The sequence below is a fragment of the Protomyctophum bolini genome (assembly GCF_963924005.1).
Source record: "Protomyctophum bolini genome assembly, chromosome: 7".
Taxonomy (NCBI): Eukaryota; Metazoa; Chordata; class Actinopteri; order Myctophiformes; family Myctophidae; genus Protomyctophum; species Protomyctophum bolini.
This window is the reverse complement of record NC_137868.1, coordinates 45,411,803-45,483,891: the sequence shown is the minus strand read 5'-3', so window position 1 is coordinate 45,483,891 and position 72,089 is coordinate 45,411,803. Positions and strand designations below refer to the sequence as shown.

The 72,089-nt window shown below is 42.1% G+C and overlaps 3 protein-coding genes across 3 annotated transcripts; all 3 read right to left on the bottom strand.

Moving 5' to 3' along the window:
• Window positions 1-30,540: 30,540 nt before the first annotated feature.
• LOC308318908 (uncharacterized protein) lies at window positions 30,541-40,216 on the bottom strand. Its single transcript, XM_080768626.1, has 3 exons — window positions 39,740-40,216; window positions 33,641-33,749; window positions 30,541-31,839 (listed from the first exon to the last, which is right to left on the bottom strand). Exons 1-3 carry the CDS (start codon window positions 40,105-40,107, stop codon window positions 31,198-31,200), a joined length of 1,119 nt encoding a protein of 372 aa, XP_080624752.1. The 5' UTR covers window positions 40,108-40,216; the 3' UTR covers window positions 30,541-31,197.
• An 854-nt stretch (window positions 40,217-41,070) lies between these two features.
• Window positions 41,071-51,561, bottom strand: sult2st3 (sulfotransferase family 2, cytosolic sulfotransferase 3). Its single transcript, XM_080767970.1, has 6 exons — window positions 51,348-51,561; window positions 48,736-48,944; window positions 48,088-48,214; window positions 45,537-45,631; window positions 44,081-44,261; window positions 41,071-42,892 (listed from the first exon to the last, which is right to left on the bottom strand). Exons 1-6 carry the CDS (start codon window positions 51,487-51,489, stop codon window positions 42,753-42,755), a joined length of 894 nt encoding a protein of 297 aa, XP_080624096.1. The 5' UTR covers window positions 51,490-51,561; the 3' UTR covers window positions 41,071-42,752.
• Window positions 51,562-62,238: 10,677 nt separating this feature from the next.
• Window positions 62,239-70,841, bottom strand: tmem147 (transmembrane protein 147). Its single transcript, XM_080767520.1, has 8 exons — window positions 70,774-70,841; window positions 69,180-69,307; window positions 68,515-68,584; window positions 67,737-67,802; window positions 65,960-66,096; window positions 65,702-65,786; window positions 64,543-64,664; window positions 62,239-63,736 (listed from the first exon to the last, which is right to left on the bottom strand). Exons 2-8 carry the CDS (start codon window positions 69,254-69,256, stop codon window positions 63,616-63,618), a joined length of 678 nt encoding a protein of 225 aa, XP_080623646.1. The 5' UTR covers window positions 69,257-69,307; window positions 70,774-70,841; the 3' UTR covers window positions 62,239-63,615.
• Between the last annotated feature and the right edge of the window lie 1,248 nt (window positions 70,842-72,089).

Below are 72,089 nucleotides of genomic sequence, written 5' to 3'. Positions count from 1 at the left end.
ATTTCATCTTGAGCCATAGCTAAAGTATAGCTAAATAGTATAGCTAAACCATATTGAGTTTTAGTCCGAACATATTTCAGCAGTAGGCCTATAGCGAGAAAGAGCTGCTAACATGCTAACATGATATGTCATCCTCCATAACTCGTTTCACAAGTAGCAAACTATGTCAAACTAAGTACATACAATAATTAATGCATGCGGCTAGTATGAACAACTATGATAATAGCAAGCACTTTGGTAATAAGTTACCATTTTAGCAAAAAATTTGGATACATCTACACATACTTTTCCATCAATGTTGAGTTCCGCCATATTGCAACAGTCTGTTGATAGCGAATCATCGCTTACGTAGAGCTGCATCACGTGCCTCTCTCAACCCATTCTGACCTGAGATCAGATTCTAAAAATGTCTTCTATACATCCTGACAGTTTTCATTCTGACCTGAGATCAGATTCTAAAAATGTCTTCTATGTCAGTCGCTCTTCGATTTTTCAAAGATAGCAGACCTACAAGCTCGTAGCACGCCACTCTGTGGCGCGCTATGGGCTTGTAGATCTGCTATTTTTCAATAGCTAAAGCATAACATAGTGCCAACACCAAAATGGGTTCCCGCTCAGAATGGGTTAATAGTAGAGTATTTATTTAGGAGTAAAATATTTGTAAAAATCCAATGATTTGGCTACATTCCGCTAGCATTTTATTTTTATTTTACCGATTTTCTATTTGGTTGATTCACTCAGAGAGACGTCAGTCTAATGGACAAGCAGTGCTAGTTTCATATTTTATACAATTAAATTACCTTCTGATTATTTAAACAGATTGTGAAGTAAGTACTTGAGATAGTCTTTCGATAGTTAGTTACTTTCTTACTCTTACTAAGTAATTATTTGGACTACCTCTACCCGACTACAGTTTTTTGTAAGATTTCATCATGTTATAATTCCCACAGCCGCACAGCATATGTTTTATTCTGATCCACGGCACTGTAATGCACAATAATTTACACAAGGTGTCTCTCTACCACCTACTATCTCTTTGTTCACTGTCCAACCTGAAAAAAAAAAAAACTAAATTTGTATATGTTTTACATGAAACTTGTAGATGACAGTCAAAGCAGATATAAGATCCATAGTATTTTTTTGTAAAGTGAAACCTATATAATTTTGTAACTTATAAGAACTATATGTGACGGTAAATCAACATACAATATTCTTAGTAAATTAGTATAAATTGAAATATATATGAACTTATAAATAATTACTGCAGTAAATCCACATACAAAATCCTTAGTATTTGTGTGTTGTCAAACTTGTAGAGTTGGGCAAACATCAGTGAAACCAAAATCTGATAGGATATTGTATAGAAACCATACAATACAGGCCATGTATGTCACAGAGACATCCAAATCAAACAAAACCTAATCTTACAATGAAATAGAGCGCCGCAGTCCCGCCCCCTCTCTCCCCCAGTGTGATCCCCCCCCCCCCAGCCAGTGTCCCCCCAGTGTGATCCCCCCCAGTTCCCCCCCCCCCCCCCCCCCCCCATCCAGTGCCCCCCCTGCCAGTGTCACCACCAATGTCCCCCCATGTCCCTCCCAATGAATTTTATTTTATACTGCTATGGTAACTTATAAGAATCTAAAAAAAAAAAAAAAAACATAAAGAGAGCATATCAAACACTTCACATATGTCAGGATGTGTCTGGGTAGCTCAGTCGGTAGAGCTCTCGCCTTAAGACCACAAGTTCGTGGGTTCGATCCTGGGCACTGCCAACTCAGCATATAGCACAGCACGGCTTGGGTGCGGCAAGTGATGCGGGAAGAATTGGAAGCTGATGGTATAGTAGGTGTGGTGCTCCATCTCAGCAACTATCTCCCAGGGGTCTATAGCGCATATATTTTTATACCTATCATACACTTCACATATAAAAACTTATATATAGTCATAGATAAAACATATGTTTTTCTATAACTATAAGGTATAATGTATTGGCTGACATATAACAATGTTATAAAAATCATATAAAAGAAGCATACTTTTCTTGTAAATTAAATGGTTACAAAATACATATATTTATATACATTACATATACATTTTATATATGGAAAGGATATATCTCATATAATTTAAAACTACAAACATTGTATGGAACATGTAAGGAAAATACAGTTTGCCATGTACTTATGTACATATACAAGATCTCTTTCTGGGTGGAACCTTAAAATCCTTTGCCCAAATTAGGAATTAATTGAATTTGCCTCAAGTACAATTCTTCAGGTATCTACAAGTTAGGAGTTATATCCAATCTGTACCATTTTACAAAAGAGAGGCGAGGGAAAGCCTCTTCCTTAAAGAAGACGGTGATAAGCTATATATACTCTCAAATGTTCATTAAAATCCCAAATATAAGTAGTAAAACATTTTGGGCACCAAATTGATTCTAAAAAGTGGAAAAGAATCTTGCTAAATGCAAAACAAATTACATGCTCTAACAGAACTCATGAGACACAGTACAAGATCATTCACAGGTTACATGTAACTCCAGCTATACGCGTAAATATGATCCAACATGTTCTGGGCAGTGCTTTAAATGTAAAAATAATGCTGGTACATATAGCCATTTAATGTGGTCATGCCATAAAATCAAAAAAAATGTGTTCAAAGGGAGATATTGAAGATCTTTGAGATCAGGATAAAGTTAAACCCAGTGAATTTGGTACTGGGATTAGACTTTAATTATGACTTAAGATATAGATACATTTACGAATAGCCCTTTATGTCGCACGGCTCACAATTCTACAAAAATGGTTAGATGAGGATCCCCCTGACATACAATTATGGTATGAAAAACTCATGTCGATATTGCCAATGGAGAGATTATCATATGTATTAAGAGGCAATCTTACTGACTTCGTCAGAGATTGGTCACCTATTGCAAGATTTTTAAAAGAGGAATGGAAAAGAGTAATATGTATGGGTGTAACAGTATGAGAAGAAGTTATATGAGTATGTGTATGTATACATGAGTATGTGTATGCATAGGTATGCAAAGATATATATGAGAATGTGTGTATGTATATGTATACATATGAAGTACCAACTGTATGATAGAGTATACCTGACTACTTTTCTGTACTATTTGCTGGCATGTTGTTGTTGATTTTGTTTTGTTTGTTTTGTTTTGTTTTGTTATGTACGTCAATGTGATCTATGTCAAATAACTGAAAACCAAAATAAAAATCATTGAAAGAGACATACATGTAAATGACATACATAAAAAATGTAAATTTACTATTGGAGGCAACAGGACAACATATATGTTTCTTCTACATTTCTTTCCATATGGGCTACCACCTACTATCTCTTTGTTCACTGTCCAACCTGAAAAAAAGCACAAGCATTTGGTCTAAAGTAGTCTCTCTCTCCCTTTGTCATGTCAATCGTCACTGTGCTATCCAAATAAAATCCCCAAAGACATCTTAAAAATATATATTATAATAAAGCAAATCTAAAATAAATTCTAAAAACTATAAGAATGCTTTTGTAAAATGTAGATTGTACACAAGAAGACAGAAAATTACCCTTTTTTTACCTTCTTTCCAATCAACTTGCTAGACCACACAGTCACAGGTCACAGAAAACAGCTTCTCATGGCTTGGTTTATCTGCGATCATGTGCTTCGGAAGAATGATGCTGCGTCACCTGTGCGCCGTGTGCGGTGACAATTTCTGGTCTTAGGAAAGCTGTGACGTTTGCAGCTGTTCTGTCAAGATGGCCAATCTGCAAGTTGAGCTTGTGGATGAGATGTGCAGTAGCCTAGTGCTTTGTGCTTGAGCCCTGTGCAGGAGCTACAGGACTGCCGGTTTGGATTGCTCTGTGCAGTTTTAACCACGTGTCGCCTGCAGCACACTGTCAAGTGTGCAGGTGGACAGTTCTGAGCGGACGGCTTCGCCTTGTTTGTGGTTATAAAACTGTGGTGACGCTGTGAGTTTAATATGGAAAGTTAAGAGAACAGAGTAAGGGCAACCATGGGAAAGGAATAGCTCCGGACGACTAGCATTATGCCAGTTAAATTACGGACTGTTAAGGGCTTGATTTAATTCACTTCAAAATTCAAATTAACATATTTGATATTATTTTTTATATCCCCTCACCCAACTCAACAGTGGTCCCAGGTTGATTCTTAGTCAGCGTGGTGGTCCCTCATGGTTCATAATCAGTTGAAAACCCCTGCCTTAATGCACCCATATAGGGGGTATATGCACATGCATAAAGCTGTAAAGATGCACATACTGCAAACCTAAACGTGTGTGCCAATATTGCTACAGGTGTGTAGCAATATCCAAGCGCAAATTTCTGTTTGATATGCATGCAATGCCTCTTGTCAACCAGTATGTTTCCTACCCAACCATATGCCAGAACCTTCGATCATTTCATGAACTGAACCAAGACGATCACACATACAGAGCTATATTTTTAGCAGGCAAAGTATAAGACTACCTGCAGGGGCCCAGAGCAATTATAAGGCCCCCTGAAGACTCTTATCTGCCTATAGTGTCCCAGACAGTCTCAATAATCACCTTTGCTGTCCTTCATGGTTGTCCACTGCCCCGGCCTGTGCCTTCCTTCTGTAAACTCTATAGTGAGCAACGTTTTTATGCATGAGTTCACCTAAAGTCTAGCAGTGGTCAGTCTGGGACCGTACCCAAGTTCCCTCAGCCCTGTGTTCCTGGCTGTAAGGCATCAATTATACTATAATGCTACCCATACAGTAGTTCACCCTGCAGCAACAGAACACATTACAGATATAAAGTTACAGCAATGACACTACTGGGGGATAGTCTATCTACTTTGTTATAGCAAATGCTCCACAACAACACAGTGAACTCCAGTGAATGTTTGACCCTAATGAAACTACTATTGTGACACTGCATTCCGGCCTTCATGAATCACTCATACTTAATTATCTGTTTTGAATCTCAGGTATGTTTCCATTCCATTGCATTGCATAGAACATAGATTACAGTACACACCTTAATGGACTGACACCAACTATTTAAGCTACGTTGACAAACAAAACTAGTTTAGCCTGTAGAACTTCTAAGTGACTTATTTTAAAATGCACTTTATGAACAAAATAACACCCAAACCAGACAATTAATTAAAAGGTTTCATAATTACAGTCTGCTTGAGGTGTAATGCAGCTTTAACCCATTTAGGCCTAAGGCCGAAAAACGCCTCTAAATCCTGACCTAAGGTTTCTGAAAAACTTTAAATATTTATATAGCAGCATCAAGAAATTTACATTTTTGAATACTGTACATACTGTACAGAACCCAAATATGGGTAAGATACCAATATGGGTTCCCGCCCAGAATGGGTTAAACAAAATAGCAGACAATGGCACTGGTACATGAACTCATCTTCTCCTCTTACAGTGTGTGTCAACCACATTAATCCTCATAGCCGACACTGGTATGGCCCTTCTCAGCTTCAACGATGTTTTTCATACCAATCGTTGCATAGAAGCGTCATGGTTTTGTTATGCGTACACACCCATGGTACTGTGCCAAGAGAACTCACAAATCAAAGACAAACACACACACGCAGTCAAGTTGTCTACCGATGTTAACCATCTCAAACACTCACCCTAACCTAACCTCCCACGGGACAGCACACCTAAACCTAACCTAACCCTTAGCGCACCCCTCACCAACCTTAATCCGGTCGTCTTAACGCACCCCTCACCAACCTTATGTCTAACCAAAGGATGCCTCCCGAGCCACTTCCAATGTGATTGAACTAGACCATTTTGTTTCTTAACTTTGTGTCTTATATCTTTATGGGTCCAATAAGCCGTGTCGGTCTGTCTCTGCCCCAAAAAGCAAGAATTTCAAACCCACAAAACGTATATTTGTAGGTGTGGCAGCACCAGGAGAGTGTGACCCAACTTAATGTGTTTTAAGTGTCTGTTTAATTATTTAATAATTTCGTTTTATGAAGGTTTACAATTAATAGTATACTGTGAATCAATTGCACTCGCAAAGTTTAACATGCAGTGAGGACGGAACGTTTGTTCTAGCCCAGGTTCTCTGTCAATCACTCAACTCAATGAAGGCCAATGGAAGACGATTTATTGGGCTGTAAAACAATATGCCCATTTTGACCTATTTTGTTTTTCTTGCAAATATTTGATGCTGCTGCTTTAGATTCTATACCAGCAGAGGCCCACAGCAGAGCATACCCTGCTCTACTCAGGGTGTGGCAGCATCCTGGGTCCTATAAGGCCTTCAGGAGGCTGAAACCCTGTACTGGCATAAGCCAGTTGGATGGCCTCCTGCACAATCCACCGGGAAAGCCATACTTTAGTAATAGGGTTTCCTTTAGCTCCGGTACCCCATGTCACAAATACCCATACCCTTCCTGAAGGGAGTCTTGGTCATGTACAGTCTGAATATTTCATATCTTTTGTCAGGTGTGCGCTGTGAACAACAAGTGTGACTCGGCCTTTTTACACATTACCAAATTTAACCAGACAAGGAAGGTAAAAAATATATATAGATACTAGGAACAAGGAACTGAAAAATTATACTCTGGGAAATCGTGCTTGTGGGGGGGGGGGGGGGGGGGGGGAGGGAGGGAGGAGGTTTTGACGCAGGCGAGGCGTGCACCGGCCGGCGTGTGTGTGAGGGAGGGGGCGGGGCCGACGGGTTTGACGGGTTGTCAGGAGACGAGACGAAACTCTGACTGTGTCTGTGTTTTTACATACTGATAAAACAGTATGTACGTGTCAAGCTTTAAACCCGAGGTCATGCCATTTTCTAACTGATGTTAAAGAGATCCTACTGCATGGTTGTCGAATACCTCATGTCCATTTTACAAGGTCCAGTGTTTTTTAACTATTATGTTATAACTATTGGCTGTTTAAATTATTCTTTTCTTTGACAATGTCTTTTATGCCTTTGGCTGTTACAAGATACTATACTGTACGTCATTAGCCCATTAGCCCCTCCTATGTACAGGTTTAATTTTAGTTTGTTTTCAAAACGCCATTGACAATGAAGATAAATTAATGTTTGTTTTGTTCCAAACATTAAACGTCACGTGTTTGACGGATGTTCATCATCATTACATCACCTAATCATAGCAACAGGAGTCATTATACTTTAATATATTAGAGTTAGATGAATAGAGGTTACACGTAAAACATTATACCTGTATGTATTACGTTTGAGTCGTTGTATTGTCTCCATTATACTGCTCCAAGCTATGCTGAATTCCCTCCTCGATGATAAGAGCGCCCCTCACATCACATGGGTGTGATTATTTTACTTTTACATAATTTAAAAAATGTGTAAAATGTGATTTGGGCTTCATCTCTGCTGGTATAAAGAAACTACACATTCAAATAAAACAATACCTAATACATTTAAATTGGAGCCATGCCATGCCTTCATTTTATTTTTATTTCATGTTTTATATAACCGTGCGTGTCATGGGGGGGGATGCCACAATGATGTATAATGACCAAGTTTCTCTGAAACATCCACCTACACTATTTTCCTACAGTATATGACTCATATCCACTAATCTCAGTGAAGCTTCAACATCACAAGACATGCTAGCACAGTCAACCAACCACAAACCCTGCCGCCCTTGCATGTTTCACAAGCAACATTTTTCTTTTCTTTTTCTCTCTTTTTTTTAAAACATATGTTTATTTTATTTGGAATAATAGGAAGCACAGGCTTAGACTCTCTCTTTTATATTTACAGTTACCAAACTTACAGTGCGGTTTACTGTTGCAATTACATGCTGCAATGTTTTGGTTTCGCGACATTCTTCTTAATCTTTTAGACATTTTAAGACAGTCTAATACTAATATGACCATGCATGTGGAAGAATTTAGTTGGATCAGAAACTTTGGAACAACTTTCATTTGCCTGTCCGTCGTCTTCTCTCTTAAGTTGTTAGAACATATACTTCACCCCCCTGATTGCTTACTCTATCTATAGCTGATGTGCATATATGAGTATAATGCTGTCGTGCAGAACTGCTGCCTTCAACCACGCAATAACCGCATCCTTTGTACTACTTTAGATGACTTATCTGATGAATATCATCTCTAGCACAGGATGTCTGTGCTAGAGATGATATTCATCTGGAAAAACCATGTGTACTGGTGCTCAACCTTTTTCATGTCAGGGACCCCCAGAATGATATGTATTTCAACATATGTTGTTCCAGGGACCCCCCCAGAAGCAAACATTTGAGCTAAAACATTTGCTCTGAAGAATATTCAAAGATTTGCGACACATTGTCATGATAAAAAAAAAAAAAAAAAGCAGATCTACAAGGTTAAGGCCAAGAAGTAGTCGCGACTTGTATTACTTCAGAAGTTTATGGTTTGTAGTGACATTGAGATGTTGGAGAACCAAGAGAGGTGCAAGCGTAATCAAAATGGCATTGAATGAGGGCTCCATATCTACAGTCTTGACAAAAGACTGTTGAGAGAGAGGTCTTTCGTCAAAAGACTTGACAAAATACCCCAAATGATGATGTCAAGAATACAGCCCAAATAGGTAACCTCTTCTTTGCTTGAGATTACTATATCAACTCTGACATTGAACACACGAGGAAGCTAGTAGCTGCTGTGTGGGAAATAAGAGTCTGCATGACCTTTGCAACTGTTTTGCATTTGTACCCAATTGTGTGTGTGCGCGCGCATGTGTGCGTGTGCGTGTTGTGTGGTGTGTGGTGTGTGTGTGTGTGTGTGTGTGTGTGTGTGTGTGTGTGTGTGTGTATCATGAATAAGTGCTGCAGCAGGAACTCAAAACAGACAGCGCAGGAGATGGAGACCAGAAAAACCTGACTTTACAATGGAACACGCAGTGTCTCAACTAAAAAAGACAGACCTCTTTTTTCATTTATCCCTTGTCACATACCGTTTGTATTGTCTGTACAAATTGTCTGTACAAACTAAATAGATAGCAATTCTAGTAGTCATAGCACGTCATAGTACATATGTGTAGCATAGTAGTATAGATGTATAGCTTATATGTATAGTTTCATTATAGATATTCCACTGTTACTTTCTTAGCTACGCATGTTTCATGATAAATGTCTTTATGTGATGTATTCCCATGCTTTTGTTCTTGCTTAATGTAAGTCGCTCTGGATTAAGAGCGTCTGCTAAATGCCTAAATTGTAAATTGTAAATTGTAAATAAATAATAATAATAAACACAGAACACAGAATTGTATCATGTATCACTCTCTCCTTTTGAATAAGTTGGAAGGAATTATTATTATTATATATTATTATTTATATATGAACAAGTAACAAGACTTGTAAAAGGCCTCCAATTTATTCAAAAGCAGAGTGGCGGCATGATCTGTGTTTATTCTTTTCAAAATTGCTTCATGTTTTGATTGTGGCTCCCCCTGTTGGGACATACCTGCCATGACAGTTGTGTACATCTATATTTGATTGATGGATTTCTAACCATAAGCTCAGACATTTAACAGGGTCCAGCTAGGAACTGCAGCCTAGTTTACAGCTTAACTTAACTTGGGATAATCAATTAATCACAGAAAATGTTATCCACTAGTACATGGTAGCCTATATTTGACCACCAATGAGGCGGGAGAGCGCTGTGTTCTAATGCAGGGCTTCTCAACCCTGGGTCGCCAAATTATAAAAATAAAAATAAATTGCAACTGAATGGCTGGAAAATGGAAATTAAGAGTTTACATAGTACGCATAACGCATAAACGAAAAGAAAGAAAGAAAGAAAGAAAAGGCCTACATAGAGAGTTAGAGACATATTCTTTGCCACCATGCCAGTCATGAACAAATGAATACAGTCACCCTGTCACAACAACAACTTCACAAATCAAACCTCAACACACACAACCTACATGTTCATCAGTCTTCAATTGAAAATTATAACATTTGGAATCGATGGCTCTTATATAAAGCCCCAAAGCGTCTAGCATTGAGTGATCAGGAGCCACATACACATACTGTTCCATGTAACAACTCACACCTTCAACGGCAGATGCAACACAACATACAAACGGTAGATTCACATCAGCAATCTAATTCCAGGGCCATGCAGAAACAGTTACTGTTTACTGAATGTTTCATTGCCACCCCCAGTCATTGGGTCCCACAATGACAGTAATAACAGTAGGCCAATTACAGCAGCTTGAATCACACTACTGTATGCGTAAAACACAATTAAGCAGCAGCAGCAGCAAAAACAAGTTCCTACCTTGAGCCGTCTTCTACTTGACTTTGTGTAAGTGGAGATGCCATGCAGGGTCAACCTGTGGAGCCCATCTCTAGTTCATGATGAGCCCTCCAGCAGTGCTGAGTCTCCATCCACCACACATCCGGCTAAACTGGCCAGTAACTTTCCTCCCAGGATCAATAATGGCACTGACCAGCCTCATTCTCCCGGCTGCCATCTTCTCACTCTTCAAGGCGGTCAGTGGTCACAGGGATTTAGGGCAGGCTCTAGGGTGCAGCATTCACACCATGTCGCAGGAGAATAATGGACTCATAGGGCTGAGAAGAAGCTGAGCTTGGGGGGTCTGGAATCATCACCCATGGCCTGTGGAGCAGACAACATAAGCTTTGAGTTTAAGTAAGTAAGGTGGTAAGAAAGAAAGTGAGCTGACTAAGAGCCACGTATGTACACTCAATGTACCCTGCTGTCACAACTCCCTATAGCAACAGCAGACAAACATATACACAGCTGCATCCTTCCACTTACAACAGGCCTATAGTATGTACATCTGTATACCATATCGCGTGGACTAAATGCGTATAGGGACCCTATACGTAAAGTAGACCAAATTTCAGAAAACTTTACGGAGGTGCCGAGAGGGGCTATAGCCTATTAGCCTTGAAATAAATTGAGAGAGAAATCTAGATGTGCAATTCAGGTTCTTCTAACGCGTAATTGGTTCAATATCAACTTTCAATTCAACTATCATTGCGCAAACAGTTAAGAATTAAGGATCATGCAAGGATTTGGTGCTGTGCCCCCCCCCCCCCCCCCCCCTCCCAAACAAAACATTGTGTCTGTAAAAGTATTCTAGCTGTGTAGGACCCATGCACACAGCACAGTTTGTTTTTCAGCTCCCTCCCTCTCACTCATACAATCGCGCGCACACGCACAAACACAAACACGTGTTAACAACCCAGCTTACTCTCAACTTCCATGAGATGTAAAGTTATAAAGTTATAAGTTGTTAATTTCACTCTTTTCTTTTAAGGAGCTAGTGTCTGTCTGTTTGCAGCAGGTGTGTGTGTGGACTGTGGAGGTGGGAGGGGCGTGGCTACCAGAGGATTTTAAAGTGTGCACTTCTTCTTCTTTTGGGTTTATTGGCGGTTGGCATATACTTACAGTGCATTGCCACCACCTACTGGATTCTTGGAGTATTTAAACTATTATTCTTACTACCATTTGCAAAACAACAAAAGTCCACCCAAAGTGATCCCCTTCCATATCTTACTAAAAATAAATTCAATATAATTCCCTGCCACAAACATTGTCCACTCTGTTAACCCATTCTGAACGGGAACCCATTTTGGTGTTAGCGTCGTGTTATGCTTTAGCTATTGAAAAACAGCAGATCTACAAGCTCATAGCGCGCCACAGTGGCGCCATAGTGGCGCGCTACGAGCTTGTAGGTCTGCTATTTTTGAAAAATCGAAAAATCTGATCTCAGGTCAGAATGGGTTAATCAGACCAGTGTGTGTCCAGTGGAAACCTCGTACTGATCTCAGGTCAGAATGGGTTGAATGCTTCCTACTCCAGAGTCGGAGTAGTCGACATGAATCCCTCTCTCAGCACATTATCCAGGTCCTCTCCACTGACTTCATCCACCTTCAAAAATATCCTTGCTGCGTCCTGAATAATTTTCATTCTCTCTCCGACTTATCCCTTGATCTCCCGTGTACAGTTAATAACCATATCGCGATAAAAACGCCAGGAAACTTTTCCTGTCCATATTGTGCACTTGATATGAGCCCGTCTTAGGGGCGCTGGAAGGTATTTATACCAGGGGGGGCTGAAGGGTGGGAGGGAAATCACGAAAAATGTCGGGTCTTATTCGGGTATAATTGGCCTAATAATGACTTTTTTGGGACCTAGTTAACAGAGTTAATCATAATAACAGTATGTGACTCTTATTGTGTTGTTTTTTGGGTTAGATTTCTTTAAACCTGGTGCAGGTTAAAGTAAAACTACAATAGGTTTTTGCTGTCTTGTCATGTTGTGTCTGTCAACTCACTCGCTGTGCATTCTGCATTCAGCACGCTCTGATAGCCATGTCAAAAACTTCTCCTCTCCACCAGCAGAGGGTGCTGGAGCACCCTCCGCACCCCCCTTCCAGCGCTGATTGTCTATACTTTCTAGGGCAGTGGTTTTCAACCCTTGTCACGTGAAAAGGTCGTAAAGGTTATAATCTGTTCTGCATTTAAGCCACGGACCACCATCTGATGACATTGAACCATGCACTCAGCCCCAAAAGTTGTTTTAGGATTATTTTTGTTGTCGTTGAATAAGATGTTGTGCAAGTGCAGTGTCAAGCTAGTTAATTGAATAGGGATGCATTTTGCGTATAGGCTACTTCAGGCAAGGATTTTGAATGAGTGCTGGTACTACGATACAAGAATAGTGTGTGTGTGTGTGTGTGTGTGTGTGTGTGTGTGTGTGTGTGTGTGTGTGTGTGTGTGTGTTTAAGGTCAAGGTGTCTTTATTGTTTTGCTATACAGTAGTGCATGTCATTGGAGTAGCAATACGAACAATATATGTTATGTAAAGTTTGATATTGAGCATTATACTCTATACTAGCACACCTTAAACACACAATAGAATTTTTTGGGGCATTTGTCATTTAGTTTATTTTAGTTTTTGCAGTGTCTTATTAGTTATTGCAGTGATCAACAGCAACACTATTTTATTTTAGTCTCAGTTTAAGTTCATGAACAGACTGAGTCACCATTGTCCAAATCATTTGACATGTCTATCACAACAGGTGAAAGAAAACAATCTCATAGAATGAAGGAAGTGAGAGTGTTGCCGTTTCCCTAATTTAATACAGAAATGTTAGTGTCAGACTCAGAGGAAGACGTGCTTACATTACTCCAAGGTCAAAGAGAGAGAGGAGAGAGAGAGATAGTATAAGCTTACATTACTCCAAGGTCAAAGAGAGAGAGAGAGATAGCAGAAGCAGCAGTATAGCGCCATGCAGAGATAAGAGGACAGGTTCATGCAGCACCAACACAAACACTTACACAGGCTAGAAAGTAAAGTATACGGCTGGCCAAACAGACTATTCTAGCACAGAGTATGAACCCCAATATGATTTAGAGCAGGAGCATCATACAGGTCCATTCCAACGATAAATCTGAAAAAGTTGCTTCACGGAGATGCTAATTTTCCTTTCCAGCTCGATTTGGCACCTGCCCACAGTGCCAAAACTACTAGTAACTGGTGTAGGCTACTGACCTCGGTTTCCGAGGCTAGGCTATATAGTGACCTCTTGGTACCACAGCACCTCAAAGGCCCTTAAAAGAAGGCCCCAGGCTTCCCAAAACAAACTGGTCAGGCTATACGACTTGGCCTCACTCCCTGAACCCACCTCACCCCTGCGCATTTTGACAGGCTGGAATGGCTTAGAGTTAACGACAGTGCACAGCATCTTGCAATGACAATATTGTATTTGAGTGAGGCACTGACTAAGGAAACGATTGTACGAGCTAGAAGGACAGTAAGGATTTAAAAAAAAATATATATATATACACTAAACGTAGTATAGTTCTCACACTTAGGGCTTTTCAGTACAAAGTGACACGCTGTGAGCTTGTACATCTGCTATTTTTTAACAGCCAACCCTAAAATCTAAAAAGGCACATACTTTTGAATCCATCAATGAGTCATCATTGTTGTGACGTGCTCCCTTAAGAGTCTCCATCTAACTAAAGGGTGTGAGTAATGTTTCAGTTCCAGTTGAGTCGCACGCGCGCAGAGAACACATGACACCCAGGCAGCATCACACGACACGTTCTGAAGTTCAATAATACAATAGATAGGCCTACCGTTTTGGACACATGGCGTCACCGGAAGATATGAGACAAGGACAAGGACAGATTTCAATAGAACAAACATTTCTGAGGCCATATAGAACCAATTTAAGGGTTGGCTCAGTCAGTAGGCCTACAGCACTCAGCAGCAGCAACAGCAGGTGTGTATTTGTGCCAGTGGTCATTTTGAAGACTGCAGACTAAAGGTTTTTGACATTTAGTCGGCAAAGATTAGAGTTAGTCTAGTGACTAGACTAAGACTAAACCATTTCAGATGACTAAAGTAGGACTAAAACTAAATGGTGTGTTATTCACAAGACTACATGTACTGTCAAAGTTAAGTTAACACTGATTTGTGTGTGTGTGTGTGTGCGTGTGTGTGTGTGTGTGTGTGTGTGTGTGTGTGTGTGTGTGTGTGTGTGTGTGCGCGCACGCGCGTGTGCGTGTGTGTGTGTGTGTGTGCGTACATGCGTCTAAGTGACAGCATATACTACATCTGCAGATCAGCCTTTCAGAGACTGAAATCATCTACTGAGCTCAAACAGCTGTTAGGCAGGTGAAGAGAATGGACCAATCAGCTTTCATCCTGAGAACGACAGTGTTGCTGCTGCTGCTGCTGGCGTGTGTGACATGGGGTCAGTTTGGATACGGTGAGTCCTACAATCTAGATCATTTAACATGAATGGACCAATCATTTTGTTCTTTGGTATGTGCAGTACAGTACGTGTTTCTTTACTTTTATTTAATTATTCACCCGTTTGGTCTGATTTTACAGGACAATTAATTGTCACACAGATAATTGCGATTAACGATTTAATTTAGTTTTTGTTGTTGAACACAGAACATTATGAATTTTAAAAGAAAATCTGTTTTAGGTCTTTGAAGTTGCATGGGGCAGATATGACAAATAACCCAAATATACAAAATAAATACTGACATATTTAGTAAACTTAATGAAAAACATAAATTTTTCGCACTTATTTTTGCATAATCGTCATAATCGTTTCCACGTTGGAAATGGAAAATGTTCATATATTTTCAAACATTTTCAAAAATAGTGGAAATAGTCGATCTAAGAGCTTGTAGATCTGCCATCTCCAAAATAATTGTAAGAATGTTTTTGATTGTCACAAATGATTGTGATTTGACGATGGTATGATAACAGTGACTGACAGGCAGCTGATATGTTCCCTGTGAGCAACTCTTGTACAGTATGTGGGAGTTTACCTAATAAAGTGGGTCGAAACATGTTTTAAACATTTTGTAAGGAATTCATTGATTGATCTCCTCAAATCTTTCGGGCCGCCAGCCCCCAAAAACATAATATTTGAGGAGACCGCCCCACTGGCGCCCCAGCCTGACAATTAAGCACTTGTAGGAATTGCAGGAGTTGAAGGCGTTACATTTAGTTCCACGGATAAATATTGTGAAAATAGCCGAACACAATGTGTTTGTTATACTACTTGTCAATTAGGCCAATGTTTGACACGTTTTTGTAGTATAATTGTTTTGTTGCAGTGTTTTTCCATTTCATTTACTTTTCTCTCCTGTCCTCTCCCTGGTGCCGACTTAGAGAGTGAGACTAGGAGAGATGTACGTGTAGGACACACCGTCAGTATGTCTTGTGTCGGTAAGTAACTTACCTAAAACGTTATTATCTTTTGACCCCCCAAAACAACCCAGACAGTTTTTTAAGACATTGACATTGTCCTTGCACCTGGTGACTGATGTTGTCATTCTAATGAGAAGGGCCAAATTAGCCATTGTCCTGCTAATGAGGGAGCGTGTGAGGAGACCATGTTTTTCAATTACTTTATTAGAAGTCATCAGGACCAAGGAGGACAGGTGTTTTCAATGAACTAACATGGTTAAAATTGAGTTTTGTCTGGGGTGCTCACACAAGTAGAGTTAAAATGACCCCCAAACATGTTTGAAAGTGGAAAATTCCTTTTTGGGCATTTTAGTTTGACTCAGTTCCAAAGATATTGTGAAAATATGTAGTTGTAGGCCTATACCTGCTATTTTCAAAATTAATATTTGACAATGTTTGCTCTATAGGTCGTACCTGGTGGAAACTGATTAAGTCTACGGATGACCGCCATGAGGTGAACGAAGTTCCTACAGGAGGGTCAACACTGAAAATCACATCAGCCCAACTGAGTGACGCGGGCGACTACTACTGTGGAAGCAAGAAAATAGAGGTTAATGTTCAAGGTAAGAACCGATAATGGTGTGTGCGTGTGTGTGCGCACACGTATGCATGCGCGTGCGCGTGCGCGCGCGTGTGTGCGTGCGTGCACACCGGGGACAACATTCGGCGTCGCAACACCCCTAGAACCAAAGCCGTCTACCATGGCTGCGTTGCATAACATTAGGCTCAATCTTCAGCCAGTGAATTTAATCATCACACCAATCCCAAAGTTACTGGTTAACTGGGTCAGCCAGTTGCATGGGCCATCTAGCTGTAGGCTATACCTGTAGAGCAGTGGTTCCCAAAGTCGGTTCCGGGGACCCCCAGGGGTCCTTAAAAGGATCCCTGGCTAATAAGACTATTTGTTAATGACGTTTAGGAGCTTTAGAACACTTTCCTGGGGGTCTTTATGTGTGTAATATGTGGTTTTAGATATTTTAGATTGTAGCAGTGAGCCTGTTGTCTCTGATGTCATGGACACTGGGCTCACTTCCTTCCTGGACTACATGTTGTCTCAGTAAGACAGCTCTCCCCCCTATCCACAAGGAGGAGCATGAGTGCACCAAAGAATTATGGGAATTGTAGTCCAGGAAGGTAGTGAGACCAGTGTCCATGACATCAGAGACAACAGGCTCACTGCTACAATCTAAAATATCTAAAACCACATATTACACACATAAATACTCCCAGGAAAGTGATCTAAAGCTTCAAAACGTCATTAACATATATTTTTTTGCAAAAAGGGTGAAGTGTCCCTTTAAAACATTATACTTGCCCTCTACAACTAAAATAAAAACACCATAGATATTGTATTTTTTTCATGAATAGAGAATCTTTCACTCAATAGGAGCTGCTCCTGTCGCAAGTTGATGTCACACTCCCATGTGGTCTAGCCGTATGGAATGTATGGAGTGCAAATCAATTTTAAATACTTTTTATTAGCATGTGCAATGTGCATTCAATACATTCCATAGGGCTGGACTACACAGACATATGACATCATCAACTTGCGACAGGAGCAGTTCCTATTGAGTGAAAGCTTCTCTATTTATGAAAGAAATAAAATATTTAAAGTGTTTTTAATTTTAGTTACAGGGGGCAAGTATAATGTTTTAAGGCATATTTGTCATATTAGCCAGGGTTCTTTTTAAGTTGACGGAGTTCCCAGCTAAATGACAGTTTGGGACCAAATGGACCCTTATGGGTCTGTAACTCTGAGAGTGTACAAATGGACGGTTCCATTTGTACACGCAGTTAAATTAACATTGATTTTACAATATAAATTGGGGGTCTGAGAGATAGAAATGCCATTAAAGATGGAGTGCCACCATTTTTTTCCACCCTAAAACATGATCATCAGGTATTATTACAATATAAGGGGGAAGAACTTTTTCCAAAAAGTGTACAGTATTTGTTAAAATCATGCTTTTATGTGGACACGCCCACCAGTTCATTAAGTATGCCTGGTTTTGCCTGGTGGGGTGGTGATGGGTGGTGATCCACCTGAACTAAAACCGCACCCACAGCTGTAGTTGTATGATAAAGGGGGAGGGGCTGATAGTGTGGTGTCACTATATTACTGTTTACTTAATTGGCCCGTTTGACTCAAGGGTTCAGCCTCCAGGAAGAAACCCTAAATACAAAGTTAATACACCATTGCACATAAAAACAACTCCAGGGTGTCTAATGAATTACTCACCTCATAGACACAAATTGTGGCACTCCATCTTTAAATGGGGGGGTCCGTAGACTAATGCATATTAGTCACACTGAGGGTCCTTGAAATTATACAGGTTGAGAATCACTGCTAGAGCCTTCTCTCATGCGGGGGGCCTTGCCATATATTTTCAAATGGGGGTCCGCGGGCTAATTAGTGTCAATTTGGGGGTCCTTGACATGAAAAGGTTTGGGAACCACACTGCCTTAGAGGACTGGGATTATGTTGGAATAGAAACCTATACACATATCAGTAGTAACTTGTTTTTTGGATAAATTAATTTGCTCATGCTTTTAATTAGATGTGTGTTTAGGAAAATTAAATGCAAAATAAGTGACCCCATGCTTTATTTTATTGCAGCTGCAGAATGCAGGTGCGGTCATGGGCAATAGTCGACAAGGCGGTGGAAGACATCATGGCAGGCGTCACGGCCATGGCTACAACGTTGAAAACATTAGCGGCTTCTAGGCAAGGCGAAATGCACCCACCCCAGAGGCTCCACCACCGGTTGCCTAGGGCATCATGAGGGGAGGGGGGGCATCCACCAAGCAAAAAAAAACAAAACAGTGCTTTAGAACACAAGGGGGGCAATGGTCATTTTCCAAGGGGGCATCACGAAAAATCCTGCCTGGGGCACCAAATTGCTCAGGGCCAGCACTGACAGCAGCATCATCAATGCATGGATGAATGAACCATTGTAAAGCGCTTTGAGCACTTGAACAAGCGCTATAAAAATTAATTACAGTAAAAAATAAATGAATAATTGAATACAGGTGTGCGTTTATATATTATATTTGATATTTGCCCTTTAGTGTTCCTTGGACACAAACAGCTTGCAAAGCACTTGACGTTGTTGAGCATTATATCCATGATGTTCAGCAACTATAGCAGAGAAATGCATGGCATTGCTGTTATTTTCCCAAATTTGGCTGTTGGACAAAACTCTAATAAGTAAGTCAGACATTGAAAATAAATTGAATTACTTGGTCATGGAGTTTTTTATTGTATTTATTCAATCCTGTGGCAGCCAGGGAACTGATATTATTATGCAAGAATTAAAGATGGTGTTGGGTGATTTCCATGTATATTGATTTAGAGCAGAACGTTTTCAATCAGCGGTCTGCGGACCACCAGTGGGGAAGTTCCAGGTGGTCGCTAGCTAATTAATGGAGCGTTGATAACCAAATGGACCCCCATTAGATCGTTAACTCTTGAGAGTCTAAATATGAAACCAAATGGACCCTTGCATACGGATCCATTTGGTTTCATTTTACTCTCTCAAGAGTTAAATTATTGTTAAACATCTGCATTAGGACTACTACATTTACAAGAAGTCTACACAATTAGTGTATAACAATTGTAATGTTGATCAATCGTTTGCCATTATCTCTCCTATGGTAAGCTACCATCAATAGCATGGAATTGTGGACAAAGTCTTATTAAACGATAAGATATTAATATATTTTTGGTCTGAGATGCTAAATCTCATCAAATGGTGGTCTGTGTGGCTCAAATGCAAAATTAATAATGTACCTTGATATGAAAAGGGTTGAAAACCACTGATTTAGAGCCTAAATGTTTGTTTAGCTCTGTCTTTAAAAGCCAATAAACCATCTCCCTTAGTGGGAGAATATGATCATATGGCTGGGGAAATGTGTTACGGTATGTTATGATTCAATCCCTCAATCAAACTATTTCCCCCCTAAATTCCTTGGATGGTGATGCAACATTATGCAGCATATCATTCTCTGAGACCAGAGATTTTCAAACAGTGTGCAAGTCCAGGAGTGCCCTGGAATATATAAAGCAATACAATAGAATTGTATTCATTTACAAAAGGTTATGAACTTATGACATACAGTATATCGTTTCATTTATCTGCACACCTATTTTCCAATTATTGTCATTCATTCATTCTAGGTAAATTTGTTAAATTAAATGTTTAAATTCTGTTAAAAGTCGCTGATTTTCTAGATTTTCTAGAGCTGCTATATACAGTATTTGTATCATATCATAGGGATTATTAAGGTTTTAAACTTTTTTGTTGTTGCAATATAGTATATATCATAGTGCCGTGCACCACAAGATGCCCATGCCTGCACACTCACAAAAGGTCCATATACACCAATTACACCACATGAACAAAATACATAAACAGTTATATAGTTCTCTATAGCGCAACTGCCATGTCTTCTCTTTTCCTAAAGAAAAAACTTCCTTATAGTGAACAGCCAACTTAACATACAGCATTCAGATATCAAAAACGATTAATGTCTTACATCATGGTACAGTATATGGACAGTGGGGGAAAAAAACAACACGTGTATTGCCTATAGCTTGCACAGATTTGAACAGGTGCGCCCTGATAGTTTGAGTTTCCCTTGCCTTAGACACAACTGTGAAAGCACTTAATTCGTTCTATCTGTGATATTCAAGTGCTGTGTTATCCGTGGTGGGAAAAGCACTCAATCTTTTACAATGCCCAGCTTTCCTAAACCTGACGCTGCCAGATCCAAGAAGCTTGTATTGCTACACAAGTTTGTTTCACAGGGGAACATTGGTTACCCAATACCGCCCCCGTCTGGCAGAGTCAGGTTATACAGCTTTCCATGTTTGTGTAAACACAAATATTCAAAAGTCAAAAAGTGAGGACGCAAATTGTGATTGGCCGGCACGATTGGGTGAGAGATGTGAGAAATGAGATGATGTATGAAGACGTATGACGACAAGAGCGCCCCTCACTTCACACAGGTGTGATGTTTTACTTAAGTAAAGTATACCAATAATGCAATGTAGAAGTACTCTGTTGCAAGTAAAAGTCCTGAATTACAAACAAAAGTGTTGGTATCAAATGTATACCAAATACTGTATATAGTGCTGTATGGGGCTGAGACACGGACCGTCACAGCACAACAGGAAAGAGCCTTGGGTGGAGTCTATACAAGAATGCTCTACTGTACACTGGCTAAAATTATAGATGCTCCCTTCCCGTTGGATCCTGAACTTTGCCTCTTAGGAAACTTCAGTGCAATCAGTGCAAATTTAGGTAGACACAAAATCAAATGTATAGAGGTCGCTAGAAAATGTATCGCAATAACGTGGAAGTCTGACCCCCCCCCCACACACACCTATCGCAAGATGGTTCTCAGAATTGAACAGTTGTGTCCCTCTTGAGAAGATTACATATATTTTGAGAAGTTAAGGGGTTTTGAGACATTTTTGAAGATTTGGCAGCCCTATTTGAATAACATGGAGACTGTGTCCTTACCTGTATCAGTATTGTTATAATTATCTCAGTCTGGATCGATTGCGTCTCTGTATAGTAGATTTGTCTCTTCTTGTTGTGTTTGTTTTCCACGTTTTTTGTATAACATTATATATTGTTATTATGCTTTAACTGTGTTGTCTTCTATATGTATGTGGGTTTGTATGTGGGGAGGGCTGTGGACGGGTGTTCTGTGTATTTTGTGAAAAATTGACAATAAAAACAAAATATTCTAAAAAAGAATGCACCATGTATATGCACCATACAGTAAATAGTATGCGTCACACGGGCGGACCACATCAGAAATGTGGACCTCTTATATAGGGACCTATACCACGGGTCACAGACAAAGTCAGAGAGAGAAGGATGAGGCTGGCAGTGGCAGCTATAGGGCACGTATACTGCATCAGGCACCCAGAACTATAGAGGCAAGTAAATTGACTCTATATGGAAGCGGGCTGGGAACTCAGGGCAGTGATCCATGGAGCTCCGAGTTGGTGTTGGCTAGACCGGTCTCACTCTCGCAGCAACTACTAAAGTGCCAGTAAGAAGCATTCATTATTATGCAGAATGTTCCACAAGTTGTCATATAATTGTGTCTAGAAATCTTTTTTGAAAATATCCAATCTATACAAGCTCACAATGCGTCGCATCGTGAATGCACTGTGAGCTTGTAGATCTGCTATTTATTTTCAAATGGCCGAAATGTAGGGCTGGTGTGGTTAGTGTACGACTGTACGTCTTGTAATATTATTGCAAGACGACAACTTTAGTTATAAAATCTACAAAGTAACTGGTAACTAAAGTTGTCAAACAATTGCAGTGGAGTAAAAGTACAATATTTGCTTCTGACGTGTAGTGGATTAGAAGTATTAAGTACAGTACTTGAGTAAATGTACCACCACTGTGTGTTATTCATCCTATAATGTTTCATCTACATTCAGAAACATATCCACACGTGGATATGGTTTTATTACGGTTAAGTGTGGCAAAGGCCTAAAAAAACCTATAGAGCATTGCAGTCCCTTTCAGAACAACAAGGACACCGGAAGAGAATTTCCCCATTCATTTTTCCCATAGACATTTCAGTCTCAATTCAAGACCTTTAAGTCTCGGACAAAGCCAACTCGGCTCCCGACAAATAATGACAATAAACAAAATAAATTGGGCCGAACAAATAATTGGAATGAAGAAAAAAAGGGCAGCTAGGGTAAACACTGTGTACACTTCGTGTTAAACAAATATTAAATTCCCATTGACAATGAATGAGTGTAGCAAATAGGCATAGGCTATAGTGCCTATTTGTTGTCATTATGTTGTACGATGATAACTTAGAGCGCCCCTCACTTCACACGGGTGTGATTTTTGTGTTTTATATTTCACATGAGCATTATCTGCATGAAAGTACGTACTAGGCACTATAATAATCATCATGTTTAATATGGGTTAGATTCAGCACAAATCCATTGGTTTGGTTTGAGTTATCCATGTGCAACAGGCAACGGGATGCCAGGAGAATGCCATAATAGTCAGAGAATATTGTCAGAATAATGTCAAATCTGGACATTATACTTCACCAACGTGTTTGTAAAGGTGTCTGCTAACATATCCCACATTGGTTTCTATTCAGCCAAGAATGTTTGAAAGTTGGGGTACCATCAACAACCAATATAAGGCAAAATGTTCTAAATCATAAATTAATTATGCTTCAAGTAGCATGCGATGTGTCAAACTAGGGGGTTTTCATGATTCTGAATCCATCCCAAGCATTGGTTGTGCACGAAAAACTGTCCTCACAAATGGTGCATTTGGGCAAGTGGATATGGCCAAGTTAATGATACCCCAACTTTCAGCAGCTGTCAAAAAATCCCCTAGGGTGGCTGAATAGAAACCAAACCAATGTTGGATATGTTAGTACTAGTAGACACCTTTACAAACACTTGGTAAGAAATGTGTTTTTGTTTTGTTTTTACCCAGGGAAGTAGCTGAGCACAGGTGCTCATTTTCAGCAACGCCCTGCACATAGAAACACACAGACAGACACACACACATTAAAACCTGGGAGCTGACCAGTACAACCACAGTCTTATACTGTTGGCCACTAAGCAGCTCCAGGGGGAGCATTTGGGGGATCAGTGCCTTGCTCAAGGGCACTTCAGCTGTGTTGGGTGAGTGATGACAATCACTTCCCCACCCAGCTTTTTCCTGCCCGTCTGGGGAATCGAACCGGCAACCTTTTTGGCAACAACACTTAGGCCACCGCTGTTCCCAGATTTGATTACTATACCCTTCCAAGACATAGAGTATGCTGTTACATTCCCAAAGTTGACCGCTGTGCAAAACGTACCGGTACTTAAGAAAATCAGACGTTGAAACTGATTTCTATCACCTGGTCAGAAAGTTCTTTAGATTATAATTTTATTAAGAATCTCTCTCTCCCTCTCTCTCTCTCTCTCTCTCTCTCTCTCCCTCTCTGAACAGGATGGCAATCACATGACAAGTTCTGGTGTTTCAAAACACACAGAGAATAGATACAGTAGTGGACACAACATGACGTGATAGAACAGAATGGATAGGAATACAATGCATCTCGTGTCATTGTGCACAGACGTCAGTCTATGTGATAAAGTAGTTGATGCTCATCATCGTATCATGTGTTGACGACGAGGACGTGTGTGTGTGTGTGTGTGTGTGTGTGTGTGTGTGTGTGTGTGTGTGTGCACTTCAGGGTCAAGCAGATAAAGGTCATTACATTCATAACAAGCATCTTATGCACGTGCACCACTATCTCTGTGAGTGAGGTACTATTATGTAGACCAGTGGTGGAAAGTAACTAAGTTAACATTTACTTAAGTGCTGTAATTAAGTAGCATTTTCAGGTATTTGTACTTTTACTTGAGTATTTACAATATACAATACTTTTACTTCTACTCCACTACACCTCGGATCCAAATGTTGAACTTTTACTCCACTTTTTTATTTATTTGAAAACGTTACTGGAGGTTTTCACCTTTTGATTATTACAAAACATATATATTAACCACCTATATACTGTGCATTTCGGCCACGACGCATTGTGAGCTTGTACTTCGGCTATTTTCAAAAGATTACAAAGTATTTCTAAATTGCAGTATTGATACATATACATGTAAGTACATGTAACTAAAGAATGCAAGTACTTTTTCAACCACTGATATTATATTTGTATGAGGAGGTTCTTGAGCACGTCCCACTGAGAGGAGACCCCCGGGGGCAGACCAAGGATCAGTTGGAGGAAACACATAGACTCACTGGCCTAGGAACGTCTCTCTGGTGGAGCTGTTGCCCCCGCGACCCGACTACGGATGAGCGGTTGAAGATGGATGGATATTTTTATGAAATGACATGTGCTGCCATCTCATCGAGCTCATAATTGGCTAGCGTGTCAACAAAGTGAGTTAAGAAGGGATGCTCCATATTGCAGCCAGTCAAGCTCAGTAACACGTTATTTTGAACAGATTTGTCTTCATTTGTTCTCTGCCTGCTTCTCTTCAACAGCTCTAGAATCTTTCCCACCTCCCCATGCACCACTCCTCTGCCCCTCCCTTCCACCTTCTGTGCTTCTAACGTGTCTCACACACACACACACACACACACACACACACACACACTAAGGGAAGGCTCAGTACAGCACTCGGCAGCAGCAACTAGTGTGTATTTGTAATATTTACATTTAATCGAAGACCAGACTAAACAATGTCAGATCACTAAATGGGACTAAAACTAAACAGCGTGTTCAAAAGACTGACACAATCAGAATTTGCTGTCAAAATTAACACCAAGACTAAAGATTTTGATATGTAGTCGACGACTAAGACTAAACCATTTCAGATGACTAAAATATAGGACTAAACCTAAATGGTGTGTACACGGTGTGTGTGTGTGTGTGTGTGTGTGTGTGTGTGTGTGTGTATGTGTGTGTGTGTGTGTGTGTGTGTGTGTGTGTGTGTGTGTGTGTGTGTGTGTGTGTGTGTGTGTGTGTGTGTGTGTACCGTACATCTGCAGATCGGCTTAGGCAGGTGAAGAGAATGGACCAATCAGCTTTCATCCTGAGAACGACAGCGTTGCTGCTGCTGGTGGCGTGTGTGACAGGAGGTGAGTCCTATACAATCTGTTCTAGATCATTTAAAATACAAAATAAAAGTTAGGTTTTTGGTGTGTGCAGTATAGGGTACTGTATCTTATGCCTGTGTAATCATTGAAGTTCACTATGAGACCAGGTCAGTATTTATTATTGTTGTTTTACTTCGATTGACTTTTCTTTGTATATTATTCACGAGAATGCCTCGTGTTGCAAGGCGCTGTGAGCTTATAGATCAGCTAATTTGTGAAATTAAAAATGGTCTTTGATTAATTTTAAGTAGTTTCTACAATAATTGTGAGCCATCTATCACACAATGAAACTTTTGCTCTACCAAGGAATGAATCAATATGTACAATAATATGAATCAGGGGTCAATCACCATGCTGGCTTGTGGTGGAAAAAAAAGCAAAAAAGCAAAAAAGCATGGGAATACATCACATAAAAAGCATTTATCATGAAACATGCGTAAGCCAAGAACGTAACAGTGGAATATCTATATAATGAAACTATACGTATATATACTATACTATGCTATACGTACTATGACGTGCTATGACTACATACAATGCAATTATAGTGCTGTCTACATAACATGCTATAAGTCTGTATCAAATGCTATCTAAGGGGGTAGGGTAAGTGCTATGGGCCATGATGGAGTCTGAAAAGGTTGGTTTTCAGACTACAGCGGAAGATTGGGAGAGTTATGGGGGTCCATGCAAATGACACGAAGAAAAAAAGAACAAAGACATGCACATCCAACCCAAACTTGGGCAGGTGCTGAGCGGTGAGCAGTATACAAAGATCTAAAGTAAAGAACCTCGCGTGTGGGCTCTGATGCTGTGAAAAGTGCCTTTATTACACCATACGATGACTGTGATGTTACGAGACACAATGCTCTTCCTCAGACTAAAAACAATGCAAATAAAACATCTGAGAACCAGTAGTAGCACCTGGACTCCTCGTGTGCCATATACATAGTGTCATATAGTAAACCATGTGTCATACATATTCTTAAGACCATGTAAGACGCTTGAGGGCAAGAACTGCTGGGACAGACTGCTGGGAGAGCGCTGCTGGCGCTTTGGCATGGGGGGGGGGGTCAGATTAACATGGAATGAATTCTGTACAGGCCATATAAGGAGCGTGTCTTGAGAGTACAGGGTTTAATGAGGTCAGATGAACATAATGGAATGTCAGAACAGGTGAGCTCCATACAGTATAATGGAGATCTAAGGGTGGACATTCTCTTGAGTGTACAGGGTTTGATGAGGGCCCAGGTATAGGACCGGGCCTTAATCTTTCGGGCCTGTTGAGAACTCTACTTTTCGCCGGCTGCCGGGCGCGGCTGCACCAATAACTTTGGGGCAGGCCCGTCTAGAGTTTGAATGGAAAGGTGCATGCGGGGCCTGAGATGTTGTGTAAAAAAGTAAAACTAATAATTGCCACAGACAAGTCTTTGTTATGGACACATTTGTCCCTGTTGGAACATATCGACGATGAGCCCTGATATGAACGTATAAGGTCATTTCTCCTGTCCTCTCCCAGAAGCCGTCCTAGAGATCACGCCCCACCCTGAGCAAGTGCTTTTAGGAGAGGGATTCCTGTTGGTGTGTACCAGCAGTAAGTAACTTTGACGTAAAACTATTAAATCTCTCTCCATTTGTATTTATTTGAAGATGGATGTTGTTGAATCAGTACTTCTCTTCTCTCCTCTTCCCTCTCTTGCCCTCGTCTTTCTGCACCCCCTTCCTCCTTCGATCCTTCCCAAATGTTTCAGTGAACCCCCGAAATAATTAATTATTAATTTTTAACAGGAGAGACCCCCCAAAATGGGCATATTTTGAACTGGGGACCCCCCTCACCCTGACAAGCACTTGGAATTGTAGGAGTTAAACAATCTTCAAACATGTTTGGGGTCATTTTAACGTCTACTCTGGCTTTTGTGAACAACTGTTGAAAACACCCGTCCTTGGTCCTCCTGACTGATAAGTGTCCTTCCAATGTGTGAGGAGACCATGCTTTTTCAAATACTTTTTTCATTTATTTTATACATGATACTTTTGTGGCTAAATGAATAAAGTATGAAAAAACACAGTCTCTGCACGCATTAGAAAGACAATATCAGTCACCAGAACCAAGGACGGATGATTCAATTAATCTATCATGGTTAAAATGGAGTTTGAAGTTACAAGGTTTTTATAGGATGTGTCTGTTAAAATGAATATCAAATCTATGAATCAAGCAACTTAAAATAGCTTTAAGGCATTTCATATGACTCAGTTCTAAAGATAAATATCGTGACAATCTCTCTCTAAATGTAGATCGGATATTTCAAAATCTATAAATCTTTGTCTCCTTATAAGAACCAGAACCATAAAATTGTATTTAAGGTCCTGTACCTGTGTCAGTAATTATTTATACTGTCTGTAACCAAACTGTATTGCAGACCAAAAGGAAAACACAAAACTGTTGCTTTTGAAGTTAAACTGCAATAGCCTATTTTTATCTGACTTAAACATGATCAACCAAATTAATAATTCAATTCAATTGAACAATCAAGATTACAAAGAAGAAGTACAAATGAAAAGGTTCTGTTTTTTGTGTAAAGTTTCTTTCAATGTCCCCAATGAGTCAAACTATATAAAAGAATCCAAAAGTAAACAAATAAAAAGCAATTCATTTCTCTAAAAGTGGGATAAAAATTATATATCTCACCCAAAGTCAGGAGGTCACATGACAGCAGGTTTCTTTGTCCGAAAGCTCTGAATTGATTCAGATCTCAACCCTCAGAAATGTTCCTTGACCAAACTTTTCTTCAGATCTCAAAAGTTTTCCGGACCCCGTACTCTGTGGTTTATCAATTTCAGATGCTGGTCTATTGGCCTTAAAAGAGTCTCTTTAACGATGGGCCGACGGTGCTGGACAAACCACCACCAAAAGATTTTGATACATAAAATAGAAGCCCTGGCTGCTTCACTTCCTGTACTTTTATAGATGTTCATGGTACCTCACTTCCTGTAACTATATTGCTAACATGCTTTTTCCCCACAGCTCCCCCTATGACCAAACCTTGTCAACAGAAAATGAATGACCATGGTTCAACCACATAAAACAAAACATATTTGTCCGTACACTAGATATGAGGGTTAAATTATCAACCAGATTTTAACCATGATGTATAATTTTATTTCAATACTCATACCAGGACAGGGAATACATTTCTGTCACACATCCTAATCTAATTTGACAGTGTTTGCTCTAGCTCATGAACAGACGGGGATCTTAACCTGGCTGAAGGACGGTGTTCCCGTGCAACACTCCCCCATGTGGGCCGCGTATGATCGGGAGACGTACGACCAGCTGATGCCGAAGTACCAGGAGAGGGCGGAAGAAGAACTTGAAGAAGGCCTATGTGGTGAAGCGTGGGAGCGATGGGAGGCCATGCATGAAGGCCGGATGGTCATAACGGACGAGTCGTCTTCTGTGCTGGTAGTCCCCACAGCCGAGCTGACTGACGGGGGTTCATACACCTGTAAGCTGGGCGAAGACACCACGACGCGCCTAGCGCCAGTGGTGAGCAGCACAGAAGTTCACGTTCTAGGTAAGAAGCATCAATGAAATGTGTGTGTGTGTGTGTGTGTGTGTGTGTGTGTGTGTGTGTGTGCATGTGCGGGCGTGCGTGCGTGATCCCATAGACTGCCACTTAAAGAGGTGTAGGCGTATAGGCCTAAATAGCTCTATATTCTGACAGTAACCATTGCTAGAGTGTTTGTTCAGTAACAGGCCTCCACATCTCTCTAGGGAACTTCCGTGAACAGAAAATAGGGATACCAATTTCATCCAATCAAAGAGAGGACCCTGTCTGCCTGCCTGTCTGTCTGTCTGTCTGTCTGTCTGTCTGTCTGTCGGACGTTTGTTAGATATGTCCACCTTGCAATTAGTAATTCATTTTTGGCTAAGTTAAATTACCAAAAAATAATAATAATTTGTTTTTAATGAAAATTAAACACAATGCAAAATAAATGACCATGCTTTTTATTTATTTTTGATCCAGAACCACCCACCCCTGGCCCTGAAGAGTTTTCCATGCACACCAACAGCTAAATGGCATTGATTTGGTTTTGGTTCCCAAAGTGGGGGTCCGGGGACCCCCAGGGGTCCTTGAGGGAGTTCCAGGGGGTCCCCAGGTAAATGATAGTTTGGAACCAAATGGACCGTTATGGGTCTGTAACTCTGAGTGTACAAATTGGAACCAAATGGGTTCCATTTTGTACACTTTCAGAGTTAAAATGAACATTGATTTTACAATATAAATGGGGGTCTCAGATATAGAAATGCCATTAAATGGGGGTCCGTATAGACGAATGTCAAACTGGAGGTCCTTGAAATTCAGAATCTCTGCTTAGAGCACTGGCATATATTTTTGAATGGGGGTCCGCGGGCTAATTATTGTCAATGTGGGGGTCCTTGACATGAAAACGTTGGGGAACCACTGCCATAGAGGCTATTGTATGCATGATATGACCTGCCCTTCAGTGTGTCTTGTACACACAACAAGTTACAAAACCACTTCTCTGGGATGAAGTCACAATCATCATGTTCAATAATGGGGTTATAGGTTTAAGTTCAACACATTTGACATTCATTGCATTTGATTTATTTATCCATGTGCAACAATGTGTGGGACACCAACTAACAGAGAACATGTATGTACTGTATGTCAGAAGTTGATTGATTGTTGTGCAAAACTCTATAATAATAATAATAAATAAGTCAGACAGACATTGAAAATAAATTGTATTACTTGGTCCGGGAGTTTTTTGGGATGTATTCAATCCTGTGAAGGGGAACTGATATTATGCAAGATGATGAAGGAGGCGGCGATCCGAGCACTCAAAGGTATACAAATGAGTAGAGGGTGGATAATTTGGATATACAATCAAGGTATACTTTATTAAGAAAGTTAAAACGCCAACATGTTTCGACTCACAAAGGAGTCTTCATCAGGGCAAGTATGAGGCAAGCACACAAACACAGGTCCATGTAGCCTATACTGAGACAGTCTATAGGATATATTTAATAAATACTAAAATTTCAAAAATAAATCACAGAATTAAATGTTTTATGGATCTTGGGTGGCTTGATTTGAGTCTAGGCTTAAAATAATTCATATAAACATTTGTGTAAATCTCTATGGGGGGGGAAATGAATGGGGTCTGGAACGATGGAACCGGAAAATGGCTACCACTGCTATGCCCTATAACTTTCTGGATCTAACGCCAGGCACTGGCTTTTCACACAGTGCATGTCCACTTTCCAGGCTGGGAGAGAACAGTCTCCAAGTGGCCTCCCTCCAATGCTACAACAGCAAAGTCACGGCCACACAAAATGTGTCTGAAACAAACGCATACTTTGGTTTTCAAAGAAATACTCAATTTGGTTCTGATATTATCGATTTATTAGGCCTTGGCAATCTCACATTTTTTGCTCTTCAACCATTCAGTGACCTCTCTTGCCCAGCAGGTGGGGGCATTGTCATGCTGGAGGAGGCGTTTGATTGAAAATTTGTATTAACAACAGTATGCAGAATGGGGCACAGTTCAGGGAATGTACAGGTCAATACAAAAACGGCTTTACATAAGGGTCTTCCATTTTCAATTAATCAAAACATGATTTTAAAGACATACAAACATGCTGTATAAAACGTTAAAACGTATGCCTTCATATTTCTTGGTATTTTCAGGTTATTTACAATTACAAAACCTGATAACATGGACAGAACTCCAATTCATTCAAGTTATTTATTTATCCTCAAAGTTACACTGAGTCATTAAACTCATTTCCACGTCCGTTCCGTGCTCCTTCTGGTGCTCGTCAAGGTGCAGCTTTAGGGCTTGGACAGCATCTCCGGTTTCTCCGCGCGTGTTCGCCAACTCCTTCCGCTTCCATGTAGCACAATTGAAACTGGTTGTGATGGCCATTTTGCTCAGGCTCTCAAAGACGGCCTTCTTAGCCCCCCCGTGCTGTAGTATGCCGTTTATGTGATAAGCGAAAGCCGACATGCGGTTCTCTCTTCCTCTCAGCGCTATGGCGGCTGCAGCGCACGCAACAGGCCGGGAACCGTTGGCGACGGTGGAAAGAATGGACAGCAAGAATGGCGACAGACGTCTGAGATCTGACTCCAAGCGTTCAAAAGAAAAGGCCTCGAGATGCTCTGCTGCCGTCTTCAACAGCATGCAGCCGTTGTCGTGCTTACAGAGGGCTTTGCATTCGACGTCGACTAAATGTAGAATCTGTCCCTTGACCTCTTCCGCTAGCTCCTCGTGCTTGAGGATTTGCTTCGCAGCCGTCTTCCATGTTCGATTGGCGACGTTGGTCACGATCCCAGCCTCTTCTGGTTGACTGACCTTGGTAACAGTTTTTGAGGAGAACTTCGTGACCACCTGGGGAAGGAAAAAAAAAAAGAGGAACATTCCATTAAACATCATCCCGGTTTCAGAAATTCCACCATCTTGATTCTATCTAAAATTTTGAGTAAAGCTGTCCAAGTCAAGCCCACCACAGCGGCTGCGTCCGCCGCGCGGCGGACACATTTTCAATGAAGCTATCGCGCACCGGCTCCGTCCGCCGCGCCGCCCACGGTCGCAGACGGTGTGTGATGGGCTTCCCTTCCCAACCCCCCTCATCTCTGAACACCCCAGTACCACCCCTTCCATCTGTATTATTTGCTCAATTTACCGTTTAGTGTTTTTGAGTGGCGCTGGCCCCTCCTATAGACAGGTTTAATGTTTGTCTTTAGTTCAAAGTTTGTTTAGTAAACGCATGGACAATGAAGGGAACATTTACATCATAATGTGTCATTTATCTCTTCAGTGTTAATGGCGTTTAATGTTTGTGTAAATTGTGTTTGCTCCGTTTGTTTTACATCACCTAATCAACATGAGATAGACTTTAATATATTAGCGCCTCTCACTTCACACAGGTAGGATTTTTAATAAGAAAGTAGGTGGCAACTATTGCAAAGTCATTTATATTCTGGTTAATATCTATGCTTCTGTATTGTCTGAAGGAAGACAAACAACATGGCCACTCTTTAGTAGTCACAGGATGTAACAATGAAAGCACAAGCATGAAGATTGTGTAGCATAGCAACTAGCCTCTTAGCCCCTCTCGGAACCCTACATAAAGCTTTTATGAAATTTGATGGGCGCTTTAGGTAGGGTCCCTGGTCATGCTAAGATTTTCCAATGCGATTGTTGGAACGCGGATATACACAAACTCAACCTTTCTTCGATCGGCGCGCTATTACCGCGCTTTTTATTGTGTTTGTTTATGAATGTGCGAACTATAAGTACCTTACATACCTCTGATAAAATCTCCTGTGTCGCGGAAGCCGTTAAGTATTTTTAATCCATGTTTGATTAAAAATGTCGCTTTGATTTCTTCTTGTTTATTTACCGTTTATTGTACCGCCTCCCGATGTGCGGTTGGCTTTGCGGGCTATGTCCCTGCCTCTGATCTGCTCCGTCATAGCTGTAGCACCACTAGCTAGCCAGATAGGCGGTACAATGAGGTGTCAATAAACAAGGTAGGAAGAAGCGACATTTTTAATCAATCATGGATTAAAAATACTTAACGGCTTCCGCGACACAGGAGATGTGTCGGTATGGTATGTAAGGTACTTATAGTTCGCACATTCGTAAGTCAATACATGAATAAACATGGTAAAAGCGCGCAGAAGTCCGTCTCATGGCGTGTTTACATTGTATTTGTGTGTGCGTAACTGGCGGCAGCCCAGCGTGGAGCAGGACCCAATGGGTAAAGTCATAAAAGTGTCAGAAACTTTACTACATTCGGGTTCTGCTTGCGGGGCTCTGTACAAGATAAAAGACGTTATGGCACAAGACAAGTAGCCTGGCTAATAAGCCAGACCGAATCAGCCGACGTTGGACAACACAAGCCAACCTGTGTGGGGGGATGGGATGGCCACTGTACTGTAGTGTACTAAAATGATTGTCTTTGTTTGAGTGAGGCCAAAAAAACATGTAACTACACAGTGCAAGTCTTTCCAAATAAGAGTAGTTGTTGCTATGTTTGATTGATTTCTTTTTAAATTTCAGTTCCACAGTATGTAGAATGGGTACGTTTTAAAAGCACAAGTCAATACAAAAATGTAAAGTCCAAGTAAATGTAACGCCAAGGATAAGCATCACACTTTAACAAACAAAGAACAATCTTTCTTACCTCAGTAATACTTCGCTCTGCGGTTGGAGAGGCATGGCGATCAGGACTAGTTGGGCGAAGTTTTTTCAATGTCCTCCCGGACGTTTTGGTTGGTGTCACGACTCGGGGGCTCCGTCTTATGAGCTAATTTAGAACTTCCTGTCTGAGAGCTAGCTAATTTAAGACATCCGGTTGCCTTCAGAATAAAATAAGGATATTTAATTCGTTATTTAAATAATTATTACACTACATTATTAGTATTATTATTACATTACAGTTATTGTAAAGACACACATTATGTTTCTGTGTAAAAATAAGTAATTAAATAACATAAAAAAGTTATCTAAATGGATAAATGCTATTCACTGGAGTGCATGGACTTTATAAAGTGGACACTGGACAAAAGACGGCTCCGCGAGGCAACTATCTGGACATACCCACGCGTTCGGGAAGATGTCCTCTACCACCCCACAGTCTCCGCTAAGCGGGAGAGGTGTAAAATTCACAGCAGCAGAGCTTCTACTGGGGTCAATGCAAAAAAATGTACCGTTTCCGGACCCAGAATGGACACTGGACAAAGAGGCCTCCGCGAGGCAACTATCTGGACATACCCACACGTCCGGGGAGATGTCCTCTACCACCCCACAGTCTCCGCTAAGCGGGAGAGGTGTAAAATTCAGAGCAGCAGACCTTCTATTGGGGTCAACACTCAAAAAAGTGCCGTTTCCAGACCCAGAATGGACACTGGACAAAGAGGCCTCCGCGAGGCAACTATCTGGACATACCCACGCGTCCGGGGAGATGTCCTCTACCACACCCCACTCTCCACTAAGCGGGAGAGGTGTAACATTCACAGCAGCAGAGCTTCTACTGGGGTCAATGCAAAAAAAAATACCGTTTCCGGACCCAGACTGGACACTGGACAAAAGACGGCTCCGCGAGGCAACTATCTGGACATACCCACGCGTCCGGGGAGATGTCCTCTACCACACCCCACTCTCCGCTAAGCGGGAGAGGTGTAAAATTCAGAGCAGCAGACCTTCTATTGGGGTCAACACTCAAAAAAGTGCCGTTTCCAGACCCAGAATGGACACTGGACAAAGAGGCCTCCGCGAGGCAACTATCTGGACATACCCACGCGTCCGGGGAGATGTCCTCTACCACACCCCACTCTCCACTAAGCGGGAGAGGTGTAAAATTCACAGCAGCAGAGCTTCTACTGGGGTCAATGCAAAAAAAAAATACCGTTTCCGGACCCAGACTGGACACTGGACAAAAGACGGCTCCGCGAGGCAACTATCTGGACATACCCACGCGTCCGGGGAGATGTCCTCTACCACACCCCACTCTCCGCTAAGCGGGAGAGGTGTAAAATTCACAGCAGCAGAGCTTCTACTGGGGTCAATGCAAAAAAAAATACCGTTTCCGGACCCAGACTGGACACTGGACAAAGAGGCCTCCGCGAGGCAACTATCTGGACATACCCACGCGTCCGGGGAGATGTCCTCTACCACCCCACAGTCTCCGCTAAGCGGGAGAGGTGTAAAATTCACAGCAGCAGAGCTTCTAATGGGGTCAATGCAAAAAAAAATACCGTTTCCGGACCCAGACTGGACACTGGACAAAAGACGGCTCCGCGAGGCAACTATCTGGACATACCCACGCGTTCGGGGAGATGTCCTCTACCACACCCCACTCTCCGCTAAGCGGGAGAGGTGTAAAATTCAGAGCAGCAGACCTTCTATTGGGGTCAACACTCAAAAAAGTGCCGTTTCCAGACCCAGAATGGACACTGGACAAAGAGGCCTCCGCGAGGCAACTATCTGGACATACCCACGCGTCCGGGGAGATGTCCTCTACCACACCCCACTCTCCGCTAAGCGGGAGAGGTGTAAAATTCACAGCAGCAGACCTTCTATTGGGGTCAACACTCAAAAAAGTGCCGTTTCCAGACCCAGAATGGACACTGGACAAAGAGGCCTCCGCGAGGCAACTATCTGGACATACCCACGCGTCCGGGGAGATGTCCTCTACCACACCCCACTCTCCGCTAAGCGGGAGAGGTGTAAAATTCAGAGCAGCAGACCTTCTATTGGGGTCAACACTCAAAAAAGTGCCGTTTCCAGACCCAGAATGGACACTGGACAAAGAGGCCTCCGCGAGGCAACTATCTGGACATACCCACGCATCCGGGGAGATGTCCTCTACCACACCCCACTCTCCGCTAAGCGGGAGAGGTGTAAAATTCACAGCAGCAGACCTTCTATTGGGGTCAACACTCAAAAAAGTGCCGTTTCCAGACCCAGAATGGACACTGGACAAAGAGGCCTCCGCGAGGCAACTATCTGGACATACCCACGCGTCCGGGGAGATGTCCTCTACCACCCCACAGTCTCCGCTAAGCGGGAGAGGTGTAAAATTCACAGCAGCAGAGCTTCTAATGGGGTCAAAAAATTTTTTGAAGGGAGATGTACTTTCACTGACATCCTCAAAATCACCAAAGAAGTCATGATCAATCACAGTGTCATATGGACTGTCTTGTCAATCATGCTTTGTATCAACATTTTCTTTCTGTGGCGCTAGTTTCTGTGTCTCAGACATGATGGTGTCAAGACTGGCTTGCACCACGCTAGAGTTCCTTTTACTACCAAGTACAATACAAGCAGCTTGTACTATTGTACTTGTTTGTTGTAGTGTTTTGGCATTAACTAAAGTGCTGAAGATGTACATAGCCAAATTATACCTCTTATCTCTGTGTATGTATTGTTGTTTGCAAATGTGACTTGCCTGTTTCATCAAATGACTTTTACATGCCCTTATGGTACAGAAATCTAAATCTTTGTTATCTGCCTTTCCTACCACTATTCTCCAGCAGCGTAACAAGTACATACTCATGCTATCTTGATTGAAGATACGCATACTGGCTTTTAAAAGCACTATGGACCTGTCACTATTAATCTGAATCGGTGTTGTGTTTGTACCAAATATCTCCTTCTCTTTGCATCTCAATTGTGTGAGTAGTTCCTCTATAGCCGATTGAGTATGTTCTTCAGAGATCATGAATGCAACAGGAGTTGATGAATTAAATGAACTTACTATACAGTGTCCCATTCTGAAGACTTCAAAGTAAAGGTAGTAGGTTCAATGGCACTGTGTTTGAAGGGTCCTAATGTAGCACTAGATAGTCCCATGACACTCTGAACAGTACCATCATCTAGACTCAGAGTCTGTACAGACTGATTATGTACAGTGCTATACGAGTGATCTATTTCTACAGCATCTAGACTCAGAGTCTGTACAGACTGATTATGTACAGTGCTCTCATGAAATGCGTGGTGCACAACAACTGGCTTTATAGGCACATGAACACTGCTGGTTTGATTTAAATGTGATTCATCTACACTAGTGCTGTCTTCCTGCACATGAACACTGCTATTCTTTTCAGGCTTTATCGGCTGCACATGAACACTGCTGGTTTGATTTAAATGTGATTCATCTACACTAGTGCTGTCTTCCTGCACATGAACACTGCTATTCTTTTCAGTATATAAAAACGGTAAACGGTACATTTTTTTGCATTGACCCCAGTAGAAGCTCTGCTGCTGTGAATTTTACACCTCTCCCGCTTAGCGGAGAGTGGGGTGTGGTAGAGGACATCTCCCCGGACGCGTGGGTATGTCCAGATAGTTGCCTCGCGGAGGCCTCTTTGTCCAGTGTCCATTCTGGGTCTGGAAACGGCACTTTTTTGAGTGTTGACCCCAATAGAAGGTCTGCTGCTCTGAATTTTACACCTCTCCCGCTTAGCGGAGAGTGGGGTGTGGTAGAGGACATCTCCCCGAACGCGTGGGTATGTCCAGATAGTTGCCTCGCGGAGCCGTCTTTTGTCCAGTGTCCAGTCTGGGTCCGGAAACGGTAATTTTTTTTGCATTGACCCCAGTAGAAGCTCTGCTGCTGTGAATTTTACACCTCTCCCGCTTAGCGGAGACTGTGGGGTGGTAGAGGACATCTCCCCGGACGCGTGGGTATGTCCAGATAGTTGCCTCGCGGAGCCGTCTTTTGTCCAGTGTCCAGTCTGGGTCCGGAAACGGTACATTTTTTTGCATTGACCCCAGTAGAAGCTCTGCTGCTGTGAATTTTACACCTCTCCCGCTTAGCGGAGACTGTGGGGTGGTAGAGGACATCTCCCCGGACGCGTGGGTATGTCCAGATAGTTGCCTCGCGGAGGCCTCTTTGTCCAGTGTCCATTCTGGGTCTGGAAACGGCACTTTTTTGAGTGTTGACCCCAATAGAAGGTCTGCTGCTGTGAATTTTACACCTCTCCCGCTTAGCGGAGAGTGGGGTGTGGTAGAGGACATCTCCCCGGACGCGTGGGTATGTCCAGATAGTTGCCTCGCGGAGGCCTCTTTGTCCAGTGTCCATTCTGGGTCTGGAAACGGCACTTTTTTGAGTGTTGACCCCAATAGAAGGTCTGCTGCTCTGAATTTTACACCTCTCCCGCTTAGCGGAGAGTGGGGTGTGGTAGAGGACATCTCCCCGGACGCGTGGGTATGTCCAGATAGTTGCCTCGCGGAGGCCTCTTTGTCCAGTGTCCATTCTGGGTCTGGAAACGGCACTTTTTTGAGTGTTGACCCCAATAGAAGGTCTGCTGCTGTGAATTTTACACCTCTCCCGCTTAGCGGAGAGTGGGGTGTGGTAGAGGACATCTCCCCGGACGCGTGGGTATGTCCAGATAGTTGCCTCGCGGAGGCCTCTTTGTCCAGTGTCCATTCTGGGTCTGGAAACGGCACTTTTTTGAGTGTTGACCCCAATAGAAGGTCTGCTGCTCTGAATTTTACACCTCTCCCGCTTAGCGGAGAGTGGGGTGTGGTAGAGGACATCTCCCCGGACGCGTGGGTATGTCCAGATAGTTGCCTCGCGGAGGCCTCTTTGTCCAGTGTCCATTCTGGGTCTGGAAACGGCACTTTTTTGAGTGTTGACCCCAATAGAAGGTCTGCTGCTGTGAATTTTACACCTCTCCCGCTTAGCGGAGAGTGGGGTGTGGTAGAGGACATCTCCCCGGACGCGTGGGTATGTCCAGATAGTTGCCTCGCGGAGGCCTCTTTGTCCAGTGTCCATTCTGGGTCTGGAAACGGCACTTTTTTGAGTGTTGACCCCAATAGAAGGTCTGCTGCTCTGAATTTTACACCTCTCCCGCTTAGCGGAGAGTGGGGTGTGGTAGAGGACATCTCCCCGAACGCGTGGGTATGTCCAGATAGTTGCCTCGCGGAGCCGTCTTTTGTCCAGTGTCCATTCTGGGTCTGGAAACGGCACTTTTTTGAGTGTTGACCCCAATAGAAGGTCTGCTGCTGTGAATTTTACACCTCTCCCGCTTAGCGGAGAGTGGGGTGTGGTAGAGGACATCTCCCCGGACGCGTGGGTATGTCCAGATAGTTGCCTCGCGGAGGCCTCTTTGTCCAGTGTCCATTCTGGGTCTGGAAACGGCACTTTTTTGAGTGTTGACCCCAATAGAAGGTCTGCTGCTCTGAATTTTACACCTCTCCCGCTTAGCGGAGAGTGGGGTGTGGTAGAGGACATCTCCCCGAACGCGTGGGTATGTCCAGATAGTTGCCTCGCGGAGCCGTCTTTTGTCCAGTGTCCAGTCTGGGTCCGGAAACGGTAATTTTTTTTGCATTGACCCCAGTAGAAGCTCTGCTGCTGTGAATTTTACACCTCTCCCGCTTAGCGGAGACTGTGGGGTGGTAGAGGACATCTCCCCGGACGCGTGGGTATGTCCAGATAGTTGCCTCGCGGAGCCGTCTTTTGTCCAGTGTCCAGTCTGGGTCCGGAAACGGTACATTTTTTTGTGTGTCCACTTTATAAAGTCCATGCACTCCAGTGAATAGCATTTATCCATTTAGATAACTTTATTATTATTATTATTATTATTTAATTACTTGTTTTTACACAGAAACATAATGTGTGTCTTATAGCATCATTTAAATGCTTAATTTGTAGTTCTAATGTGCAAATTAAACTTTTTTTCAACGCTCTAGAGGGTACTCTTATTTTGAAGAGATCGTCCACCGCAAGTCTTAAATTAGCTCACTAGATTAGCTCACTAGACAGTGCCCGACTCGGGACCTTTTATCTGCATAAGATGAATCATAGATGGATGGTGTTGGTGATGGCGAGGGGGGCCCCGATGACAACGCTGGATCCGACGAAACGGACACTCTTTCAGCCCGTTCCCACCTTCTGAAATCCGGCAATGCGCTTACCAACCGGTTTACCTTTGAGTCACACTTACAGCAGGCGCGAAATGACATGTCCCGACGTTTCGTTAACGTCAAGTCTAAACCCTGAAGTCGCTCGAAAATAGTTTTGTCCCTGCCTTTTTTCTCGAAGATGTTTTTAGAGTGGTGAAGTTGTCCAGCGATTCTTACAGGCTCACTGCAGAAACGACAATAATCATTCACATCCATGATGATGTGTTGGTCCAACGGGTCCATTATTCTTCTCCGCGTCTTTCAACCATAGACTGTAAAAAAGCTTTCAACGAGCAGACTTACTACTACTACTAGTGTTACAACAGTACTGACTTACTGTTAAATGTTTTGTTTACACGTTTCATAGTAGGGAGCCGAGCACCGGCGCATAAGTGTTACGTAGCAGGCTGCGCTGCTCTGATTGGTTCTCGCGTGGCCAGACACGAACCAATTGTGGACAAGAGCCATTGCTTCCATGTGTGTGTGTGTGTGTGTGTGTGTGTGTGTGTGATGCATGATCTTGATCTATGTAAAGCGTTTTGGATTTAAAAAAAAGCACTAAATACATGCACCATTTAACATTTTATTCTACTTGTTCCTCCCTCCCCCACACACACACACACTACACTTCCTCGAGGTGGACTCTTGGGGTCGTTCGTCTGCCCTCAATGTCACGTCTGGTTCTGAAGCAAGTCAGTAGTGGGCCTCTGGAAACCCCTCAAAGCAAGTCCCCAGAACCCACTTTGATAACCACTGCTCTCCTACCAGAAAGGGAGGAAGGTGACATCTAATTGATGCAGTGTCGCGCTCCAAGAATAGCAGATCTACAAGCTAGGTGACTTTAATTGGAACGCACATTCCATACACAAAGGCTATATTCAATTTACATAAATCATAAGGAATTTTAAATATTTTTTTTCTGTATTTTTTTTAATCATCAATTCTTTAGTAATTTTGTGGAAAAACGTAATTGGAAAAAAAAGTGTTTTCGATGAGTCCATCATGGTTAAAATGGAGGTTGAAGTCACAATGGGTTATACAAACCCCGATGACACCAAACATGTTGAAAGTGACATATCCCTTTAAAAGGGATTAAAAGCATAACCAAATTAAGAAAAAAAACAAGATAGCCTATCTTCTACCACAATAAAAGGCAGGAGAGAACACAACGTTACTATTTTAGACTGGATTTAAAAAGGTACAGGGTTGTGCAAAACAATCATTTATTTCATTTCATTTTTATTGAGTAATGCACTCAATTGGATATAAATCAAATCCACAAAATAAAACATAGCTGTCATCTGCTGGTTGCAAAGCTGCAAAAGCTCTGGACACACCTTTCTAATCCATCACACTGATTGACTTTGCTATACATAACTTGGAAGTTGTAACTGTAAGACGAGTCCATTCAAAGTACAAAAGTCACACCTGAAATACCTTGTATAAAATAACCATAATACACAAAACATATGAGGTTCCAGATAATAGAGAAATGTTTGTTTTTTTACTCTATTGGAAAGAAACCATGTAGCCTAGCTATCTCCATATTTCAACATTTTCGTTTTTTCTTAAAATAATGCCCTATACTTCGTTGTACAAGAGTGTCATGGAAAAGTAGCGAAAATGGCCCATGTAGGCCTACTGTACAAGCACCACTTTTTTCCACTACTTTTGATACATTTTGTGAAAGTGTGTCTGTGGGTTTTCATAAATATTTAACTTTAAGTATTAGCTTGTAAATAAATACTGGAATAACTATAGGATCTATTGGAACACAGGTTATTTTTGCCAGGTGCTTGAAAAAGGACTGGACTACATTTGAGCCTACCACTACTGACGACCGTAAAGACAATGATTGGCTGCCTAAGCCAATGGTATAGTCTAAAGGCTGCAACGTAGAGCGAGTGGCAACAGAAGCTAATGTTATGAGCTAACTGGAGCTAGAGGACAACCATAACACATAGTGGTGAACCAACAAAATAACGTCGGAAACGAACGGAAACGGGCGCTACAAGACCTTGTTGCACCTGGCAGTTATGAATATGATTCTTGTTTTTCCCATAATGGAGTGAAATGGTAGGTTTATTCGTAGAATGGTGTCATTTTGATTGTCCAACATCTGTCGCGATTAATGGATCGGTACGATAACGTTTCCAGCCATGGTGAGACTACTGTATGCGGTTATCTGATGTTCGGCAGATTCGAGAGAACACAGCGTATGAGTTGTATCAGCAGAAAAGCCAATGGTGGAAAAGCCCAATGGTTTTGGACAGATTTCTGCCTGACACAGACAAGATATTCAATATATCATGGCGTTAGCCAGTTATAATGATTTCAATTCCATTCTAATGCACGTGTACAGTACTTCACTACACTTTCATTAGGGGTGGGGGGGGGGGGGGGGGGGGGAGCTAAAACCTACCACGCTACGTCCGGCCGGGGAAACTCTCCCCTGTCAAAGAAGCAGCTTGGACTCCTCATGCATAGAAGAAGGAAGCATGAGTTCAGCCCGCTGTCCCCCCCAGGTTGGCAGAGGAAGTGTAGCGCCCAGGATTACGTTAGAGAATTGAAATGCATAAAATATTTGGAATAAAATACAGTCTTACATTCATAAGTGTCAGTACTCCATCCAATCTACTACTAATGCAGTGGTGGCAGAGCTGCCAGGGACGCCGGAAGGGGGGGGGTCAGTTGCGGGTCCATTTGGTTCCTAACTATCATTTAGCTCAGTATATCAAATCTCTTCACTGAAAAAAAGCGAATTGTTCTCTCCGGAATAGGTACCGGTATGCTAGAGTTCATGTGATTCATTAGATTCCGCGTTAACTCTACTATATGAAACGGTGAGAGGAACCGTCCATTAATGTGGACGTCGTTTTGTCGAGTCGTCATTGGTGTGCAGGTGGGGAGGGTTCCGGGCCCCACAGCGAGGAGGAGAGCTCCTCTGCCTCCATCTCTCTGCTGATGACGGCTGAGAACTGAGCCTCCTGCTCCGCGCTGAAATGATTCCTCCAGTCTCCGGTAACACCTGGAGCACACACACACACACACACACACATACATCATCATCATCATTTTTCGACCAAAGTCGAGATCATGGATTTCACAATGCCACGCCAGACTTTCTGGTCCTTCATTGCCATCCCCACTCCTGCTTACTGATGCATGTGTCCCTATAGTATAGCGATGGCATCAGGGAACGACAGTTTTCCACCTCTGGTCTGCTTTGAGGCAGGGCTCCAGAGAAGAATTGGAAGATATAACCTCATTGTCAGCTCTGTAGCAGTGGCCGGCAAACTGTGTTCTTCTGGATCGGACTAGTGAAGAAACACGGGGAAGGTTGCCGTATATTAGATTAGTCGATGGGTGGCTCTTCCAAGACAGATTTTGCGCAGTCATTATAAGGCGGGTGTAAGTGCCATCCAACCGTTTATCTAATTTCTTTGAAAGTGTCCATGACTCAGAGCCATAGAGTAGAACACACACACACACACACACACACACACACACACACACACACACACACACACACACACACACACACACACACACACACACACACACACACACACACACACACACACACACACACACACACACACACACACACACACACACACACACACACACACACACACACACACACACACACACACACACAGTACTGTGTGGTTACTGGTATTTGTGTTTACATTTTGCTGCTCCCTGCGGCGTCTTTGTCTTAACACTAGGTGGCGCGTGTCACCATCCCAAATAATGAAGTAATAGGAGTTGCATTGGTACAGTTGACCTTAAAACTGTTTGGTTGCAAGGAGTCAGTTGTGAACTTGTGACTACCGGTAGTTGCATTGGTGCGGTCTTCTGGCCTCAACATTCACTCACTTGGGGGTCTTTTCCTGACTGTACACCAGTCTTTTTACAGTATATGTTCCCCCGGACATAATGTGGAAATACGATAGCAAGATCACGCACGCACAAACACAATTGGCTTTGGAATGCAACAAAAACTAAAATAATACCCATGAATCCAAGTCTCAACGGGGTGAATAATCCATAGGGTGAACTATCCCTTCAGTAGAGTACTTAAAATGTACTTAGTTATACAGTACTTTCCACCACTGAAGGCATGATTACTAGTAGGCTACTGTACTCTCCCTGAAGACAGAATGTGTGTGTGGTGTCATGTGCGGCAGTTAGTAGAGTTATACACAGTCACCTTTCCTGAGGAAGGGCGACTTGCTGTTGTCCATGATGTCCTGAGGGACCAGCGAGTAGTTGGACATGCAGTTGGTCTTCATGTTGTCGAAGCAGCACTGTGCCGCTATCCTCTCCATGGCCTCTTCATCCAGAGCCCGGCCCAGGAAGTCTGACACGCGCCGCACGGATCCACGCAGGTCCTGGGACCAGACGGACGGACGGACACACACACACACACACACACACACACACACACACACACACACACACACACAGCCACAGCCACACGCACTTCGTTATTGTTATATTATCCCATTTTGGGCGTGGAACCCCTTTTGGTGTTTTAAGCATTATGTTATACTTTAACTATTGAAAAATAGCAGACCTCCAAGCTCATAGCGCGGCACTGAGTGCTATATGTAGGTCTGCTATTTTTGAAAATGCGTGAAAATGTGGTGCAAATCTTTGAATATATATATTCTTTCAGAGTGAACGTTTTGCTCTTTTGCTTCTGAGGGGTCCCTGGAACAACATATTTGCCAGATGGGGGTTGGCGGGCCAAATACAGATAATTTTTGGGGTCCTTCCATGAAATATTGAGAACCATTTTTTTTTAATTTCGACGTCAGGCCTAAATGGGTCATAGAACATGGGAAAATATTATGAATCAAGATATTTCGTTTAATCGTTTTACCGTGGCCCGTACACATGACTCGCTGAGACTCAAAACCAGAGCACATTTTAATCTTAGATCAATGGAAACAGGAAGTGGGTGGTCCAATCTGATACAGACTTGTCCGCAGTCAAGAACAGATACAGGAAATAAGACGGATGCACAGTTGCACACTCACGATGCATGTAGAAAGTCAAGTATGTAAAAGATTAGATTGATTAGAAGACAATTCTAACATTCCACCACACGACACAAATCACTCCCCGTTCGTATTTAGAACGAAAATTGGCTAAAAGCGCATTTCATCAACATTAAAAAGGAAGGGTGCTACAGTGGAGCCAAACGTCGCTTTTTTTTCTCCACGTGCACAGGGGAATAAATTAATTATTTATAAAGTGGTATGTTTTGTCCAATCCAATCCATTCGTACTAGAAGGCGTGCCCAGTGAGAGCACAAATGTGATGTTTTTCTATGTGATTGTATTACTCGACGACACTGAAAATGAGTTTGATTACTCAGTGTAATTTCGAGAATAAATAAAACTTGAATGAATGAATGAATGAATGAATGAAAAAAATCTCCACCAGGAGGCACACCCTATACCCCCCTCCATCTTTCAGTCTGTCTGGGGCATGGAATGCATATTATGATAAAGGACCGTCATTACATTTTATTATGGTGCAACCAGAGAGACAGGATATATGGAAACAAACCTCGGGACAGTGAACACATCAACAATGATTTACAGCATTTGACGGACGGACGGACGCACAGACAGACAGACAGACAGTTTCCCCATTACCTGGACCATTTCTTCATATGTGAGGTAGAGAATTCTGTCTCCCAGCTCCGTGTGTCTCCAGCTCTTCACATGGTCTGTCCATTTTCCAAACAGCACTGCACATAAAACACAGTCAGCAGAGCCATATGCAGTGTACAGAATAACTCCTCTCAATATTCTCTAAAAGCACTAAGACAATGATTAACCACGTGAACTCTAGGTGCAAACAGGGTGCAGACATTGCAGATCTACAAGCAACACAATTGCTGAGTGAGCTTAACTGCGATATCGAGAGCTCGGCTCGCACAAGAAATGGGTTTCACTCGATTCTTACATGTGACAATAAAGTGTGATTTAGGCTTCTCCTGGAGTGTTTGCTTCCCATTCACCTCTTCTATTAGTGAAGGGACGAATAAAACACTCTGTGTCGACGCAAGGTCAAGTCAAATTTGATTTATGGCCCAATATCACAAAAGGGCTGTACATAAAAGGGTCAGTGACGTGACACCCCAAAAAAAGTGTTTTTTAAAAACCTTTAAATAACAGGAATAAAAATGATTTACTTTTGTTCTACTCACTCTCATCTTTATGGAAACATATTTTGTTTTTAGATATTTTATTGGAATCAGAGTTTATTCAGCATTTTGTTGTACTTGTGCCTAAAATCGTCATATGGTGTGACATGACAATAATTGTTTATAAAATGAAAATGGAGTACACCTTTCTTAAGTTGCTCACTTTATCAAAGTCCTTTATCATAACTAACCTGTAATCCACTATAGTTTTGTGAAAATGTATTAAATCTGTATATTATTTCCGTAATCAACACTCAATGTGAGGCCCATGTTATCGGTCTTTCAATATATTTTGTATTTATTGTGACAAAACTTTCTCTAAAATTACACAAATATTTGTGACTCTTCCTTAGACTATTTGCTATGTAATCCATGAACATTAATGGTTTCATCATTAATAAAGGTATGATTTTTTTCACTATTTGGACCGTCACACCAAATGATTTAGTGTCACACCGTATGATCATATCTTCATTTTTCAAAGCAAACTGTGTTTTAACCTACTTATTAGTGAGTACTGAACTTTACAGATTGATTTAACAATTACTCAGGAAAAACAGCAACAGGAAAATTGCTTTAACATTGAATAACATGGCAATGACTGAATAAAACGAAATTAAACACAATTTATTGTGGATAGTTGCAGATTTTAGGTGAAAATGTTTAAAACAAATGTTTAAATGGACAAAAGAAGCATGGGACTTTGTTATTTATTGTTATATCTGTAGGAAAATACAGTTTGTACCATATGGTGTGACAAAAAACTCATATGGCGTGACAGGAAAACAGTCACACCATTATGATAAAGTGTCACACCATATTACGTTTTCTGCACTTAACATAACATTGAGGCTACTAGCTACACATTAGCATGCTAACAACTAGCTAGCTATAACAATGCAACATAGATTTACATGTAATTATGACCAAAGAATCTAATACCTTTAGCTTTTTTAATGAAAAAGGTGTCACACCCACAGACACTTGGAAGAGTCGCATTGGTCAGCGTTCCAACAAGATCGTATTTCATGAAAAGGTTAAAATGATAATTCACCACAGACACCTGTCATGCTATTGTAATGCAAGTGCTGAACAGCCTTACTTAAGAAGTACCTCTCTATCCCAATGGGTGTCCAAACAATTGCCTGTTGAAATGTCCCAAAATGGTGTCACACAATATGATTTTGGTTTGGGGGACAAAATCTTTTTGATCAGAAATGACTGAAAACATTATGCTTGGACTTTGAAAAGATTAGGCTCACAAATAGACATCTATGTTATATTTATGGAATTTGTAAAATAATTTTAGCATTTTTTTCCTTAGTTTTATTTAAGTTCCTACTTTGAGAAACAAGGCCGGGACAGTCGCACCATATGATTTTTGCTGTGTTTGGTTGAAAATTCTGAAGAAATGAGGAATGAAATGTTTTAATCTTGAGTATGTTCACATGGAGCATAATGTCCTGCACAATATTCAGAAGGTTTTTGACAAATATATGTTTTATTTATACATGAGTGACACTGAGGACAGCCAGGGACACCATGTCACGTCACCCACCCAAAAACAAGGCGTGATAATAAAAATAAATAAAAGTAGTGCAATGCATAGTATACAAATCACAAAACAATATAGGCAATTTAAGACGAAAACAATGAGAAATGTAATGTTGTGCTTGGTTCAGGTTCAGACTAGGTGATGTGAAAAGGTATAGGTTTTGAGTTCATTCTTGAATAACTCTGAAAACCAGCTAAAATGTTCATTTTTCAGGAAATAAAATATACTTTTTTCAGGAAATGAAGAAAACTTCATATTGTTAAAACAAAGTAGGCCTAGTACCGCCCTCAGTATGTATTTATACTTTGTCGTATGTATAATTACGATGGCGTTGTTCACTGAAAATAGCCGATCTACAATATCGCAATGCATCACATCGCCGTCTTGTGATCGCGGTACAAGCCGTCTGAAATGAGACTTGGTGTGTGAGATGACCTCTGACCTTTCCCCTCCAGGAACTTGTCCATGAACTCGTGGAAGGTTCCGGGGTCGTCCAGGAAACTGGCCATCTTATGGAAGTGGTAGGACGACACCATGACGTCCTTGGGATTCCTGCTGACATAAATCACCTAGGATACACAACACACAACATCTGTCAAATGCTATTTCAGTTTAATCCAACAATTTGGTTCAGTAATATATCATGTCACAAGACAGCTGGGTCTAATAGACCTATGACATCAGTCATCTATGACTGAATATATGCAAATCCAACAATAACCACATTATAATGCCATTGGCGTAAATCAACGGCAAGTAATAAATACTACACTTAACGCCAGTATTGGTCTTTTATAGTGCTTTTGATTGATCAAGTCATAATGCTACTCACGTTGGCATTGGGTTGCTAGCTGGTGTTGTCAATAAAACACTATCGACTGCCCCTCTCTAGGCAACCACACACTTTTTTGCCTCTCAGCCATGGGACAGAAGGCAGCAGCTGGTAATTAATTGACGTCATCAACTCTCGTTTCTTTCTCTTTCTTGAAACTGCAGTGACGTCATAGACATTCTCACTATACGCTATAGGAGAGTTTTTGAGAGTTCGCACATGCATGGAGATCCCCTCTCAGCACCTTCAGCGCCGTACCTTGGCTTTGGAGCTGCCCAAGGACTTGGGCATGAGGCGATAGGGCAGGTGGGACACCAGCGCGCGCGGCGTCGGCAAGCGCTCGGCCACTACGGCTAGCCGGGTCTCCTCCAGCCACGGGACTCTGTCCCAGTTGGGAATGGTCTGGACCGGAGTCAGATCCCCCCCGTTCAGCACCAACGGCAGGACCTCCTGCATCCAGGTGGTACCTGTGGTAACCGCAAAACACAGCATGTGAGCCAGGGCCGGGCCATAACAATGGTGAATGGAAAATGGTGCATTTAAATAGCCAATGGTGCATTTAAAAGCACTTTACATTATGTAACGTGGTTAATAGTGCTTCCACTTGCCCAGGCATTATATTGTATTGTGATCCAGTGTTCTGTGACTTTAAGAGTTCAGGCGGGTTGCCTTTAAGGAAATGACGAAACTTACTGCACATCCTATTTCATAATGGCTTTGAAAGCGGTAGGTTGTGTTTATTTTGCTCTGCAGATTATTTTATTATTTTATGTACCCAAAGTTGTTAAGACACATACTGTGTTTTCATCGTACTGTATCGCACTGTATGTGCTTTATTTCCAGCACAAATGTAATGAAAACGTATATACAAGTGAGAGCAGAGCAGTGATTGCCTCGTTGTCTTTTGTGCAGAATAAATCTACTCACTGCTGAGATCCTGGTCTATGGTGCTTCATATAACACAACGCAAGATCACGTCTGTTACACATACAGTACATTGTTAACCCATTCATGCACCGATCATGGCGGGGGAAACCATGCAAGGCACCAACCTGCACATCAGGAGCAATAGAGCACCAGAGTCTGACATCAATATCGGTACTAGAGGGCGAAGTGAAGTGAAACTGTGTTTGAACACTATCCCTCTCTCCGTTTCTGGCACGACAGCGCCCCCTACTGGTACTCATAGCCATATACTGGTGCTCATTAACCAACACAGACACACATATAGGTGAACACAGGCATAGGTGAACAAACACGGACATTGCTGTTCCTTGGAGTGGTTGCACCACTCAAAAATAAACAAATCATCCAGGCCGCTTCACTCATATGGATATGAAGAATCAACTGACTGAGAGAAAACGCTATTTTGTTACTGAATTAGTTACATTTTCTGTATCATATATGAGTGACGGACTGTCGCAAACGATACAGAGACACCTCCCTGACAATGACGCAGAGACTGTGAGAGACAGCTTGTTTATTTTTGGACCACAGCGCTTATATGAAACGATTTTAAGATGACCCCATGTTATTCGCCATAGAGAAATGACTTCCGTGAACCAGGGGAATCGAGGGGACGAGCGAGTGACGTCAGGACTTCGGCGCTCTATTAGGGGTTCAGAGTCTTGCTCAAGAATACTTCGACACTAACTCTGGGGAACCTGCATGGGAACCTAGTGGTGTGTAGGAAAAGTTCCAAACAATTCATGTGTCCCGATGGAGACGGCAGGGAATGCACCAATCGAAATAATGAACCGATGGAATTACTCCTAGTCTGTAATCACACCTGCAGGTTAACACAAATGCACTTTCCTAAAACATTCTCCCCAATTCCGGAAAACAGTTTTTCTTTTCTAATCTCATCGTGGCTTATCCAGGAATTCCGTAACCGTGGGAACCCTGACACAAGGTGTTGTTTACCCCAGGGGTTCCCAAATGTTTCCATGACATGGGTTCACAACCATATAGCCATAGCCTCTGGCTGTGCTTTCCCCATTGCTAGATTAGATTGCAGAAGAAAAACAGTGAAAATAGCTGCTCTACAAGCACGTGCTTCTTGGCAATCTTTGCTAATCTGAAATTATTTCAATAAATTTTCATGAATACATTATTTAAAGTAACATGCTTTAATAATGACCCCCCCCCCCCCCCCCCCCTCCAGGCTTGTGGCTGCAGGGCTGCCCCCCTGGAGTGTATTACATACTTGAAATACATTACAGTAATAAATAGAGTGTACAGTGTCTCTCTCTCTCTCTCTCTCTCTCTCTCTCTCTCAGCTATTTCCTCATTCTTGTGTCATGTTGAGGCAGGTATGCTGCTCTGCCGTGCTTTGAAAGATATAGACAGTTGTTCAAGCGGAGCACAACTGTCCGGTCAGACTAATACTCTTTCAAGCTGTAGTGGTCACTCTCTCTGGCATATTTTCTCAGGCAAGACTGAATGTTTGTAGGCTACAGTAACTTAAGTACTTCACCACATGCTATTATCAACCCCATGTGGATGTTGAATTCCCAGCTGAATTGGTTCTTGGGATCCAAGAATCAAATGGCAAGAAAGAAAGAAAGAAAGAAGAATGCTGAGCTAGAAACTATAGAGCTTGTACAGTGGGATACTTTCGCCATGTATGCATTTTTTTTAAAGTATAGGCTATCAAATAATTAAATGTGCAGGCTATGTAATGTTATTTGTCGTATCTGCCCTGTGCAACTTTTTTTTAATGAAGCCTGAAAGCCAAAGTTGCCAAACAGAAATGTAAAATCATAATGTTCCCAACGTTCTAACAACAGAAACACAATTAAATAGTTAATCGCAATTACTTGAGAGTCGACAATTAAAAAGTGACAGCTGCTAGTACCCGGCCAACTTGCCTGACTTCGGGTAGGTGACGGCCAAAATGTCATCGTCCCGAAACTCGAAGTCGTGCGCAAATGTCAAACTGTCCGCGGTGTGCGTCTCTCTGGGCAGCAGCAGTCCACGGTGGAGGAAATACTTCTCCTCAGACGCGTCCATTATGATTCGAAACAAACAACCAGCCTCAGAGATGTTTAGGCTAGATGATAGATCTAGATACTAATAATACTACTGGCTACTGCAACTACAAGTACACTACACTTTGGACTCTTGGAGGACGTTTGTCTCAGACTAAACCCTATCGGCTATGGACTAAACACCCGGCCGTATCTACAACGCAGTCGGTGCCAAATGGGAGGTACTGTCTGTCTGTCAGTGTCTGCATGCGTGTACGTTGGTTACGATGGATACAAATTAACTTGTTGGACCAGGACAGCAAGCAACTTTATTCCCACACACCATGTCTAAAATGTCAGCCTGTAGGGCATTTCGGTGATTTCATCTCAGCGCGCGCGCACACACACACACACACACACACACACACACACACACACACACACACACAGGATTACGCGCAGAGACGCGTAGCCTACGGTAGGTGTCACTGTCATGCGTAAGGTTGCTGCTACACGATGATGCTCCTCGTAACCTAATCATTGTTGAATGTTGATTGATCTGCTGCTGCCATAGAAGAATGCCGAGGCGATTAGATTACAACTGTCAGAATGGAGTAATGGACTAAAACAAATCAACCTTCTGTTGCTGCTATGCGCATGCGGACCACGTCCTCCTCCTGACATGATTGAACACGTGCGTAAACAAACACAGCATGTCATTCATGAGCCTCCAGCTCTGCTGCATGGGTAGCCCCGCAAGCAGAACCCGAATGTAGTAAAGTTTCTGACACTTTTATGACTTTACCCATTGGGTCCTGCTCCACGCTGGGCTGCCGCCAGTTACGCACACACAAATACAATGTAAACACGCCATGAGAAACGAATCTGCGCGCTTTTACCATGTTTATTCATGTATTGACATACGAATGTGCGAACTATAAGTACCTTACATACCATACCGACACATCTCCTGTGTCGCGGAAGCCGTTAAGTATTTTTAATCCATGGTTGATTAAAAATGTCGCTTCTTCCTACCTTGTTTATTGACACCTCATTGTACCGCCTATCTGGCTAGCTAGTGGTGCTACAGCTATGACGGAGCAGATCAGAGGCAGGGACGTAGCCCGCAAAGCCAACCGCACATCGGGAGGCGGTACAATAAACGGTAAACAAACAAGAAGAAATCAAAGCGACATTTTTAATCAAACATGGATTAAAAATACTTAACGGCTTCCGCGACACAGGAGATTTTATCAGAGGTATGTAAGGTACTTATAGTTTGCACATTCATAAACAAACACAATAAAAAGCGCGGTAATAGCGCGCCGATCGAAGAAAGGTTGAGTTTTTTATATCCGCGTTTCAACAATCGCATTGGAAAATCTTAGCATGACCAGGGACCCTACGTAAAGCGCCCATCAAATTTCATAAAAGCTTTATGTAGGGTTCCGAGAGGGGCTACTGCATGGGCAAACCTACCTGACTTGGGATAAGTTACAGCGAACACGTCGCTGTCCTCCACGGCGAACTCACGGGCGTACCGGAGGCTTTCCTCGGTGTGAGCGATGCTGGGTAAGAGGAGTCCATGATGGAGCAGGTAGCGGTCTGATGATGACATCACCTGTCTGTCTGTACGTGTCTGTCTCTGACTGTGTGTTGTCTTGTCTGTGAGTGAGTGAGGCGGTAGTGATGTCAGCCCGGTGGTCCAAATGCTCCAGAACCTGTAGGCTGCTGCTACGTGTCCCTGGAGGAAGTAGGCAGGTACTATAGTGACAGCAATACTTTACTATACTTTATAATACTTTATAAATATGTAGGCCTACTTAAAAAAATATATATAGGTGGATGGCACAGTCAGACCACCAGACAGTCCACTATAACAAAGGATATGAAGAATATTTGATGAACCACACTGGCCATGTTTTCTGCTATTTCACATTTATGGGACAGCTATAGTCTATATAAATTAAGTGCAAGCTTCATGCTCTTTCTATGGATGGTTTCAGTTGCGGACCATCTGCTTAAACATTACGTCATGACACCTGCAGGCTAGGTCTTCTAGGATGAACCTGCAGCCAATGTTGATCTATCATAAAGATAGCATTTAGGGGCTGCCTATATTTCCAACTAAAGCTTCCGGTTAAGGTGTCAATCATGTGTCTGTGTCACGTCCTGTCTGGGGGAAATTATCAAAATATTTAGGGTATAAAGACCACTCTAAGTAGTATTACCAAGGTATATTTACCATCAAGCTATTATTAAAGTATTTACCTTATATATAGGGAATAAAAAGGTAATCATAATGAGAAAATTATATGTATTCATATAGGACAACTAATACATATTGACCACGCCTCACTAAATGTAAAGTACACATGCAGTCTTCCACACACACACACACACACACACACACACACACACACACACACACACACACACACACACACACACACACACACACACACTCTCTCTCAGGTCCCCACAACAGGTCAGCCCACCCTCTCGACCGGACTGTGCAAACAAATGGAGGGACCGTCCAGGGTCCACACATTCCCACACACACACACACACACACACACACACACACACACACACACACACACACATACACACTAGTTGATCTACTGTCACATTTAAGAAAGCTCACATACACACATAAACATGATCTCATAATGACTGGCACATTTAATTAAACACAACACATGTCACATACACCCACACATAGGGAGCAGAGGTCCAACACGACACTTCAAATTGGGAGGATGGCCAAGAGCACCCACTGAAGAAATGAACTATTCTCTGATTGGACTATATTCAAAACTTGGAACTATTAAATAACTGTCGGTTCCATGGAATCGGCACTCTCTAGAAATGATGTGACACCAAGGTCACGGACGGAATGGAGAGTCCAGAGGTCTACCGGTGGCTAATTCGTTTGACTTCTGTCGGTAACCATATTTGTTCTTATGATTGTATAGGCTCATATTATATTGTTGTAGACTATAGGGCCAAACATTATTGTACACTATTTTATTAGGGCTTTAGATTATTAAAACGTATAGATAATTATAACTCTTTGCTGTGTATTTATTCCAGAGGTTGGTACCATTTTATGGGAAATAATCATGCAAACGAACGCGTGTTGATATTGATGTCTGGTTTTCTGTCTTTACCTCTTTGGAGGTTGAAGGTGAAGGGCCAGAGGTTAAAATCTTCTCCAACACCTGCAGGCTAGGTCTTCTAGGATGAACCTGCAGCCAATGTTGATCTATCATAAAGATAGCATTTAGGGGCTGCCTATATTTCCAACTAAAGCTGCCGGTTAAGGTGTCAATCATGTGTCTGTGTCACGTCCTGTCCTAGGACGTACAGTACCACGCCTGGATCGCCGTCCCTACCTTTGCCCCTCTGTTGCCTCCCTTCCCCAGGCTGATTGTGAGACTGTGCACACCTGCGCTTCTAAGCTGAAGAGACTTTGGTTAATGAGCATGTAGGTATTATTAGGGACTCTGTGTTATTGGTTAGGTTGCTCAATTATAACACTGTGTTTCCCAAGAGTGGGACTTTATGTTATATATATGCCCTGGGAGGGTTTTCTGAGTTAATAATAAGTTAATAAAAGTGCTTGAGTGCAAGTCGTTGTTGTCTGGATTATTCTGCATACGGGTCCAAATACTGAGGTGTTCCTGACAGTCTGTCCCTCAGCTTTGTGCATGGACCTATTCTGACTCAATGTAATGATGGTCTTCAGTTGGGCTGGCCACCTGCATGGTGGTCAGCCATAATGAATTGCATTTTTATAGCGCTTTTCCAAGTGCTCAAAGTGCTTTACAATGGTTCATTCATTCATACATTGGGAGGTGAAGCGGCAAACAGTCGCAAGTGTCCTCACTTACCACATTCACACACCGACGGTGGCAAGCTTAAACCAACCGACTCATTGGAGGCAATGTAGGGTTCAGTGTCTTGCCCAAGGACACTTCGACATGTGGACAGGAGGAGCCGGGATTCGAACCGCCGACCCAGGGATCATTGGACGACCTGCTCTACCTCCTGAGCCACAGCCTTATCCAGGCTCCTGCTTGTCTTCTGCTGTATTCTGTACTCTGCAAATACAACCGAACTCCGAAACATCTCTCTGTCTGCCTGCGCCTGTTCATCCGACTTCCTTCTCCATATTTTAGCCTAAGTAATTTTTGAGTCTGTATGCGGTGGAAAGATTGCACTCTCCTTAGATAATAGTGGTGCATAATTGCAGGGGCCTCATGTGTGTCATATGCCACTCTGTGTGTGTGTGTGTGTGTGTGTGTGTGTGTGTGTGTGTGTGTGTGTGTGTGTGTGTGTGTGTGTGTGTGTGTGAGACACACACACACACACACACACACACACACTAAGTGTCAAGGAAGTGCCACAAAGAAGTGAGAAGGCAAAATTGGAATACAACATCATACAAACAAATGTAGCTGAGTTTGGTCCTGATTGTATGGAATTGTTAACCCACCAAAGAAAATGTATACGGCTTTTATTTAAAGAGAGACCCATGAATATAACATATAACACTTGCCCCATATAAATGTGCATAGAACTCCAGGCTTCGTAACTTTACAGTGTTAATCCAATGGTATTTTCAAGGCTATGGTATGATAAATACATTAATCTCTGGCATTCTTCATTGCCCAAGGTCACCCTTCCAACTGATGGCTGCAGAGTGACAGAAAACAAACATTTATGTTGAAGAATGAAAGAACATCTGTCATTTTTACCCACTTAGACCATTATTTTACACTTTGGCAAGCTCATGGAGCTCATAGATCTGCTGTTTTTTTGTTTGTATTTTGCGTGAAAATGTGTGCAAATTTTACTCAAATCTTTGCTTCCTGGAGGACCCTGGAACAAAACATTTTGACATGGGGGTCGGCTGCCAAACACTATCATTTCAGGGTTTGTTATGAAAACGTTTGAGAACCACTTATATAGCATTTTTAGAGAACGGCCTCAAGTGTTCTGGTTTAAAGTGTTCCCTCTCCTCTTGAGGGGAAAAAAAGAAAAGAAAGCTGAAAATATAATCAACAGTCATTAAAAAAGAAGTGTCAATCCCTAACTGTCCTTCCCAAAATGCTCTAAAAGAGCACTTACAGTTACAGGTGGCTGCCTGTACAATACAAGCCTATCACCACAACCCACCCCAACCTGTACGTATTTTTCATTTTCATTAGTACTCGTTTACATGATGTTTACATGATGGTACTAAATTAATTGAATACTCAGCCAGGACCCAAATGGAAACAAGCCAAGTCTTATATTGTACTGTTACTAATTGTAGCCTACTCTTCTGTGCTCTTTCTGATCGGCAAACTGTTAATAAAGTAGCCATATTGAATCAATAAAGTAGGCCTATTGAATCAATCAATCTATCAAAAATAATAAATAATCAAGCAAGCAAAAGTCAGTTAGAGAGTGCATCCTTACCCGCCGGTGCCAGTCGTAGAGAGGCTTATTGGTGAGTTGTTTTTACTGTACAACAGAGATTAAGATATACTATAGGCGTAAACGGCAAGGCCTCTTCCACCCACCCCGTTCTGGCGACATGGTGGTTTAAATCCTGCAGGAATTAAAATATTAGCACAGTGTCGGCGGCCAGAGGGGTTTGAAGACTGTGTGTGCGTGTGTGTGTGTGTGTGTGTGTGTGTGTGTATTGGGTAACAGTCAAGCCCTGGCCCATTGTTGACGTTCAATAATGAATTCTTTGTGCGAGTCACCAGAGGCCCCAGCGAGAGAGAGAGAGAGATTTGTGTCCTACAGACAGAAAAAACCTCCCAGCAGGAGGAGGAGTGAATTAAATGATGTAACAGTTGTAAATGATGTAGCTGAATCGCAGCGTTTGTTTGGTCATTACGCCATTATGACCCGAGGCCACCATCCCCCAAAAATATTTAGTTCAAGGGACCCCCCAGAAGCAAAGATGTGAGTTAAAATGTTTTGTGCATGTGACATGCTATCTGCTATTTTTTCAGAATATAATGGTTAGTGACAACACAAGAGCTTTCCCAGTTGGGTAAAGGACAGGTCCACTATCTCGTGACTCTCTTTTCCTATGCTGGTGCAGTATTGGTTTTATACTGCACTGCTCATTATTAGATATCTTAGGCTATTTATATTCCTATTTTGTTTACTCTTTTCTGTCTTTTTTTTTAGTGTTCTTATTGTATTTTATTTAAATGTTGCCACCAACACTGGGATCGGTGTCGGATTCCTGAACGCTGTCCGTTGGAAATGTCTATTCTCATTTCAATCCATTATGCTCTCGTTCATTTCCATATCACCTTATCATTAAATTATTGTCATCAAATTAATCTATTGAAGACATTTAATTGCAATTCTTCATTCTCTCACTCAGGAAATATTAATTATATAGCCTACAAAAGAATCCCCACTATGCTGAAACAAAGAGAACAAAATAGTAAATAAACAAAATGGCACAATTAACAACAGATACTAATGGAAAGAAGGTTTGAGGACTGTTAATAGGCCTATACGTCGGACCAACGACTGACTCTCCAGGACCGCAACCGTCCCAGGTTCTTTTATTGGCAGTTGGAACAGGAACCAATGGTTGTTGTTGATGGAAAAAAGAGGTTCCTGCAGGGGAAGATGATTAAGATTAGTCTTGTCTGTGTCAGTGTTGTTTTTGGCAGCACATTTATTTTCATATTAGTTTTAGTCATAGTCTCTTGGATAGTTTTCATTTAGTTTTTAGTCTCATTTTAGTCACCTGGAATGTTTTAGTTGTTAATGTTTTCAGTCAACTAAATATCATAAGATGCCGTCGTAATGACTGTTTTTACACTTGCTGAAAATAGCGGATCTACAAGCTCACAACGCGTTGCACTGAGCCTGCGACGCGTTGTGAACTTGTAGATCGACTATTTTCAGCATGCAACCAAGTGTAAAATGACTTATAGTGCATCTCTTGTCCACTAGGACTCCCTTCCTAACATTTTAGCCTATAGTTTTTATTTGTTTGATGAAATTGTCAGTATATTTAGTCTTAGTTTTAGTAATCGTAGCTTAGTTTTATTTAGTTTCCGTGCACTTTTCGTCAGTGGAAAAAGGTAGTCGACGAACATTGTTCGTCTTAGTTTTAGTCGACGAAAACAACACTGGATCTGTGTTGAGCTTTAAAATCCCTCCGCTGTGGCATGTCAGCCTGCAGGCATGCAGCCAGGATGCATGTCAGCCACTGCCAGGCATGTAGCCACTAGGATGTCAGATATATAGGCATGCAGCGATGCGCACGCCTGGCAGCTGACTGAGCTGACTGACCAGCTCAGTGGCCTTGTGGTTAGAGTGTCCGCCCTGAAACTGGGAGGTCGGGGGTTCGATCCCCGGCCGGGTCATTATACCAAAGACTGTAAAAATGGGACCCAATGCCTCCCTGCTTGACACTCAGCATCAAAGGGTTGGATTGGGGGGGGTCAAATCAACTAATCAAATGATTCCCGAGCGTGGTATGGCGGCGGCTCACTGCTCCAAGAGATGGGTCAAATGCGGAGAACAAATTTCACTGCGGTAACGTGTGTGACAAATCGTACGACTTTGACTTTGGCAATGCTGGTCATACTCAGATGCATTGAGAAATGGATACAACAGGAACTTCTGGACAAAACCCAACACTTTCTTGATGTGTTTCATTTTTCCTATAGGGTTGGATGGAGTGTAAAAGGTGTTGGTGGATAATAATCAAATGTTTCTAGTAACTAATTTGGTGTTGACTCTAGTTTGGCTGGTTGTATCCTTGACTTCCTCTCCAACAGAGCCCAGAGTTAACCCATTCTGACCGGGCACCCATTTTGGTGTTGGCATCATGTTATGCTTTAGCTATTGAAAAATAGCAGATCTACAAGCTCATATCGCGCCACCGAGTGGCGCGATACGAGCTTGTAGGTCTGCTATTTTTGAAAAATTCGAAGAACGACTGACATTTTTAGAATCTGATCTCAGGTCAGAATGGGTTAATCAGACCAGTGTGTGTCCCGTGGAAACCTCGTATGAATCTGATCTCAGGTCAGAATGGGTTAATGTGTGCATGTGACGTTTGAGAAGCGAAATATCCTGCAGTCTGTGAGAGAAACAACGTTCAACCTGGTTTACCTATTTTGGGAATGCCCTATTTACAGTTGAAAATGTTACAGAATGTCGCACAATTCCCCAGAACTTTCTAAAACGATGAAAGCCAGCAGTTCACAATGTGTCACTGATAAATGTATACAGTATGTATTTATCAATGAATATTGTATCAATCTGGTAAATCTGGTCATTTGAATGTATTTCACTCACCCCAGAGTTGTGGTGGGTGACCAATCAGAGCCCATACATAAGTATATATAAGTGTGACATTTGTATTGTGAATCTGCCCCTTGGAAATGGATCTTCCACACCAAAGTTCCAGACTAATATCTACAGAGAGACAGAGAGATGGCGTGGCCAGAATATCAAACAGGCATTCCTGTTTCCCACCTCACTCACACGGTCACGTCATCTCTCTGTCTCTCTGTCTCTCCATCCCAGGAGGTGAGGTTCATCTTGCAGTTCATCTTCTCTCCCTCTCCCTGTGGACTCTGCTCATCTCATGTGAACAGTAACAGAAGAAGGGTGGGAGAGCTAGACCAGGCCAGTCACCAGGAAGCCTCAATAGCAACAGCCATGGCTCATTATATAAACCGCTATCTTCTAAGGGTCTGGGAGAATCAGATGGCACTATATATACACAGTACACCCAGGCCATCCACCATGCTGAAGAAAACGGCGTATGCACAGCAAAATGTTAATTTCACCACTTAAAGGGACACTTCACCCTTTTTGCAAAAAAAATATATGTTAATGACGTTTAGAAGCTTCAGAACACTTTCCTGGGGGTCTTTATGTGTGTAATATGTGGGTTTTAGATATTTTAGATTGTAGCAGTGAGCCCAGTGTCTCTGATGTCATGGACACTGGTCTCACTTCCTTCCTGGACTACAATTCCCATAATACTTTGGTGCACTGCTCCTCCTTGTGGATAGGGGAGGTCTGTCTTACTGAGACCACACGTAGTCCAGGAAGTAAGTGATCCCAGTGTCCATGACATCAGAGACACTGGGCTCACTGATACAATCTAAAATATCTAAAACCACATATTACACACATAAAGACCCCCAGGGAAGTGTTCTAAAGCTCCTAAATGTCATTAACATGTATTTTTTAGCAAAAAGGGTGAAGTGTCCCTTTAAACCCTGACAGGGGACTAAATTAATTTCGCTTATATGCCACAAAAATGTGGAACGCTCTACCAACGGTCATTAAGACATACAAATCCCTTGACTCCTTCAAAACCGCTCTCAAATCTGAATCCCCGACCCCCACCCACCCCTTTTCCCCCTCACTGTATAAGTTTTTCCCCCCTTTTTACCTCCTTTATGAAGATTTCCTGTTTTTGGCTATATACTGTAAAAGTGTATATTTGTACGTCTCTAAGTGTTATGATGAATTGAAAACGGTAGACCCTCTTGTAAACAATTAAGTCTAACGCTTTATGGTGGGGTCACTGGGGTGCAGTACTTAGTTTAGACTAGTCATTTGGTTAGACCAGTCAATAGTCCTACAACTACAACCTATCTCAAACCCTCACCCTTAGTTTAGACTAGTCATTTGGTTAGACCAGTCAATAGTCCTACAACTACAACCTATCTCAAACCCTCACCCTAAACCTAACCTCCCACAGGGCAGCACACCTAAACCTAACCTTAACCCATGTCTAACCATTAACCAATGACTAGTCTAAACTAAGTATGCACCCCTTATGGGGTCGTCCACTCAGTTAACAGTTTTTGTATTGAGTCTGCAAAGTGTTAATAAATACTTCAATCAAAAATATTAAATATATGCCGGTGCTCCTTTTTTCCCTCTGCACCAAACATTCGCCCCAAAATAGCCGATCTACAGTACAAGCTTACAACACATCACGATGTGATGATGTGTTGAGCTTGTAGATCTATTTTTGCAGAATATTCGCCCCAGAATAGGTTAGGGACACCAGGGCAAGGAACATGTGGTTAACTCAAGAGTCAAAACAATTACGCGCCGTTCTTGAATGAATGATATTATATACATCCCCAGACTATGTTTTGCGTTGCTCTCTCAGACCGGTAGACCAGGGTGTTGACACGTCCACCTCCCAGAGTACATAATGAACATACAGTAGCAGCTGGCTGGCCTCAACAATCTCTCATGGTCCATTTAACAACAGGCAGCGAGACTCAACCGGTTTAACCACTTAACCCATTCAGACCTGAGGCCTGTTCATTCAACAAATTCCTTCGATAAATCAGTAGTTCTCAAAGTCTTTCGTGCCAAGGAAGGACGACGCTCAAAATTATGTTTGACCGTGAAAATGTTTTGTGCAAGGGACGAGATTTGTGATGAAAAAAACGAAATTATTCAAAACTTTTCCAAACACTTAAGATTTTTCTAAAAATGTTCAGAAATAGCAGATTTTATATTTTATAAAAAAAAGTCCCAATCTATACCCTCGCAACATTCCGCATTGAGCTTGTAGATCTGCTAGTTTAGTCCAAAATAAAGATGCCAGATTAAAAATGTCTATATTCCCATTTTGATAAAAGCAAAACTGCTGTCAGGAAACCTGCATTTTGTTTCTCTGAGCATATAGTATGAGAAAACGGAACATGTCAATATAAAGTAGTAAAGCTAATGGTCAAAAATGACCTTCAACAAGGGTGTTAACACAAACAGATGTTTATTAAGTTCCAGAAGACACTTCACACCTGTCCTCAGTTATACAAGTCTCATTCACTCATAAATTAGTATTTTCAATTTTAGTTTAAGCCAATCAATGGCACATGAACGTGGGATCATGGCAAACAATAATGCATCTAAATGGCTTTGACGTTAATATGTACAAAAGGAGGATGTACACGAGTAAAAATCATGAAATACTGACAGTTTGAGAGGCTTGTATGGTCCCAATGTTTCCCTTCCTTTTACAGGACAGTCAGAGATCATAATTTATATATTAAAGGACAACTTTAGTTTTTTTTTTCAACCAAGGTTCATGTTTTAGGTTGTTATTATAGAAAGTAAAAGATGAGATGACATTTTTCTTCATTTGCTGCTTTCTTTTGTTTTAGGGATTTTAGCGGTTTTTGACAGTGGGTGGGGGCATTCGAGCATGGGGCTAAATATGTATTTCATTACAAAATATTATGGTGATTTATTTTTTTACTATAGTCCTAATAATACCACAGGAAATGCCATCTGGCCACGGAAGATCACAGGATCTACTGAATGTGACGGTAGCCTATTAGCCTATTAGCCTTACACTGTGCTATAGGCTCAATATGTCAGTTTGACACATTCAGTAGATCTTTTGTAAAATTACACTCATCTTTTACTTTCTCCATTCTCTAATAACCTAAAACATGAACCTTGGTTGAAAAAAACTGAAGTTGTCCCTTTAAGTACTTACTGGTCACAAGTAAGATAACTGGTCAAAAGGAACGACTGTTTTCATTATTCATCTGATTTAACTAACAACTGTTGACAGTTTTCATTATTCATCAACTTAACTAACACAACTGTTGTCAATTTTCATGATTCATCAACTTAACTAATAACTGATTTCTCCACCATTATTATTATCTCACACACACACACACACACACACACACACACACACACAGACAAGTGAAAAGAAATAAGTTATAAACTGTATATAAAAAAAAATACTAATTTCATATGCTCTGTTGGGGAGCAATACAAAAGTCATATTTTGTCAAAATGATGTCAGCACACATCACGGGACGTTGTGAGCTTGTAGATCTGCTATTTTCAGTGACCGACTGCATCATACGACACTACAGAACCGCGCTCTCCAATCTCGTGTCACACCGAGCGAGCGTACTACAGAATGCAAGGTCGTAATACAAAACACTACACCAGCTAATACAACTTCGCCGACTGGTTCTCAAAGTCTTCTCGTTTAAAAAAAAAAGAAATGAATGGGGGTCAGCTGGTGCACGTCGTGGGAAGACGTGAATACGCGAGTATACACTCCGTGGTCCATCGCGAGTGGAAAACCAGCGGTCCTCTCAAGAGGTGTTCGAGAGCGTGTTCAGTTGCTGTGGACCAGAGTGACGAACAGGAACAGCGAGCAGAGGGAGATGGAGCCGGTGAGGACAGCTTTCACCAACAGGGCTGTCCAGCTGCCCAGCAGGAACATGTGGACGAATAGCCTGGACGGAGAGACAAGACATGTGCGGTATGAGTCAACAGAGAGAGCATGCACATGCGTCACTTTTCCACCAGGACACAAAGCCCTCATGACTCCAACTGGTAACAGCACTGCCATCTACTGTTGTACCGGTGTACATACAACTTAAATTAATACAGGGGGAGTGAAATTTCAGCTACACGCAACAAGCTTGTAGATTGGCCAAAGGTCAAGCCCCCACTTGCCCGAAAAGTACATTTCCCATTATAAAACGATAGGTACCGTAATATTGTTAAATCCAACCGATAACTGCCGAGTGGCGACAGTCACTTTGAACAACCAGAATGAGTGCAACTGCTGGCTGTAAAAAAGCACTGTTGTTGTTGTAGCATTGTTCTTCATGAATAGCCAATAATGTTTAACCCATTTTGGGGCGGGAACCCCTTTTGGCGTTAGCATTATGCTATGCTTTAGCTATTGAAAAATGGCAGATCTACAAGCTCATAGCGTCTGCTATTTTTGAAAAATCGAAGAACGACCGACATAGAAACATAGCCTTTTCAGAAAACTGTCATTTTTTGTCACAGACATTTTTTTAGAATCTGATCTCAGGTCAGAATGGGTTCAATGAAGACGGAATGCACATATGCCCGTCTGGGCAACCTGGAAGCAAACTCCCAACTTGCCCGAACCTTTTATGTACTTGCCACTAAGGCAACCCTTAGTGTCGACTCTTCTGAGTGGACTTCCAACTATCCTCAGTACAAGTATCGGTGCACTCTATATGCTGTGTGTGTGTGTGTGTGTGTGTGTGTGTGTAACACTTACTCCATCAGGAAGGCCTTGTACACACACAGACCCAGCAGCACCGTGACCGGCAGCCTGAAGGTCTTTGGAAGGTCGTATCTTGTGAACATCCACACCACTGCTGCCATGGCGATATAGTGGATCTGTGCGCGCAAGCGCAAGCGCAAACACACACACACACACACACACACACACACACACACACACACACACACACACACACACACACACACACACACACACACACACACACACACACACACACACACACACACACACACACACACACACACACACACACACACACACACACACACACACACACACACACACACACACACACACACACACACACACACACACACACACACACACACACACACACACACAAAGGTTTAATTACATGATTGTCACTCTATTATATTTATATAAAACAGATCTGGGGGAGTTGAGGAGAGAATAGCATTGGTGTAGCTCAGGTGGTCCCGGAGCTGATGGGAGAGTTGGTAACCAAATGGACCCTTGTTAGATCTTTTAACTCTTGAGAGTGTAAAAATGAAACCAAATGGACCATGGGTCAATTTCGTTTAATTTTTACGCTCTCAAGCGTTACATTATTGTTAAACATCTGCATTAGTTTATTTACGCCTTAGGGAATGTAGAAGAATTGTCATTTTAATCAGTGTTATTATCTGTTATTATTTCTCCTGTGGTGCCGCAAGAAAACACCATGGAATTGTGGACACAATCCTATCCAACATCAACAACAAAATATTCTTTAGGTTTGGGTCAAAATCTCATCAAATGGTGGTCCATGGTTAAATTGCCGAATATATATTGGACCTTATTATAATAATAATAATAATAATAATATGGTGTAGGGCTAGACACAGTAGAGCAACACGTGGGGTCGCCAAATTATTATCTTTTTGCAACTGAATGGATGGAAAATAGAAATGAAGACTTTACATAGTACACACATTGTACATGCATAAACTTTCCTTAGTGATTATATCTGGTTTCAGCATTCATTTGATATATTTTCTCTATTATTAAGGATATTTTTGCAGTACGTTTGTATTGGGGGCGGGGCGGGGGTCGCGAGACATGGCCAAAGCATTTCCGGGGGTCCCCAGCCAAAAAACTTTGAGAACCCCTGCAGTAGAGAACAGGCTCATACCAGACTGATGTTGGAATCAAAGCTCATCTGAATGTATTTCCAGTCAAACTCAATCCCTCTGGCTCCCACCCACAGAGGAAGACACCTGAGGGAGAGAGAGAGAGATGAGATGGACCATATACCATAATATCTTCCATTGACATAGACCAATTAGAGCGGTCACAATGACAAAAAACAAACTATTACCTGGCTGCAAACCAATTTCCCACAAGGGACTATAACGCACTGGTGTGTACACAGCCGTGTGAGTGAGTGTACCTGGACATGACCAGCTCCGCCGTGGCCCAGCCCATCGCCGCCACCATGATCTTATATTCTCCCTTGCCGGCGTTGCGAGACATCACCAGATGAAGCCCCAACAGGTCCGCTAGGTCCACTGTCGCCTTCATGAACTCCTGGAACAGAGACGCACACGCAACACGGAAAGATTTACTTACAATAGGCACACGTCACGTATACACACACACACACACACACATTGAAATGCACAACCGCTGCAGTGGCAGGGAAGCTGGAAGTACCCTCACTAAAAACGCCGGGACAACACTCCACACGTCCCAAACTCTTCTCCCTTCTGGCTCCAAAACTGTGGAATGCACTTCCCATTGCAGTCAGAACTGCAGCATCACTCCCAATCTTCCGCCGTAGTCTGAAAACACACCTTTTCAGACTCCATCATGGCCCATAGCACTTACCCCACCCCCTTAGATAGCAATTCTGTAGACTTAGATAGCATTTGATACAGACTTATAGCATGTTATGTAGACAGCATAAGTGCATTGTATGTGCTATTGTCATAGCACGTCATAGTACATATGTATAGCATAGTAGTATAGATGTATAGCTTATATGTATAGTTTCATTATAGATATTCCACTGTTACTTTCTTAGCTTACGCATGTTTCATGATAAATGTTTTTATGTGATGTATACCCATGCTTTTTTGTTCTTGCTTAATGTAAGTCGCTCTGGATTAAGAGCGTCTGCTAAATGGCTAAATTGTAAATTGTAAATTGCAGTAGCTCAGGGGTAGAGTGGCCGGTTGGGAACCGCGAGGTTCCCAGTCCGATCCCGGGCTCCCCCAGAGTTAGTGTCGAAGTGTCCTTGAGCAAGACGCTGAACCCCTAATTGGTGCCTTGCATGGTTTCCCCTGCCATCGGTGTATGAATGTGTGTGAATGGATGCATGCAAGGCACAATCTATGTAAAGCGTTATATGAATGCACCATTTTGCACCATATACCTTTTCCCCCAAAGTGTGTATTAAATCATTGCCGTCATAGGCTAGCCTCTGTATCTTTTGTTTCCGTTCGCTACGGCTCAAAGCCTGGGGTAACACGAGACATTTCCTGCTGTAGGAGTTGGAGTGAACTACAGTGCAGAGGGGGCTTCGCTCTCAATAAAGTGACATCAGTTGTCTCCGTTATTTTGGAGGTGAGGAGCGGAGGTAGGTCTGTTCGGTGAACGAATTATGTCTCCAGCGCTTGCTCCAAGCGCGCCCGGGCCCCTCTAGACCAGAAAGCACGCTGGCTGGGCCAGGCTACAGTCAGGCAGAAACCTTGTAAGTCCATGTTTCCGTCACTTAACCCATTCTGACCTGAGATCAGATTCATACGAGGTTTCCACTGGACACACTGATCATGAACCCATTCTGACCCGAGATCAGATTCTAAAAAATGTCAGTCGTTCTTCGATTTTTCAAAAATAGCAGACCTACAAGCTCGTAGCGCGCCACTCGGTGGCGCGCTATGAGCTTGTAGATCTGCTATTTTTCAATAGCTAAAGCATAACATTGCTTAGGGTTAATGCCCTACTCCATCAGTGTGTCAAGCGAAAGTACTGAAAATAGCTGATCTAAAAGCATCGTTAACGCGTTGTCAGCTTTGCAGATTTGCTATTTCAGTTCCACTTCCTGATAAGTGACAATTTTCTACAAACAATGTCCACCCGACGATATAAAGCTTTTTTTTTGTTCAAATGACTGAAGCGTTGACTGTAAGTAATGTATGCTGCAGTGCATTATGTACTTCACTCACCCCGACAAAGTCATAAACCCCGGCTCCACCTTCCCACGTGGGGAAGAACGTAGCTAGGAAGAGCATCTGCAACACACACACACACACACACACACACGTTTGTCTTTGTTCTACAACATTATAAAGGTATTAGGTCCTTGGCATCTGGATGAACATATCAAGCATTCCAGCATTATGTATCTTATATCATTTTACTACCATGTTATAAATTAATCAAAATAAGTGTGTTACCGGAAGGAGTCTAATGGATCCAATCTTTGAATCTCAAGTAAATAAGATTTTGATTACGATTACTTTATAGACAGAAATGTCTACGGCCTCATTCACACCTAAGACACACGCAAGAGACACTCGTGTCCTGTGTCTCTTCTGTGTGTCGCACAGCTCGCAATGCATTTCCAATGGGAGTCACGTGGTGTGATGACACACAACCTTTTCGAGCCGTGCGACACACAGAAGACACGAGTGTCTCTCGCGTGTGTGTCTTATATGTGAATGAGGCCTAACAGCACATGGTGCAGTCAGACAAAATTTTGGGCTAAAACAAGTCCTGGCCCCATGTATTCTTATGTAAATGAACCCGTTTTCTCTTGATCGTCCCATGCCTCTTGCCCTCCAAGTTAAGTTGGTACATACTTTCAAAGCATAGATTCATGTGAAAGCATAAATAAAATGTGATAGGCCACTATGGGCTGATAAAAATCGCCCGGTCTCTAAAAAAACCCAAACATTGCCAATTCCCGAACTATCGACAGAGATCATACTGTAGTTCACTCACCTTACAGAGCTGTACGAATAGGTAGGTGGCTCCGGCCTGGACACACCTCCAGAACGCATTGTATTCTGAACTGAACACACACAAACATGTACACACACACGCGCGCGCACACACACACACACACACACACACACACACACACACACACACACACACACACACACACACACACACACACACACACACACACTAAGAGGATTGCCTGACCACGGACACCCACCCAAATCTCTTACAACACAAAGCAGATTAGCAAGAGACTCTTCAGGGTGTACAGGGGTATAACACAACAACATAACATATTGCTACGGAAATTAGTCATGTAGGACCCCCAGAATTAGAAGTGTTGAGTATGAATATGTATGAATAGTATGAATTGACCCTTAGTGGACCTCATCTCAATGAATTATTATTTTTCGTTTGTTTTTTGTTTACGCATTTTTTGCCGCAATGTGGAAGCTTCGAATTCGGATCGTTTTTAGGGCTAGAAGCTCCAACTTCTAAAAAAAAAACGATCAAAAGGTCAGCCCTACAAGGTCATAGAGCGGCACGAAGTGACGCGCTATGAGCTTGTAGATATGCTATTTTTGAATAGCTCAGATCTAAAATGACAGATGTTTTCATGGTTTCATGGTTTTCAACAGTGAGCGGCAGCAGCGAACACTTACAGTCCACTGCACTTGTATGTGATAAAGTATGGGAAGTAGGCCAAGGCGAAGCAGTTCCCAAAATGAAACAGCGTCATGACGTCAGTCAGTCCCCAAATCAACAGCCAAGGAAGGAGAAATCCAGCAGCCTGTAAAAGAGAAGACGTTATACTAGAAAAAGCCAGATTCGGCACAAACAAGGGACTAAATTAATTTCGCTCCTATGCCACCAAAATGTGGAACGCCCTACCAACAGTCATTAAGACATGCGGATCCCTTGACTTCTTCAAAACCGCTCTCAAAGGGCACCTAGGCTGAAATTCGAAACTAACCCCCCTTTCCCCTCACTGTATATGTTTCGGTACCTCCATTATGATGATTTCCTGTTTTTGGCTAGAAGAAGTTGTACATTTTGTACGTCTCTAAATCATGGGTTGACACTAAGGTCTCAGAGGCACTTGCCCAGTGGGCAAATACAGGTCATGTTCTACTTACCCAAAGGTCATGCCCACACTTGCCCAAAAAGCAAATCCTCCATTTAATTATACAATGACAATTACCGTTCAATTTAACACTTCTACCGTATTTATTTTAAAAGGAAAGGAAAGGTACTCAAACTAGAGCCGGTTGTCTGGGTTGGGAGGACCCGCCGCAGTGGTGTCCTTTATAAACTTAACCGGGATGCTGAAATCTCTGACACAAAAGTATCTATCTGGGTTCTAAGGCCAGATATCCTGTCTCGTACGCAGGGCGGTGGAGTCTCTCGCAAGGAGCGAGAGACACCTTCACGTCTTCACGTCCCCTCTCAAACAAGCACTTGCCCCGTCGGGCAAACTGAAAGCAAACTCTTCCTGCCCAAAAGTTATATTTACCTGCCAGGCCGGGGCAGGTGGGCAACCCATAGTGTCAAGGCCTGTAAAATGTTATGATGAATTGAACATGGTGGACCCTATTGTAAACAAGTGTAGTGCTTTATGGTGTCGTCCAGTTAACAGTTTTGTATTGAGTTGTGCTTGAAATGTACTGTAATTCTGCAAACTGTTATTAATTAATTAAATCAATCAAAGGCTATGTGAATAAAGATTCAAGCATGTTTCTTTTGATACATTACATGCCCCTATCAGGTTTATTTTTTACACGAGTGTTCAGCAACTACTTCAGTAATAGGAGAACCACTAAAAGTAGTAATAATTTCTAGAGCTTCAATGTGTTTTAAACCTTTTGACAGATCATCTTGACTCACAATGTCAATCAAGCCAATCCAAGGATTTAGCCTTGGACCAGGACTAGCAGCGTAGATGTATTTAATCGATTTCTAAATCAAAATCCATAATATGCATGTGATCGTCTTGATCCAAGGCTAATATAGTGTGGAGTCTTCTGTCCTCATTGGGATTACAGTGCAAACAGTCACCTGTCAAAACTGCTAGCTTTACATTGAGCCGTTAGCTGTGCTGCTAACTACACTGTCTGAACATTAACAACCTGACTAAAACGTGTCTCGATCGTTGGCTAGGTTTCCAAACAGAGTTACAGACACATGTCAGTCTGATGGCTCCATAGCGAGGGTTGATAAGGTACGGTAGGTTGAAGAGAAGTATTCTCATTTACTTACGGAACGAACGGTGCTTTGGGTGCTAGCTGGGTGTGCTAACTGCTAACGCGTTGAATGAGAACCGGAATTGGTCCGTCCGTGAAATGCGTCCGTTCGATGCTAAGGTCATTAGTTCCACATATGATTAGTTCCGCAGACGGTCTGTTTTTCTTCCTTGGCTGCTTGGCATCCTGCACTACTGTCACCTCTCCTATGACATGGAATTGAATTGACCTATTTCAATATGTACGTAAGATTCTGATATGAGATTGTTGTCATCTGAGATGACAACAAAAAAATCAAAGAAACGATAAATAAAAATCACACCCGTGTGAAGTGAGGCCGAGGGCGATATCAGAATGCCTGTTGCCACAAATGTACGTCATTTTGGCGGACACCTAATTTCTCCTTTCGTGGTTAATGACAAATATTGATCAAAAGCTGTAGGCCTATAGCCTATAGGAGGAAAAATGTATCTACACACTATAACTTTATAGTCATAAGTTAAGACCTATAAACTCCTATGCATAGAGATTTCAGTAGGAGTATATGATCTTGTTTGTTCACACACCAAATTACTGTAAACATTTCTCTATCAGCTTCAACTTTATTGTCAAATGTCAAATCACATAAAATGCTCCATCATTTGAGCCTTGTTTTATTTATGTGTGAACAGTTATTTTTACAAAATCAAATCAAATCTACAGCCCACACAGAAGAAATTATTATGCATATATTGTATACCCGCAGGTGACCATTGTAAGAAAACAAAGATTGAGTCTAGCTGAATAAGTGTGTAGTAGGAGCCGGAGGTGGATGTTTGGATCATGTCCTGAACGGAAGGTTGTGCCATGCCCTCGATTGCGCCGCTCTCACACACACATCAGTAATTCTGCTGCCAAATGACCGTAGGCCTATTGTATAAACAAAGTGAGTTTTGCATCACTGGATGAGGTCCATCGCGTTTTTTTGTTGTTGTAACAAAGGGCTGCCAGCACAAGGACACTATAGAATGAAGGTCTCGTTAACGTCTGTTGGCCAAATAAATTAAAATCCCTCCATTGGTATTAATTTGATTTACAGAACCCATAAGCATCATGGAGACAGGACAGATTTGAATGGCAAACCTTTGAATGACTCGTTAAGTTGTTTGGCAACCAGACACTTTTTTGCCCGACTTCTCAGCCAATGGAATAGCATTGCAGCCAGCAACAACCCACTGTGTGTGTGTGTGTGTGTGTGTGTGTGTGTGTGTGTGTGTGTGTGTGTGTGTGCGTGTGCGTGTGCGTGTGCGTGTGTGTGTGTGTGTGTGTGTGCGTGCAGTTGGTCAAATATGA

Bases quoted from the DNA above. Each gene is read 5' to 3' on its own strand.
- LOC308318908 (XM_080768626.1), bottom strand. From the start codon at position 40,107: ATGGACCCGTTGGACCAACACATCATCATGGATGTGAATGATTATTGT. The intron at 33,750-39,739 runs GTCCCGAGTCGG...CATAAGACGGAG, and splicing joins TCATCTTATGCAGATAAAAG to CCCCCGAGTCGTGACACCAA. The intron at 31,840-33,640 runs GTAAGAAAGATT...TTCCTTCCCCAG, and splicing joins CAGAGCGAAGTATTACTGAG to GTGGTCACGAAGTTCTCCTC.
- sult2st3 (XM_080767970.1), bottom strand. From the start codon at position 51,489: ATGGACGCGTCTGAGGAGAAGTATTTCCTCCACCGTGGACTGCTGCTG. The intron at 45,632-48,087 runs GTCAGAGGTCAT...TTTTATGTGCAG, and splicing joins CAAGTTCCTGGAGGGGAAAG to TGCTGTTTGGAAAATGGACA. The intron at 44,262-45,536 runs GTAATGGGGAAA...GTCTGGTCCCAG, and splicing joins CATATGAAGAAATGGTCCAG to GACCTGCGTGGATCCGTGCG.
- tmem147 (XM_080767520.1), bottom strand. From the start codon at position 69,256: ATGACGCTGTTTCATTTTGGGAACTGCTTCGCCTTGGCCTACTTCCCA. The intron at 68,585-69,179 runs GTAAGTGTTCGC...GTGTGTGTTCAG, and splicing joins ACATACAAGTGCAGTGGACT to TTCAGAATACAATGCGTTCT. The intron at 66,097-67,736 runs GTGAGTGAAGTA...TCTCTGTTCCAG, and splicing joins GGGTTTATGACTTTGTCGGG to GAGTTCATGAAGGCGACAGT.